Source organism: Mobula birostris, chromosome 14 (genome assembly GCF_030028105.1).
Source record: "Mobula birostris isolate sMobBir1 chromosome 14, sMobBir1.hap1, whole genome shotgun sequence".
NCBI classification, from domain to species: domain Eukaryota; kingdom Metazoa; phylum Chordata; class Chondrichthyes; order Myliobatiformes; family Myliobatidae; genus Mobula; species Mobula birostris.
This window is the reverse complement of record NC_092383.1, coordinates 98,466,622-98,538,710: the sequence shown is the minus strand read 5'-3', so window position 1 is coordinate 98,538,710 and position 72,089 is coordinate 98,466,622. Positions and strand designations below refer to the sequence as shown.

The following is a 72,089-nucleotide window of genomic DNA, read 5'->3' as shown; positions in this document are numbered from 1 at the left end:
ACCCAGTATCAGTCACAGGAACGAAAGTTGCATTATCTGACACAAGACACATCTGTCTGTCTAGGTGCCTTATCCGATGCAGACGTTGATGACACATCACAGACTGTAAGTAACACTGACATTATTGAACTCTTTGTTAGAAATCTCAGTTATGAGGAGAGACTGGAGAGTTTGGCTCTTTTCTCCCGGGAGTGGCGGGGATTAATTGTGGACATGACTGAGGTTAGGAACACTATGATGAGTAAAGATAGGGCAGACTGCAGGAAACATTCCCCATCTCAGAGGCAGATACAATTTCGAGGACACAGACTCCGGGAAATTGTTAATGATCTGGAGAGGACTTGAGGGAACCCGGCATGTGGGGAGCAGTATATAAAGCGGAAAATGGTGGCTAAAGTGAACGTAGGTCTTTTAGAGGACAAGAAGGGGGAATTGATATTGGGTAATGAAATGACTGAGGCTTTGAATGACTATTTTGTGTTTGTCTTCATGATGGAGGACACATCTAACATGCCCAAGAGCGATGTTATGTATGTAATGGGAGGTGAGGACCTCGACACAGTAGCTATCACTAAAGAGGTGGTGCTGAGCCTCTGAGTGAGTCTGAAGTTAGATAAGTCCCCTGGTCCTGATGGAATGCATCCCAGGTTACTGAAAGAAATAGCATAAGTTACAGAAGAGGCTTTGGTGATGATTTACTAAGATTCTCTGGACTCTTGGCAGGTCCCAGCAAATTGGAAGACGGTGAATGTCACACCACGGTTCTAAGAAGGATGTAGGCAAAAGGCAGGTAACCATAGGCCAGTTAGTTTAACATCTGTAGTTGGAAAAATACTTGGAGCTATCACTAAAGAAGAAATAGCGAGGCATCTGGAAAGAAATGGATCCATTGGGCAGATGCAGCATGGATACAGCAAAAACAGGTCCTGTTTGACAAATTTACTGGAGCTCTTTGACGATATAATGAGCGCAGTGGATAGAGGGGAACAGATGGGCATCAGTGCCAGACTTCAGGACGAAAGGTCCCGAGTTCGAATCCAGCCAGCTCCCCTGCACGCTTTCCATCCATGCTGGGCTACGAGCTGGTGATCTCTTTGGAAACTCACCCGACAGAAGGCAATGGCAAACGGCTGCTGTAACTTGCCTCGTATGCGGTTCCCCACTACCTCAGAGGCGCGAAGGGAAATTGTCCACTAACCAGAGAAACTCCGGATGCAACATACCTGTTCGATAAGAAGGATATACTGGGTTTGGAGGCAGTGCAAAGAAGGTTCACCAGGTTGATTCCAGAGATGTGTGGGTTAGACTGTGAGGAGAGATTGAGTCGCCTCGGACTGTATTCACTGGAATTCAGAAGAATGAGAGAAGATCTTATGAAAGGGATAGATAAGATAGAGGCAGGAAAGTTATTTCCACTGGTAGGTGAGACTAGAACTAGGGAACATTGCCTCAAGATTTGGGGGAGTAGATTTAGGATGGAGATGGGGAGGAACTGCTTTTCCTAGAGAGTGGTAAATCTCAGTAATTCTCTACCCAATGAAGCAGTGGGGGGCGGTACCTCAGTAAGTATATTTAAGACACGGTTGGATAGATTCTTGCATAGTAGAGGAATTAAGGATTATATGGAAAAGGCAGGTAGGTGGAGATGAGTCCATGGCGAGATCAGCCATGGTCTTATTGAATGACAGAGCGGGCTCGACTGGCCAGATGGCCAACTCCTGTTCGTATTTATATTCTTATGTTCTTATGAACTACACTGCTGGAAGCAGAGTCACTGACAGCGTTTAATAAGCTTCCCAATGTCCCAATGGAGGCGGATAAGATAGGGTCTTTTAAAAGTCTCCTGGATAGGTACATGGAGCTTAGAAAAATAGAGGGCTATGGGTAACCCCAGGTAATTTCTAAAGTAAGTACATGTTCAGCACAGCATTGTGGGCAGAAGAGCTTGTATTGTGCTGAAGGTTTTCTGTGTTTCTAACAGTTCACTCCCCGAGAGACTGAAGATTACGGGAAAGTACAGTACAGAAACAGGCCCTTCGGCCCATCACAAATTCAGAGAAAAGTACAGTGAAGAAATTGTTGGAAATCAGGTTAATATGAATAGGTATCCATTGGTCAGTGTGGACACGGTGGGTTTATTGGTCTGTTCCCTTGCCGTAGAATTCTCAGCTTCTCCGCACCCCACCCCCAATACCCATCCCATTCCTACGTCAACTCAGGAAGTACAACCTGCTGCAGGAGCTGCTGATTCAATTCTATTCAGGAATAATCCAGCCTGTTCTCTGTTCGTCCATCACTGTCTGGTTTGGATCAGCTATCAAACAAGACAAGAATAGACTCCAAAGAACCGTCAGGGCTGCGGAAAGGATTATTGGTGTGAAGCTGCCCTCGATCCAGGACTTATATGCATCTAGAGTCAGGAAGCAGGCAAGCAGCATCATTGTAGATCCATCACACCCTGGACATCACCTGTCCCAACTCCTTCCTTCTGGTAGGTGCTTTAGATCACTGTATGCCAGGACAAATAGGTACAAGAACAATTTCTTTCTGTATGCTTATGAACACTTGAATTTTAGTCTATTATAAACCAAGTCTACCTGTACATACACAGGTATACCTCATTGTATATAGTTCACGATTATTTCCACTATTGTTTTGTTTGTTTTTTGATTCTGTACAGTGAGAGCTCAGGGAAACCGGCATCAAATTCCCTGTATGTGTCCACATACTTGGCAATAATAAAGGATTCTGATTCTGATTCTGATGTGTGGAGTTTGTGGGAAAGTACAAAATTGAGGGAGGCAAATTATAGCTTTAATTTAGACTGAAGTTTTGGAGGAGTAAATTAAAAGCAGCTTTTATTGGGCAAGTTCACATCGACATATAGGTGGTGTGTAATGACCAGCTGATCAGAATGCAGGCTCCAGTAAGGGGGAAGGACAAGGATGGCAAAGTAAGGGACCCTTGGATGACCAAAGAGGTTGTGAATTCAGTCCTAAAGCAAAAGAAGACACCTGTAAGGTTTATGAGGCTAAAATCCTGATGAACATAAAAATAACTGGAAAGAGGACGAGGAAGGCCAAAAGTGGCTATAAAATGCGCTGGCCGTTAAGGAGAATCTCAAGGTAATTTTATACTTACGTTAGGACTAGAGAATAATTAGGGAGTAGGTAGGACCACTGAAGGATAAAGTGGGAATCTTTATGCATGGAATCTGATAATGTGGGCGAGGTAATAAATGATTACATCAGTATTTACCAAGGAGGACAGGGAGGATACTAAGTGAGGTATGGAGTGTGCTGAAGTGCTAGGGCAGTTTGAGGTAACGGGAAGGAGGTTACGGGAATAAGGTTATTTAACTTTATTCTACAAAATCTGGTCGTGTTTTTTTTTTTACAAATCTGACTGAGTATTTTTGAGGATTTGAGAAACGTGACTGAAGATAATAGGAGTGCTTGCCCACATGGAGATTTGTAAGGCATTTCACAAAGTTTGTCCGGCTGGAGGCTACTGACCAGTGTCTACTGTTTGTACTGTATATATGTATGTGTACTGTATATATGTATACCCCCTTTACCAAATAAAGTTGCCATTGAGTGTATATTCCTAATGAAGTAGAGCATCTGGCGTGCATTCATGATTGTACTGATGTATTTTCGTGGGACACACCGGCTGACATGTGGATGCCAAGGTACTTGAAGCTCTTCACCCTTTCCACCCCTGACCCCTCAACAAGTATTGAGTGTGTGTGTGTGTGTGTGTTCTTCCAATTTACCCTTCCTGAAGTCCATAATCATTCCTTGGTCCTGTCGACGTTGAATGCATCGTTGTTGATGTTACACCATAACCAGCGATCTGTCTCACTCTTGTCTGTCTCCTCGTTGCCATCTCAAATTCAGCCAATAACAGGGATGCAATCGGCGAATGTATAATAAATGACGTTTGAACTGTGCCTAGCTATACTGTTTAGGAGCAGTAACATTATGTGAAGAGCAAGAGGATAAGACGTAAGAGGATATGACCAATCAAGTGTCACAGTGGAAAAGTGTGTGTGGAACCAGAGAAGATAGCAGAGATACTTAATGAGTACTTTGCTTCAGTATTCACTACAGAAAAGGATCTTGGCAATTGTAGGGATGACCTACAGTGGACTGAAATGCTTCAGCATGTAGATATTAAGAAAGAGTATGTGCTGGAGCTTTTGGAAAGCATCAAGTTGGATAAGTCACCAGGACCGGACGAGATGTAGCCCAGGCTACTGTGGGAAGCGAGGGAGGAGATTGCTGAGCCTCTGGCGATGATCTTTGTATCACCAATGGGGACGGGAGAGGTTCTGGAGGATTCGAGGGTTGTGGATGTTGTTCCTTTATTCAAGAAAGGGAGTAGAGATAGCCCAAGAAATTGTAGACCAGTGAGTCTTACTCCAGTGGTTGGTAAGTTGTTGGAGAAGATCCTGACAGCCAGAGTTTATGAACATTTGGAGAGGCATAATATGATTAGGAATAGTCACCATGGCTTTGTCAAGGGCAGATCGTGCCTTACGAGCCTGATTGAATTTTTTGTGGATATGACTAAACACATTGATGAAGGTAGAGCAGTAGATGTAGTGTATATGGATTTCAGCAAGGCATTTGACAAGGTACCCCATGCAAGGCTTATTGAGAAAGTAAGAAGGCATGGGATCCAAGGGGACATTGTTTTGTGGAGCCAGAACTGGCTTGCCCACATAAGGCAATGAGTGGTCATATTCTGCATGGAGGTCGGTGACCAGTGGTGTGCTTCAGGGATCTGTTCTGGGGCTCCTAACCTTCGTAATTTTTATAAATGACCTGGATGAAGAAGTGAAGAGTAGAGTGAGTAAATTTGCTGATGACACAAAGGTTGGGGATGTTCTGGATAATGTGGAGGGCTGTCAGAGGTTACAGCAGGACATTGATAGAATGTAAAACTGGGCTGAGAAGTGGCAGATGGCGTTCAACCCAGAGAAGTGTGAGGTGGTTCATTTTGATAGTCAAATATGATGGCAAAATATAGTATTAATGGTAAGACTCTTGGCAGTGTGGAAGATCAGAGGGATGTCGGGGTCTGAGTCCATCGGACACTCAAAGTTGCTCCGCAGGTTGACTCTGTGGTTAAGAAGGCGTACGGTGTATTGGCCTTCATCAAACATGGGATTGAGTTTAAGAGCTGAGAGGTAATGTTACAGCTTTATAGGACTCTGGTCAGGCCCCACTTGGAGTACTGTGCTCAGTTCTGGTCGCCTCCCTACAGGAAGGATGTGGAAACCATAGAAAGGGTGCAGAGGAGATTTAGAAGGATGTTGCCTGGATTGGGAAGCATGTCTTATGAGAATAGGTTGAGTGAACTCGGCCTTTTTTCCTTGGAGAGACGGAGGATAAGAGGTGACCTGATAAAGTTGTATAAGACGATGAGAGGGATTGATCATGTGAAAAGTCAGAGGCTTCCTCCTAGGGCTGAAATGCTAGCACGAGAGGACACAGTTTTAAGGTGTTTGGAAGTAGGTACAGAAGAGATGTCAGGGGTAAATATTTTGTGCAGAGAATAGTGAGTGTGTGGAATGGGCTGCTGGTAGCGGCGGTGGAAACGGAAATGATAGGGTCTTTTAAGAAACTCCTGGACAAGTACTTGGGGCTCAGAAAGGTAATGGTAAGGATGTGTTCAACACAGCTTTGTGTGTGGAAGGGCCTGTATTGTGCTGTAGGTTTGCTATGTTTCTGTTATACAAGTCACTGCTGAGAACACACTTTAATTAATGTGCACAGTTTCGGTCATCCTGTTATAGGAAAGACATTGTCAAGGTGAAACGGGTGCAGAGAGATTCAGGAGGTTGCTTTCTGGACTAGAAGGGATTTAAAGGGAGAGGATGGCCAGACTGGATCTTTATTCCTTTGAGTGCAGGAGAACGGGAGGTGGAGGGGTTGACCTGATAGATGTTTAATTCAGCACGGAATGTATGGATAAGGTGGATATTCAGATCTTTCCCCCATGAAGGAGATCCAAAGGTAGAGAGAACAGATACAAGCTGAAGGAAGAGATTTAAATTAGATGCGGGAGATAACCTCTTTACACAAATGGTACTGTCAGTCCGTTTGGATATGGTCTAAGTGCGGAGAGAGAGACACACACACACTGAAGCGGTCAATAGTTCACAGACTTTAATGCAAACGGTATTCTAAGGGAAAAGAAAGCAAGAAATGCTAGGCTGCACAGGACCGTTAACTAAACTCTCAAACAGACAAGTAAAAGCCGACACAGCGGCGAAAGGAATATCTGAATATAAAAAAATACCGTTGGTATTCAACTTTGCTCAGGCAGGGCCGAATGCAAGCACGCAGCGTGACGTTGCTGTGCTCTGATCAAGTCTCGACAGGCGCTACAACAAATAGAAGGGCGTTAAAGAGCGTCATAATGACATAATAATTAGCTGATATTTGCGTATTCACGAGCGCAATTGCCGTATCTATTGCGCATTCGAGTGCGTATTTGTGTCAGGCCCCCTTCCCTTGGCGATGCTCCTAAAACGCCACAGACCTGTGCCCGCTGGAAGTTCCGGATGAGTGTCTGTCCAAAATGTGCTTCACCAGGATGCAAAAACGTTATTTAGGACCAGATCTCTCCCAATCCATAAGATACTGGCCCTTACCACGTACCTGGCGAGATCCCAGGAGGCGCCGCATAGTATGGACCAGGGAACCATCTACCAAGCAGGGAAGGGAGGGATGTGGGGTGACTGATCAGGGGGTAGGTAATAATCAGCTTGAACTGAGAAACATTGCGTACTGGGTGGACCTTCATTGTTGCTGGCAAACACAATCTATCCGAGACCTTGTTGACAGCCTTTTCCACTATAAATCACCCCATGTGGCCTAGAGCCAATTTGCTGCTATCGACTTTCAGGGGGAATATCCCATCATGCCAACCAGACCCCCTCTCCTGGCTTGAAAGGCCTCACCTGTCGGCAGAGCCGATCAACCTGGCGGGCATGTTGTTTCCGGGCGCGCAGAGGAGAAGCCCTGGCTCGTCTCCAGGGACACTTGTAGCACTGAATCAGCTACTCAGCAGCAGAAACTCTAACATCAATCTCCTTGTCAGGGAGGAGAGGAGGCTGGAATCCCCTACTCGTGAAGGACGACTGGAGGTTATTGTGGGTGATCTCTGCCCAAACCAATTGGGCTCCAGGTCGTGGGGTTGGAAGAGGCAAGGCAGGGCAAGATTGTCTCCAACTCCTGGTTCACTCCCCCAGTCCGGTCATTAGAAGGTGGGGCGGGGGGGGGGGGGTGAAAACCAGACGAAAGAGTGGCCGTGGCTCCTACAAGAGTGCAAAAGTGGGAAGTGAACTATGGTCCACGGTCAGACACTATGTCTTGAGGTAGGACGTGGAGCCTGGACACATGCTGAACCATTAGTGTGACAGTCTCACGGGAGCTCAGGGAGGGCAATGAAGTGGGCAGCCTTGGAAAATCGATCTACAACGACCAAAGTAGTAATGTGTCCATTAGACAGGGGCAGCACAGTGATGAAATCTGCTGAGACGATAAGACATAGGAGCAGAATCAGGCTATTTAGCCCATCGAGTCTGCTCCGCCGCACTATCATGGCTGATCATTTTTTTCCTCCTCCTCAACCCCATTTCCATAGGTTCCCATAACCATAGGTTCCAATCAAGAACCTATCAATCTCTGCCTTAAATACACCCAACGACCTCGCCACCATAGCTGCACGTGACAACAAATTCCACAAATTCACCATCCTCTGGCTAAAGAAATTTCTGTTTTGAATGGACGCCCCTCTATCCTGAGGCTGTGCCCTCTTGTCCTAGACTCTCCCACCATGGGAAACATCCTTTCCACATCTACTCTGTCTGGGCCTTTCAACATTCGAAAGGTTTCAATGAGATTCCCTCTCATCCTTTTAAATTCCAGCGAGTACAGACCCAGAGCCATGAAACCTTCCTCGTATGATAACCCTTTCATTCCTGGAATCATCCTTGTGAACCTCTCCTGTACCATCTCCAATGCGAGAACATCTCTTCTAAGACGAGGAGCCCAAAACTGTACACAATATTGAAGGCGAGGCCTCACCAGTAACTTATACAGCCTCAGCATCACATCCCTCCTGTTGTATTCTAGACCTCTTGAAATGAATGCTAACATTGCATTTGGCCTCCTCACCACAGACTCAAAATTTAAGGTGTTCTGCACAAGGACTTCCAAGTCCCTTGGCATCTCAGAATTTTCGATTTTCTCCCCGTTTAGAAAATAGTCCACACGTTTATTTCTACTACCAAAGTGCATAACCATGCATTTTCCCAACATTATATTTTATTTACCACTTTCTTGTCTATTCTTCTAATCTGTGTAAGTCCTTCTGTATCCTACCCATTTCCTCAACGCTACCTGCCCCTCCTCCACCAGTCTTAGTATCATCTGCAAACTTGCCAACAAAGTCATCTTTTTCATTATCTAAATCATTATATATAGCATAAAAAAGTGGTCCCAAAACCGGCCCCTGCGGAACACCACTAGTCACTGGCAGCCAACCAGATGAGGATCCTTTTATTCCCACTCGCTACCTCCTACCAATCAGCCAATGCTCTAACCATGTTAGTAACTTCCCTGTAATACCATGGGCTCTTAACTTGGTAAGCAGCCTCACGTGTGGCACCTTGTCAAAGGAATTCTGCAAGTCTAAATATACGACATACCCTGCATCCCCTTTATCAATCCTACGTGTAATCTCCTCAAAGAATTACAACGGGTTCGTCAGGCAGGATTTTCCCTTAAGGAAACCATGCTGACTTTGTCCTATCTTGTCCCGTGTCACCAAGAACTCCATCATCTCGCCTTAACAATTGACTAACATCTTCCCAACCACTGAAGTCAGGCTAACTGGTCTATAATTTCCTTCCTTTCTAAAGAGTGGAGCAACATTTGCAATTTTCCAGTCCTCTGGTACCATGTCAGAGACCGATGATTTTTGAAAGATCATTTCTAGTGCCACCACAATCTGTAACACTACCTCTTTCAAAACCCCAGGGTGCAGTTCATCTGGTCCGAGTGAATTATGTACTTTCAGGTCTTTCAGCTTCTTGAGCACCTTCTCCCTTGTAATAGAAACTGCACCCACTTCTCTTCTTCACACACTACAATAACTGGAACACTGTTAGTGATAATTGATGCAAGTTCATCGGCCATCTCTTTGTCCTGCCCCATTTTCCAGTGATTCTATACCCACTCTTTTATTTTATTATTTTACGTACTTGGAAAAGCTTTTACTATCCACTTTGATATTATTTGCTAGCTTGCTTTCGTATTTCATTTTTTCCCTTCTAATAATTCTTTTAGTTGTTCTCTGTAGGTTTTTAAAAACTTCCCACTCTTCTATCTTCCCACTAATTGTTGCTTAGCTGTACGCCGTCTCTTTTGTTTTTACATTAGCTTTGACTTCCCTTGTCACCCACGGTTGTACTATTTTGCCTTTTGAGTATTTCTTCAGTTTTGGAATACATATCTCTGCACCTTCCCCATTTCCCCCAGAAACGCACGCCATTGCTGCTCTGCTGTCACCCTGCCAGCATCTCCTTCCAATTTACTTTGGCCAACTCCTCTCTCATACCACCGTTATTTCCCTTACTCCACTGAGAATTTGCTGCGTGAGAATTTATTTCTCCCTGTCAAATTTCAAGTTGACTTTAGTCATATTGTGATCATTGGTTCCGAAGGGATCTTTTACCTCAAGTTGCCTAATCGCCTCCGGTTCATTACGTAGCGCCCAAGAGGTGGGACCAGAGGCGGTGGGGCACAGGCAGTGGACCTAGCAGTCCCAGTGGTCGCTGTTCTGAGAGCAGATAGAACAGGCAGATACGAAGTCGTGGACATCCTGGGACATAGATGGCCACCAAAATTGTCTCTTTATAAACTCCTGGGTCCGTTGAATTCCTGGATGTCCAGCCAGACGGGAGGAGTGACCGCATTCCAACACTTTGGAAGGCACCACAGCAGGGACAAACCCGGGCCTGGGTCCGAATGTTGGGTGGCCCTCACCTCTGCCTCTCTCCCCTAGATCACCGGAGCAGCGAGGGAGAATGGTCACTGGATCGACATTCTCCTCAGATCCATCGAACTAGCAGGAGAGAGCGTTGGCCTTGGTATTCTTGCTGCCGGGGCGAAGGCGAGGGCGAAATTAAAGCGGGTGAAGAAGAGCGATCATCGGGCCTGGCGGAAGGCGAGTCTCTTTGCATCCTGAATGTAAGAGGTTCCTTGTGATCTGTCCAGACCAAGAAAGGATGCTTTGCCCCCTCCAGCCAGCGTCGCCATCCCCTCGGCCGGAGTCAAGCGACAGGAAAGAAAGACACACAAGGGTCCAGCCGACTATCCGCAGACGATCGCTGAGAGAGGACAGCTCCAATGATGACATCGGATGCATCCACCTCGACAGTGAATGGCTGTGATGGGTCTGTTGCCGCAGTGGGGGAGTGGTGAACGTCGCTTTCATTCCGAAATTGCTTGGTCGGCAGCGTCCGCCCAATGAAATTCTGCTGAGGTCTTCCCGGTGAGTGCACTTACGGGAGCCGCGACAGAGCCAAAATTCCAGATAAGGTGAAGATAGAAGTTCGCAAACCCCAGGAAGCGCCGTACTTGTTTGACTGAAGATGATTTGGGCCACCTTGCAACTGCTTGACCTTTATTAGGGTCAATTTGAACACTAGATGAGATAAGTATATTGCCGAGAAAAATCGACACCTGCCCTTTATGGAATTGGCATTTATCGGGCTTGGTTTACAGGTTATTTTCGAGGGTCTGTCTGAGAAACCTCCGGGCATGCTGGACGTGTTCCTGATGAGGCGCGATCTCTCTTGCTTAAGAAAGAGCAGCCCGCTCTTGTCGGTGACGTTGGCGGACGGATGAATCTCATGGCTAATGTATTCTTTCACGGTCCCCGTTTCAGAGCAAGAGAGGGCAAGGCCGGCTTGTGCCAAGTAGGTCTATGTGATGGAATGAAGGGGGAAAAACAGAGGACAATGATTAACTTGTAATCACTCACCTTGTAAGTGCCTTAGCTTACTGCTTCGGACAAGTTTGGACAAGTTAGAAAGAAGCTTTACCCGGCAACCGGTGACGTACTAGTCATTGTTCTCTAAAGATAGGCAAAGGCTCAAATAAGGAACTATCTGATCTTGCAGAAGCAGCTCAAGGTATAGCTAAATATGGGAAGTATAGTGTAGGGGCTAGAATGTTCGAGAAAAGGGGAAGGGTCCGAATGAGGAACTGATGGACTAGCTTTGGCTTAAAATAATTATAACTAACTGACCATTGATTATCTTACATCTAATTGTATCTTAGCATGTGATTGAAATGATTCTAATATTGTCTAAACGTGTAATCGTAAGATTTCCTGCGACCTGATTAATGTTATAAATTGTGGAGAATTCTGTAATTCGGGGGCAGTGTCTGGACTGGCTCTTTTGGCAGATCAGTCTGTAACTTCCCCCATAGCATGCTATGAGTAGAGAATAAAGGTTTGAAAAAGAATTACGTATGTCAGTGAATATGTGGTACAATTGCTATTGCATCGGGTCCGATCGAGTACGACATATGGTGCAGTCGTATGGCCGGTGTGGGGGCAGGGAGATGGCCATCCTCTTACTGAAGACCTCAAGGAGATCAGCGTATTCAGCCGGAATCCCAGGCAGGTCCACATCCTTAGCTAACACAAGAGGGATTCAGGGAACGGAACTTGAGGTAGACACGCATGCCGGTCCCCACTCTTGGAATGCTTTGAGGCCAATCGATCCGGGGGTTATGTCGGGATAGCCAGGGAGACAAAGCATTAGTGACAGTTCAGGTGAATCAACCGGATAGAAGGAGAGTTCTTCACTATGTTTGCCTGCGAGCAACAGTTTGAGGGGTTCGGTGGAAAGTTCGACGCCCAGGGTATTGACGTTGATCTTTTCACTCAGTTCCCGAGTCGGAACTCCTCATCTCCTCAGGGAGATGTCCATGAGATCCCCGGCTGCTCCAGAGTAGATAAATGCTTTATGTTCAGAGGTTCGAGACCCCTACGACAAGGAAGCTGCGAGCACAACACAATAAGGGGAAGATGACTGCAGAGAGAACCGACCCGTCAGAACTCCCCTCCCTGCTGACTGATATCCTCTATCACCGGTCGTTTGGGACTACCGTCCGGAAAAATCGGTAAGAGCACAATAGAGGCAGGAACTTGTTCTCCTGCGCCGATCCTGTTCCTCCTGAGATAGCTGCATGCGATCCACTTGCACCAGCTGCTCCGTGGACTGGGTGCTGGGAGTAATACAGAGTCATATGCTTGGAGGTTATTCGTCTGTACCGTCATGCTGCTCGCATCCTGACGAGCACGTGGTACTGCGAGTAATACAGACATTACTGCCTTGCAGAACATATTCTCCACTGCCTGCCTATTCCCCTTCCCTCTCCAGACAGTCACCCAACTACTCGCCTCCTGCAGCTTAGAGGAAACTATTTCCCATTTGCTCTGATATATGACCTCCTCATTCTCCCGTATGTGCGCAGATCACCCAGCTGCAGTTCCATTTCCTTAACAGTCTCTAAAGAAATGCAGCTCGGTGCACTTCGGGCAGATGTAGTTATCAAGGAAACAGGAGGTCTCCCAGAGTGCCCACATCTCCCATGAAGAACACGTTACTGACCCTGCACCCATGCTCACTGCATTGTAGACAAAGAAGGAAAGAAACATTACTGCAGCCATTCACTCTTCTCGACTAAGCCTCAAACTAACCACTCTAATACTGATCCACTCCCATAGTGGCCGCTCCCACGACGGCGTTTCCGCTTAAAGCAAACTTCTTTTTATTAGCCCTTGCCAATTGTCTCATGACTCACTCTGATTTAAGCCCGCCAAGATATCCCAAAATCTTTTTAAACCTTCCGTTGTCACACTAAAGCAAGCGAGGGTGCAAGGGGTGAGGAGACGAGGTTCGTGTGGTAAGAGGCGAGGGCAGAGCGTGAGGAGATGAAGGAGACAGTGAGAGTGTGAATGGCGCGAACGGGGTGTGAGAGGATATAGTGTGGTGAGGACAGAGCGAGTGGGTGAAGGGAGACTGCTGGGAGTGCGGGGAGACACTGAAGAGTGTAGGCGGAGACAGTGGAGAGGGGTCACCACCACTTCACTGTGAACGGTCTAAATCCTCACCGAAGTATAACAGCGAGTTTCCGTTCTTTGACTTGCGACTCTCCCAACAGTATTCTGTGATAACTGACGAGACCGTGGCAGCCCCATCACATCACAACCCCGACCTCCGTTACTGTACCCGATCTCCGCCTCCGTTCCCGTCACAGAGCAAACCTCAGTCATAGCCCCGCTCCCAGTCCCAACTCGGAAGGACAACACTAAACAATTTGCAGACCCACACACCGTCACAGAACTCCCTCCGATTACAGACGCCTCCCCTTCCCACTCCGGTCACAGCCCCAAAGCCCGTCACAGACTTCTCTCCCGTCACAGACCCACCCCGACCTCATCATGGCCCACCCCCAGACCCCTCGTCACAGCCCCACTGCCTCGTTAGATTCACTCTGCCCCGTCACAGCCCACACCCGTCGCGGACACACGTCTTGCCATAGACCCGCACCCGCCACAGTCTCACCCACTGACACAGCAGCCTCGCACCCGGCACGGCCGCATATACTCGTCGTAGACGGGAGCCGAGGTGGGGCTGTGACTGGGTTCGGGTTGATTTGTGGAGATGTGGCTGGAGATGGGCAGTGCTATGACTGTGGTTTGCCCGGTGACGGGGGCGGAGCAGTGACGGGAACGGGGACCAGGGTGAGTGGGTGAGGGGAGATATTGAGGAGTATGACTGGTGGCAGTGTAGACAGGGTAGCTACCACTGCACTGGACACAGACGAAATCTTCACCAAAGTCCAACAGCGAGTTCCCGAATGTTGAGGGAAGGAATGGGTCTGGGGATAGCGGCAGGAATTAGCCCTGGGGTAGAAGTGCAGCTGGGACCTTGATCAATGCATAGAATGTGGGGAGACCAAATAGCCGCCTCCTGTCCGCCTTCTGACCTCTCACCATTCCATGAGTTGAGCGTGATGGGACCTCCCCAGCCCGCCTGGGACAGTTTCATTCCCAAAATCCCGCACAGTATTCCTAATGATCGAGGCATAAGATAAAATGCAGAGGAAAGCCACGCGTGAGTTGAATCACGGTGGGGTGAGTGATGGGTAGAGAATGGACGGTGCAAGGTGACTGTGGCTGGGAATGAATGCCATTCTTGGATATCAACCAAAATTGGGACAAATCTCAGTCAACGTCACATCTCTGAATGATGGGTTCAATGCCTTCTATGCCAGTTACATTCGCCCAGAAAACACCCTTCCACCTCAGCCCTCTCTCTTCCATATAGAAGCTGATTTGAATGCAGATCAAAGTCAAAACTGACTTATTGCCAATGAGAGGCTGTGTGTGATAATGTATACATTTTCAGAAGTTTGGAACTGTTCAGTTTCTACTGCTTTGCCACCTGAAGGTGGTGAAGAAGGCGAATGTAATGTTGGCATTCATTTATAGAGGTGTAAGAGCAGGGATGTGATGTTGAAGCTCTATAAGGCACCCGCGAGATCACATTTGGAGTATTGTGTGCAGTTTTGGGCTCCATATTTTAGAAAGGATATACTGACATTGGAGAGAGTTCAGAGAAGATTCACAAGCATGATACCAGGAATGAAAGGGTTACCGTATGAGGAACGTCTGACAGCTCTTGGGCTGTATTCCCTGGAGTTCAGGAGAATGAGGGGGGATCTCATTGAAAATTTCCGAATGTTAAAAGGCCTGAACAGATTAGATATGGCAAAGTTATTTCCTTTGATAGGGGAGTCTAGGACAAGAGGGCATGACTTCAGGATTTAAGAACGCCCATTTAGAACGGAAATTACTTTAGGGTCAGAGGATGGTAAATCTGAGGAATTTGTTGCCACGAGCGGCTGCGGGGCCAAGTCACTGAGTGTATTTAAGGCAGAGATAGAGATAGATTTATTGATTAGCCGGGGCATCAAAGGGTATGGGGAGAAGACAGTGGAGTGGGGATGACTGGAAGAATTGGATCAGCCCATGATTGAATGGCGGAGCAGACTCGATGGATCGAATGGCCTGTTCCGCTCAATGGTCTTAAGACCTTTGAGTTTGACTAGCGCTTTTCCCTTTTTAATAGTAATGGAATTCGCTCCTGCTCCCGGACATTTACGAACCTCTAGCACGCTGCTAATGCCTAAAACAGCGGAATCCTGGCATACTGAGCTGCCATTCCTGCCCCTCCTGCAACCAAATCCCACTAATGACCAAAACAGGAAAACTCCGTGTGCTGATCCATGCCGCGAGCTCATCTGCCTTTCCCACGATTCTTCCTCCTTTCAAATATACGCAGCTTAGGACATCACTCGCACCATGCTCGACGTTGTTTGAGGTCTTATGAACCTTTGTCTCCAAAGTGCTTTACAATTGCAAAGACTAACCAATATCTGTTCTGGCACTCCGGTTCTTAATCCCCTGCAACTTTAGTTTAAATCACGCCGTGCAGCACTAGGAAACCTTCCTGCTAAGATATTAGTCCCACTCCAGTTCAGGTGCAAATCGTTTCTTCTGCACAGAATCCCCCTTCCCTAGAAGAGAACCCAATGATCCAAAAATCTGACTCCTACACCGATTCCTTAACCACGTGTTAAATTGTATAATCTTTCTGGTTCTGGCCTCACTAGCACCTGGCGTGGGTAGCAATCCTGAGATCATAACCCTGGAGGCCTGCCCTTTAACCTAGCACCTGACTCTCTGAACTCACTATGCGGGACCTCGTCACACTTCCTACTTATGTCACGACATACACGTATCTACATGAATCACGACCTCTGCCTGTTCACCCTTCCGCTCAAGAACGCTGAGGACTCTAACTGAGATGTCTCGGAACCTGGCGCCCGGGAGGCAACATACGATCCGGGAATCCCGTTGTCGTCCACAGAACCTCCTGTCTGTGTCCCTAAGCCCCTAACTAACGAATCTCTGTTACCTCATCCTTCCCTTCTGAGTTACAGATCCAGTCAGTGCCAGAGACCTGAAATACTCTGTTACCACACCCTTCCCTTCTGAGTTACAGAGCTAGTCAGTGCCAGAGACCTGACAGCGGCGACTTTCCTCTGCTATGTCGCCCCACCCATCTCACTACCTCCTCCCGCCATAACAGTATCCAAAGTGCTGTTGCAGGGTAACGGAATTGGTGGAAATGTACAAAATTCACAACCACCGACAGGGAGTTGGGGCTTCACTTTAAGGGCCGGTCTGACGTGATGACGTCATTACCTGTAGGTTTTTTTTATCGCGTTTGGAGTTCAGCTTTTTGGTGTTCAATGGTGCTACGGCTTTTCTGAAACACTAGACACTAGAATACTACAGCACAGTACAGGCCCTTCGGCCCTCGATGTTGTGCCGACCCATATATTCCTAAAAAAAAGTACTAAACCCACACTACCCCGTAATCCTCTATTTTTCTTTCATCCATGTGCCTGTCCAAGAGGCTCTTAAATGCCAGTAATGGTTTAGCCTCCACAACCATCCCTGGCAAGTCATTCCAGGCACCCACAACCCTCTGAGTAAAAGAACTTAACCCTGATGTCTCCCCTAAACCTCCCTCCCTTAACTTTGTACATATGCCCTCTGGTGTTTGCTTTTCGTGCCCTGGGAAACAGGTGCTGGCTATCCACCCTATCTATGCCTCTCATAATCTTGTAGACCTCTATCAAGTCCCCTCTCATCCTCCTATGCTCCAAAGAAAAAAGTTCCAGCTCTGCTAACCTTGCCTCATAAAACTTGTTTTCCAATCCAGGCAACATCCTGGTAAATCTCCTCTGCACCCTCTCCATAGCTTCCACATCTTTCCTATAATGAGGTGACTAGAACTGAACACAATACTCTAAGTGTGGTCTCACCAGAGATTTGTAGAGTTGCAACATGTCCTCTCTACTCCTGAACTCAATCCCCCTATTAATGAAGCCTAGCATCCCATAGGCCTTCTTAACTACCCTATCAACCTGTGCAGTGACCTTGAGCGATGTATGGATTTGAATCCCAAGGTCCCTCTGTTCATCCACACTCTTAAGTAACGACCATTAACCCTGTACTCAGCCTTCTGGTTTGTCCTTCGAAATGCATCACCTCACACTTATCCAGATTGAACTCCATCTGCCATTTTTCTGCCCAACTCTGCATCCTGTCTATATCCTCTTGTAACCTTTTTTCTGCCCAACTCTGCATCCTGTCTATATCCTCTTGTAACCTTCGACAACCTACAGCTCCATCCACAACTCCTCCAATCTTCGTGTCATCCGCAAACTTACTCACCCATCTTTCTGCCTATTCATCCCGGTCATTTATAAAAATCACAAAGAGCAGGGGTCCCAGGACAGATCCTTGAGGCACTCCACGAGTCACCGACCTCCAGGCAGAATACTTTCCTTCCACTACTACCCTCTGCTTTCTTCCTGCAAGCCAATTTTTTTTTATCCAAACAGCCAAGGTTCCACTGATCCCATGCCTCATGACTTTCTGGATGAGTCTCTCGTGGGGGACCTTGTCAAATGCCTTGCTAAAATCCACGTAGACCACATCTACCGCCCTACCCTCATCAATTTCTTTTGTTACCTCTTCAAAAAACTCAATTAGGCTCGTGAGGCACGACCTTCGCTTCTCAAAGCTATGTTGACTATCCGTGAGTAGACTGTACTTCTCCAAGTGCTTGTAGATCCCCTTCTTAAGAATCCTTTCTAATAGTTGGCAGATCACCAACGTAAGACTCACTGGTCTATAGTTCCCAGGATTCTCCCTATTACCTTTTTTAAACAAGGGAACTACATTTGCCATTCTCCAATTCTCTGGCACCTCCCCTGCAGCCAAAGAGGATTCAAAGATCATAGCTACTGCTCCAGCGATCTCTTCTCTCACTTCCCACAGCAACCTGGGGTATATCACGTCCGGCCCTGGGGACTTATCAATCTTGATGTTTTTAAGAAGATTCAACACTTCTTCTTCATTAATCTCCACATTGTCCAGCACACAGGCCTGTTCTATTTTGACCTCACCCTGATCAAGGTCCTTTTCACTTGTGAATACTGAAGCAAAGTATTCATTTAGGACCTCCCCAACCTCCTCCGCCTCCAGACACATGTTGCCTTCTTTATCCTTTAGCGGCCCCACCTTCATTCTTGTCATCCTTCTGTCCTTCACATACGCATAGAAGGCCTTGGGGTTCTCCTTAATCCTACGTGCCAAGGCCTTCTCATGCCCACTTCGAGCTCTCCTCTTCTTCAGCATCGGACGATGCTGAGGATGTTCTACGAGTCTGTGGTGGCCAGTTCGATCATGTTTGCTGTTGTGTTCTGGGTCAGAAGGCTGAGGGTAGCAGACACCAACAGAATCAACAAACTCATTCGTAAGGTCAGTGATGTTGTGGGGATGGAACTGGACTCTCTCACGGTGGTGTCTTAAAAGAGGATGCTGTCTATGTTGCATGGCATCTTGGACAATGTCTCCCATCCACTACATAATGTTGTGGCTGGGCACAGGAGTACATTCAGCCAGAGACTCATTCCATTGAGATGCAGCACAGAGCATCAGAGGAAGTAATTCCTGCTTGTGGCCATCAAACTTTACAACTCTTCCCTTGGAGGGCCAGACACCCTGAGCCAATAGGCTGGTCTTGACTTATTTCCTGGCATAATTTACATATTTACATATTACTATTTAACTATTTATGGTTTTATTACTATTTAATTATTTATGGTGCAACTGTAACGAAAACCAATTTCCCCCGGGATCAATAAAGTATGACTATGACTAAGTCCTTTTCTTAAGCTCCTTCCTGGCTACCCTATATTTCTCATGAGCCCCTCCTGCTTCCTGCTTCTTATATCTAATATATGCTTCCTTCTTCCTCTTGACGAGTTGCCTCACGTGTTTCGTCAGCCACAGTTCCCTTTTCCTACCATTTTTTCCTTGTCTCAGAGGGACAAACCTATCCTGAACCCAGCACAACTGGTCCTAAACTTCCTCCACATTACTTCTGTGCTTTTACCCTTGAACATCTGTTTCCAATTTACTTTCCTCCACATTACTTCTGTGCTTTTACCCTTGAACATCTGTTTCCAATTTATTCTCGCTAGTTCCTGCCTCATCCCTTCATAGTTAGCCCTTCCCCAGTTAAGCACTTTTCCATTTTGTCTGATTTTATCCTTTTCCATAGCTATGCTGAAGCTAAGGGAGTTGTGGCCACTCTCACCAAAATGCTCCCCCACCAAGAGGTCTGCCGCCTGACCAGGTTCATTACCCAGAACTAGATCCAGTACGGCCTCTCCTCTCGTCGGCCGGTCCACATACTGTGTCAGGAATCCTTCGCCGGTTTTATTTGCGAAAACCTAATTAGTGATCCCGATGCTGTGGGACAACTCCAGATTTATTGAACATATAGGCCAACGTAGTCGCATTCAGCCTGACACAGTTTTGGGAGTAAGTTCGTACAAGCGGAGGCTCAAATCGCGCTGCGAGAGATCACCGCTGACAACACCAAGTATTTCTACGTAGTAGCGTCGCTCTGCATCTCCGCGGCTGCGAGAGCGGTGAGTCTGCTTGAACCCCCAGCTGATCACGAAAAAAAACGACGGCTGAAAACTCTTCCTTTACAGACTTTTAGACGTTTGGTCTGAGCGTGCCAGTTGCTTTCCTTTCCTGCTTTCCGGGTTCGGCAATGCTAGACCTCTCCCGGGAAATCACCATCCCTGATTTATTTTTGAAGAAGTCTTCATGCAGTAAATGTCCGATCATGTTCACATAACCCTCGCTAATGCGCCCGCGATGCACGAGGCGGGGCTTGCTAAAATGGCTGGTAGTCTACACTCAGCTAGACGGCGGTCGCATCATTCCCCCTCCTTTCTCTATCACAATAAGCCCTGTCAGCAAGGCCCCCAACATAGGGCGCCCGCGAAATAGACAACGCAGGGCCTGTGGTTTCACCATGTTCGCTTTGGTACAAACGCTAGGAAGTACCGACCGCCTTGCAGCTTCGAAAGTGCCAGCGCATCAGGACATCAGAGGTCTGTGAACACCTTGGGTTCCAGCGGCCATGATTGCCTACTGTTCATTACGGACACCTTTTCAGGGCGATACTTCTTGTGTGACACGGCTGTTCAAGTGAGGGTGCTGCTGGAATCGCCTGTTGACGAGACGGCAAAGAGTGATAAAACACCGCCAGAGGCCGCCAACAGCAACGAGATCTAGACTCACGGCACTCGACGTGTAACCCTCTGCTTCAGTGGGCGGCGTTAAACATGGGACTTCGTCCTGGCTAAAGTCACTAAACCTCTGCTCGATGCAGACTTCCTGTGTGCCCAAGGACTGTCAGTGAACCCTCAGAACCGCCAGCTTGTGGATGTTAAGGACTTTGGGTCGGCATACTGCAACCTCACCCAGTAAATTCCCCACAACGATTCTGTCAAGCATCGCATGTGCGATTACTCGACTGCTGGGCGAATTCCCAAACCCCACCAAGTCCACGTTCTCCCCTACAGTCACAAAGCATGGGGTCGTGCACCACATTTCCACAACTGGCCCACAGGTCCATGCCCGTGCGCGCAGAGTGGACCCAGAAAATCTGGCAACCACGAAGGCTGAGTTTGCCAATATGGAAAGACTTGGCACCGTACGCCGGTCGGATAGAGCCGGGGCTTCGTCCCTCCGTATGGTCCCTCAGCCCGATGATGGTTGCCACCCATGTGGCGATCACCGACGCTTTAACGAGACCCCCTACCCCCCGATGATTACCCGGTCCTACACATTCAAGACTTTGCAGCTCGCTTAGCCGGAAGTCAATTTTTTCCAAAGTCGATTTAGTTCGGGCTACATGAGATGCCCATGTACTCGAGGACATTCCCAAAACAGTTGTGATAATCCCATTTGGCCTTTTAAGATTTTACTCATGCTGTTTGGATGAAAAATGCAGCACAGACTTTCTAACTGCTGATGCCTTCTCTATTAAAAGACTTAGATTTTCTTTCCCCTTTGTTTACCTGGATGACATACTTGTTGCCAGTGCGTCCAAATCCGAACATGTATCTCATCTCCGCAAATATTTCGAGCGCTAAGACAACACAGGCTGATAATTAACCCTGCTAAATTCCAGCTTGTCAACCATTGACTTTTTCGGTCATCGCATCTCCGCAGAAGGTGTGAACCCCCTCCCATCAAAAGTAGCTGCTATTATGGATTTCCCACCGCCCCGCACTTCTACAAATCTACAAGAGTTTTTAGGTATGGCGAATTTCTATCACCACTTCATTCCACGAGCTGCTGAATTTACGCTCCTCCTATATAGTGCGCTTAAAGGCAATAGCCCTAAAAAGTGCGTGACTGGCCAACGGAGGTGACCAGGGTATTTGATCATACCAAACGAGTTCTTTATAACGCGACCCTAATGGCTCACCGGCTCCCCAACGCACCCATTGCCATTACTATTGAAGTACTGACTCTTCCCCTTCGTCAGCCGCCAGCTTCGTCACCCCGAAAGGAAGTACAGCTAGTTTAACAGTGTGTTTCTTGCTATCCACCTGGCTGTCCGCCATTTACGTATTCCTTTAGAGGGTCGCCGTTTTACAGCGTTCATTGACCGCAACCCCCTCGTGCACACGATGTCCGAAATATCAGACGCTTGACGTCCAGGCTTACAGAACGGGCCTGCACTTGGTTGACATTAAGTCCGGGTAAGCTGGGGTTTCTCTCCCGTGCGAAGTCTCAACCGGTCGGCCTCGCCCCAAATGGAGGCGGACTGTTTTCGACTCCATACGTGCTCTATCTCATCTGGGCCGGAAGACCTCACAGAAACTGGTTGCGCTAAAGCCTGCGTGGCACGGCCTTCGAAAGCCTGCGGGAGTGCCAGCGGGCAAAATTTAACCGTCATGTTCAGGCGCAATTAGCACCTTTTGAGGTCCCCGAGCGACGGTTTGACCCAGACAATATGGATCCTGTTGGTCCTCTTCCCCCGGCCCCTTCCCGTGTCTAGCATCTCTTTACCATGGTGGACAGTACCAACAGGCGGCCGGAGGTCGACCCCGAGCATCGCCCACGGCCGCCACGTGGCTCGGACGTTCGTCAGCCCCTGGGCTGCTCGGTTGGGCACCCCATCTGATATTTCCTCTGACCGCGGTCCCCTGTTTATATCAAACCTCTGGGCTGCGACGGCCCAGAGCCTCGGCGTTAGGCTACATCACACCGCGGCGTATCACCCGCAGTCCGATCGCCTATACGAGCAGTTTCAGCGCTCCTTAAGGGCTGCCCTGACTGGAGCGTTGGCATGATCGTCTGCTGTGGGTCTGGCTGCGGCTCAGAGCAGCTCCTAAAGAGGCCTGCAGTCGTCCGCGGCTGAGCTGGTATACGGACAGCCGTTACAAGTCCCAGGTGATTTCATCCCTGCCGCCATGACCTCTCGACAGCATTCCACCCTCCTCAGTAAATTAAATTCCTTTCCCCCTGTTCCTACCTCCCATCATGGCTTTCCGCACTGGTGGGTTCCTGTTGACTTACGTTTCGCCTCGTTTGTTTTCGGTCGCCATGATGTACTCCGACATCCCCTTAACTCACCTTACGATGGCCTGTTCCGCGTTTTAGAACGGAGAGAAAAGATTTTTGTCATAGATAAGAGGAGTAAACCTGAGAGTAGTTCGTCTTAAAAACTGCCGCACTAAGATTTGGAGGATTACGCTACCACGCCCCTGCCGTCGCGAAATGATAACGAGCGTGTCGACACATCTCTGGACTAGCCGGAGGCATCTGCGCTTCCTCCACCCACGGAGCACAGCACCCGATCCGGGCGGTTCGGCCGAGCTCCGTACTGGTTCACTATTCCGGTTTTAGTGAATTTGGGGCGGCGTATTGGGTAGGTGAAAGTAACTGGTGGAATTATACATAATTCACAACCTCCGACGTTAAGTACGCAATCACGAAGAAATCTGCAGATGCTGGAATTTCAAGCAACATACATCAAAGTTGCTGGTGAACGCAGCAGGTCAGGCAGCATCTCTAGGAAGAGGTACAGTCGACGTTTCGGGCCGAGACCCTTCGTCAGGACTAACTGAAAGAAAAGCTAGTAAGAGATTTGAAAGTGGGAGGGGGAGGGGGAGATCGAAAAGTTGAAGAACCGAAGAAATTACAGACTGGGAGCAGTGAGAGATGGTTTCACTGAACTCCCGTCGAAAAGAAGATTTAAACTTCTTCAGTGTAGGCATCGCCGGAAGAGGATTCGCAGTAGTGAATTTAAAAACGCAAGCACGAGGAAATCTGCAGACGCTTCACCTGTGAGTCGACTGGGGTGATATACTGAATCCGATGCTCCCGATGCGGCCTTCTATATATTGGCGAGACCGGACGCAGGCTGGGAGATCGTTTCGCTGAACACCTACGCTCTGTCCGTCAGAGAAAGCAGGATCTCCCAGTGGCCACAGATTTTAATTCCACATCCCATTCCCATTCTGATATGTCTATCCACGGCCTCCTCTACTGTAAAGATGAAGCCACACTCAGGTTGGAGGAACAACACCTTATATTCCGTCTGGGTAGCCTCCAACCTGATGGCATGAACATCGACTTCTCTAACTTCCGCTAATGCCCCACCTCCCCCTCGTTCCCAATCCGTTATTTATTTATTTATTTACAGACACACATTCTTTTTCTCTCACTCCTTTTTCTCCCTCTGTCCCTTTGCCCATCCTCTGGGTTCCACCCCTCCCCCTTTTCCTTCTCCCTGGGCCTCCTGTCCCATGATCCTCTCATATCCCTTTTGCCAATCACCTGTCCAGCTCTTCGCTCCATCCCTCCCCTCCTGTTTTCTCCTATCATTTCGGATCTCTCCCTCCCCATCCCACTTTCAAATCTCTTACTAGCTCTTCTTTCAGTCAGTCCTGAAGAAAGGTCTCGGCCTGAAACGTCGACTGCACCTCTTCCTAGAGATGCTGCCTGGCCTGCTGCGTTCACCAGCAACTTTGATGTGTGTTGCTCCGACGTTAAATTGGAGTTTCAGTTTCAGAGCGGTCTGACGTGATGATGTAATTACGTAACGGATTTTTGGCGTGCTTTGTGTTTAGCTTTTGGTGTTCAATAAATGAGCTACCTCGGGCTTTTCTTGAACATTAAACGTCTCCGCCGTTTTATTTATGAAAACCCACAAGAGCAATCTTCAATCCCAAACCTTTTCTCAGTCAGAGACACGCCGCTATCACAATCTGAAACTGTTCACAGTCTCTCCCTACCGTTAGTATGGAACTCACTGCTATTTAGGTCCACCCCATTATCACAGATACCCCCCTCCCCCTCACAGATTCACCTCCTGCAACAGACTCAAAAGGTAAAGGATTGAGATTAATTGAATGGTTTATTGTATATAATTTTTTTGAATAAAGTATATTTTGATATTTAAAAAAAAACATCACCCTGTCACAGACCGGTCCCCCGTCACGGACACCACTCCGTCACCGACCCCCCCACCCCTTCCTGTCACAGACCCGCTCCCCGTCAGAAATCCCTCCCGTCACAGATTCACCTATCACAGACCCATCCCCCATCATTGACCCACCCCTTTTTTTACACAACTATAAAAGCTTACTTACAACGCATATACACAAAGGTACAGGCAGTCAATATTTACAAGACAGTAAGCATATTCAAAATATGATTAGTACTGTCAATAAAACAGTCAATACCGGGGGTATGGGACCACCGCTCAGGGAAGTCCCCTAGTGTGCCGCCGCGACCGTGTGTTCTCTCTCCAAGGACAGCCGGGCACGGACATGACCTCGGAAATGGAGCAGGCAGTCATCCCGCGCAGCGGCCCCCTTCATCTTCCGCAGCCGAGACCCGTGAATGGCCGTTTTGGCCAGGTCCAGGACCAAGCCCAACAGGAGATCCTCCTCTCGCCTCTCCCCCTTCCGAACTGGGTGCCCGCAGATGAGGAGAGCCGGACTAAAGTGCAGGCAGAATCCTAACAACAGCACCCTGAGGCACTCGAAGAGCGGCTGCAACCTCTCACATGGCGTGTACGCGAGGTACACGGACTCCTCCCGCCCGCAGAATGGACAGCTGAACGGGGTGTCAGTGAACCTGCTCAGGAACCCGTTGTCCAGGACTGGCCGATACAACACCTTCCACCCCAGGTCCCCAACGGCACGGAACAACGGAACAGCACGGTGGGCAACCCCGCGAGTGACTCAACGCCCACACCTTACCTCGTACAGATTCTCCGCCTGCCACAGAACCATTTCCCGTCACAGACCCACCCCCATCATAGACCCACCTCCCGTCACAGACCCGTCCCCCATCACAGCCCCACACCTCGTCACAGATCCACCTCCTGTCACAGACCCGTCCCCCGTCACAGACCCACATCCTGTCACAGATCCACCTCCTGTCACAGACCCGTCCCCCGTCACAGACCCATCTCCTGTCACAGACCCGTCCCCCGTCACAGACCCACCTCCTGTCACAGACCCGTCCCCCGTCACAGCCCCGTCCCCCGTCACAGACCCATCTCCTGTCACAGACCCGTCCCCCGTCACAGACCCACTTCCTGTCACAGACCCGTCCCCCGTCACAGCCTCACACCCCGTCACAGCCCCGCACCCGGTCACAGACCCACCTCCTGTCACAGACCCGTCCCCCGTCACAGACCCATCCCCCGTCACAGACCCATCCCCCGTCACAGCCCCACACCCCGTCACAGCCCCGCACCCGGTCACAGACCCACCTCCTCTCACAGACCCGTCCCCCGTCACAGACCCGTCCCCCGTCACAGCCCCGCACCCCGTCACAGCCCCACACCCCGTCAGAGCCCCACACCCCGTCACAAACCCACTCCCCGTCACAGATCCACCCCCTCTCACAGATCCATGCTGTCACAGACCCGTCCCCGTCAGAGCCCCACACCCCGTCACAAACCCACTCCCCGTCACAGATCCACCCCCTCTCACAGATCCATGCCGTCACAGACCCGTCCCCGTCATCGACCCACACATTTTTATATACTTTATACTTTATTGTCGCCAAAACAATTGATACTAGAACGTACAATCATCATAATGATATTTGATTTTGTGCTTCCCACTCCCTGGATTACAAATATTAAATATTAAAAATATTGAAAATAGTAAAAATTAGTAAATATTATAAAAATAACTTATAAATCATAAAGAGAAAATAGAAAAATGGGAAGTAAGGTAGTGCAAAAAAACCGAGAGGCAGGTCCGGATATTTGGAGGGTACGGCCCAGATCCGGGTCAGGATCTGTTCAGCAGTCTTATCACAGTTGGAAAGAAGCTGTTCCCAAATCTGGCCGTACGAGTCTTCAAGCTCCTGAGCCTTCTCCCTGAGGGAAGAGGGACGAAAAGTGTGTTGGCTGGGTGGGTCGTGTCCTTGATTATCCTGGCAGCACTGCTCCGACAGTGTGCGGTGTAAAGTGAGTCCAAGGACGGAAGATTGGTTTGTGTGATGTGCTGCACCGTGTTCACGATCTTCTGCTGCTTCTTTCGGTCTTGGACAGGACAACTTCCATACCAGGTTGTGATGCACCCGAGAAGAATGCTTTCTACGGTGCATCTATAAAAATTAGTGAGGGTTTTAGAGGACAGGCCAAATTTCTTTAGTTTTCTCAGGAAGGAAAGGCGCTGGTGGGCCTTCTTGGCAGTGGACTCTGCTTGGTTGGACCAAGTCAGGTCATTTGTGACATTGACTCCGAGGAACTTAAAGCTTTTGACCTGTTCCACTTGTGCACCACCAATGTAAATGGGGTCGTGCGGTCCGCTACTCCTTTTGAAGTCAACAACCAATTCCTTCGTCTTGCTGATGTTGAGGGATAGGTTATTGTCTTCGCACCATGCCACCAGGTTCTTAATTTCCTCACTGTACTCAAACTCATAAACTATTCAAGTTTATTTACAACACATATACACAAAGGTACAGACAGTCAATATTTCCAAGACAATAAGTATATTCAAAATATGATTGCTACCATCTATAAAACAGTCAGTACCACGGGGGGTGGGGACCACCTCTCCGGGAAATCCCCCACTGTACCCATGACCAAAGCGTGCTCCCTCTCCAAGGACAGCTGGGCACGAATGTATCCTCGTGGAAGGTGAGGTGGTCGGTCTGGGGAAACGAGCTCCACCTTTCGCCGCCGAGACCCGTGAATGGCCGTCTTGGCCAGGCCCGGGACCAAGCCCAACAGGAGATCCTCCTCTCGTCTCACCCCCTTCCGTACTGAGTGCCCGCAGATGAGGAGCGCGGGACTAAAGTGCAGCCAGAACCTTAACAGCAGCACCCTGAGACACTCGAATAGCGGCTGCAACCTCTCACATGGCGTGTACGCGTGGCACACGGACTCCTCCCGCCCGCAGAATGGACAGCTGGACGGGGTGTCAGTGAACCTGCTCAGGAACCCGTTGTCCGGGACTGACCGATGCAACACCTTCCACCCCAGGTCCCCAACGGCACGGAACAACGGAACAGCACGGTGGGCAACCCCGCGAGTGACTCAACGCCCACACCTTCCCCCGTTCAGATTCTCCGCCTGCCACAGAACCATTTCCCGTCACAGACCCACCCCCCATCATAGACCCACCTCCCGTCACAGACCCGTCCCCCGTCACAGACCCACCTCCCGTCACAGACCCACCTCCTGTCACAGACCCGTCCCCCGTCACAGACCCACATCCTGTCACAGAACCATTCCCCGTCACAGACCCACCCCCATCATAGACCCACCTCCCGTCACAGACCAAACCTCCCGTCACAGACCCACCTCCTGTCACAGACCCATCCCCGTCACATCCCCACACCCCGTCGCAGACCCACCTCCTGTCACAGACCCGTTCCCCGTCACAGACCCACCTCCTGTCACAGACTCGTCCCCCGTCACAGCCTCACACACCGTCATAGACCCGCCTCCAGTCACAGACCCGTCCCCCGTCACAGACCCACCTCCTGTCACAGACCCGTTCCCCGTCACAGACCCACCTCCTGTCACAGACTCGTCCCCCGTCACAGCCTCACACACCGTCATAGACCCGCCTCCCAGACCCGTCCCCCGTCACAGACCCACCTCCTGTCACAGACCCGTTCCCCGTCACAGACCCACCTCCTGTCACAGACTCGTCCCCCGTCACAGCCTCACACACCGTCATAGACCCGCCTCCAGTCACAGACCCGTCCCCCGTCACAGACCCACCTCTTGTCACAGACCCGTCCCCCGTCATAGACCCGCCTCCTGTCACAGACCCGTCCCCCGTCACAGACCCACATCCTGTCACAGAACCATTCCCCGTCACAGATCCACCCCCATCATAGACCCACCTCCCGTCACAGACCAAACCTCCCGTCACACACCCACCTCCTGTCACAGACCCATCCCCCGTCACATCCCCACACCCCGTCGCAGACCCACCTCCTGTCACAGACCCGTCCCCCGTCACAGACCCACCCCCTGTCACAGACCCGTCCCCCGTCTAGCCCCACACACGGCACAGACTCACATCTCGTCACAGACCCGTCCTTCGTCACAGTCCCACACCCTTTGATTTTAAAAGGTATAATGAGTCATCTCTACTCCGCCTGTTACTCATTCAAACAGGCTGTCTGTCAGCTGAAACTCTCAATTGAAAAGCCTGTCAATTGAAAGGCTACAGTGTGGCGATCCACTTTCTGGCACACACGAACCGGCTCACAACAGCGCGCGTAGGCAGAGGGCCAGCCCCAGAAAGGGCGCCAGGCCATCTTCACCAGCAGGGGGAAAATCCCGCACGCAGAAAGGGTCTGGGAATATGCATTCCCCACAGCAATCCCGCCCAGGGAGGGCGGGAACGGGAAGGCTTTAAAGCGAGCCGCGAAATTTGAATAAATCTCTTTCATCGCAACTCTAACTCACCGACTCCATGTGGTTATTCTAGCGCTGTGTGTAGCACATCGCTACAACAGCACCAAAAGAGCCTTAATCATACCTTGTTTGCCGAAAACTCAGAACAATGGAGCATAAGAACAGATATGTCTGTGCTCACTATTATGCCCACGTAATCTAATCCCATCTACCTGCACGTAGTCTATACCCCTCTACTCCTAGTTTGTTGACCAGTCTATCCTGCTTCTCTCCCTTCTTGAAGAGTGAAGTGACATTTGCAATTTTCCAGTCTTCTGGAAACATTCCAGAATCTAGTGATTCTTGAAAGATCATTACTAATGCCTCCCCAATTTCTTTAGCCACCTCTTTCAGAACCCTGAGGGTGTACACCATCTTGTCCAGGTGACTAATCCACCTTCAGACCTTTCAGTTTCCCAAGAAACTTCACCCAAGTAATGGTAACTTAACACACTTCATGACACCTGACACCTGGAGTTCACCATACTGCTAGTGTCTTCCTCAATGAAGACTGGTGCAAAATACTTATTCACTTCCTCCACCATTTCCTCGTCCCCTATTACTACCTCCCTAGTATCATTTTCCAGTAGTCTAATATCCACCCTTGCCTCTCTTTTACACTTTATATATCGGAAGAAAATTTTGGCATCCTCTTTAATATTATAGGCAGCCTTACTTTTGCATTCCATCTTTACCTTCCTAATAACTTTTTTAGTTGCCTTCTGATGGTATTTGAAAGCTTCCCAATTCTCTAACTTTTTGCTATATTATATGCCCTCCCTTTGGCTTTTGTGTTGGTTTTGACTTCTCTTATTAGCCGTGGTTGTATCATCTTGTCTTTAGAATAATTCTTCCTCTTTGGGATGTATATATCTCGTGCCTTCTACATTGCTTCCAGAAATTCCAACCATTGCTTCTCTGCCATCATCCCTGCCAGTGTTCCCTTCCAATAAATTCTGGCCAACTCCTCTCACACGCTTCTGTAATTCCCTTTACTACTCTGTAATACTAATACATCTGACTTTATCATCTGCTTCTCAAAATTCAAAATGAATTCAGTCATATTATGATCACATTTCCCAACAGGTTCTTTTAAGCTCTCTCAGCAATTTCGCATCATTGCGCAACACCCAGTCCAGAATAATTGAACCTCCAGTGAGCTCAACCACGAGCTGCTCGAAAAAGTCATCTCATAGGCACTGTAGAAATTCCTCCTCTTGGAATCCAGCACCAACCTGATTTACACAATCGACCTGCATGTTGAAGTCCCCCATGACTATTGTAAATTTGTCCTTTTGGAATGCGTTTTCTATCTCCCATTGTAATTTGTCGATCAGATCCTTACTATTATTTAGGGGTCTGTATAAACTCCCATCAGAGTCATTTTATCCTTGCAGTTCTTTAACTCTATCCACAATGATTCAGTACTTTCCAACCCTATGTCAACTCTCTCTAATGATCTGATTTCATACTTTACCAATGGAGCACTCCGCTCCCTCTGCCTTCCTGCCTGTCCTTTCGATGCATTGCGTATCCTTGGACATTAAGCTCCTAGCAATGATATTCTTTTTGCCCTGATTCAGTGATGCCCACAACATCATTAATGCACAGCTACAAGTTCATCTACCTTATTCCATATACCGTATGCATTCAAATATAACACCTTCAGTCCTGTATTCACCCTTTTTGATTTTGTCTGCTTTTTACGTTGCAACTCATCCTGCTGACTGTAATTTTGGCCTATCAGCCTCTCCTTGCCTCTGTTTGTAAATCAACTATCTCATTTTCAACACTATCACTCCAGTTCCTACACCACCACCACCCACCTGAACAACTCGAGCCAACCTGCCCACAAAGATATTGAACACCCTCTGGCTCAGGTGTAACCCCTCCCTTTTGTAAAGGTCACCCCTTCCTCAGAACAGATCCCAATGATCCATAAATCTGAACCCCTGCCCCCGTACCATTTCAGCAGCCGTGCATTCGTCTGTCAAATCATCCTATTCTTACCCGCGTGGCACACGCAGCAATCCAGAGATTACCTCCCACATGTGTGTGTGTGTGTGTGTGTGTGTGTGTGTGTGTGTGTAGTACTGTGCAAGTCTTGGGCACGTGTATATAGCTAGGATGCCTAAGACTTTTGCACCAGTACTGTACTAATTTTATGTATTGCACTGTACTGCTGCCACGAAAACAGTCATGACCTCTGTGAATGATGCTCAACCTGATTCTGATACGGGTCTCTATTGTGGACTGAGAGTGGGAAGGGGACTGGAAGAGGGGAATCACGGTTGGGAAAAGGGGAAGGGAGAGGGGAGGGAGTGGGAAGCACCAGAGAGACATTCTGTAATGATCAGTAAAGCAATTGTTTGTAATCAAATTACTTTGTCTGCTGTCTCAGGGCTGGGTGCATCTGCACCTACGCCACACCCTGCCCCGGCACTCCTTCTGTGCCACCTGTCCCACACCCCTCCTGCGGCGCTCTACACTCCCCATTCCCAACATTCTTTGCTCCTGCCAGATTTACAAACTCACTCGCCGCTCCACGCTGACAAGTACAGTACTGTGCAAATGTCTTAGGCACCCCAAGACGTTTGCTCAGTACTTTAAATAAATAGTGCAAAAAGAGGTTAAAAAAAGAAATAAAAATAGTGAGGTTGTGTTCATGGGTTCAATGTCCATTCAGAAATCTAGTGGCAGAGGGGAAGAAGCTGTTCCTGAATCGTTGAGTATGTGTCTTCAGATTCTTGTACGTCCTGCTTGATGGTAGCAATGAGAAAAGAAGAGGATATGTTCTGGGTGATGGGTTCTTAATGATGGGTGCCACCTTTTACAGACACCTCCTTTTGAAGATGTCCTCTAAACTCCTCTTATCCTTGTGCTTATCTAGATGAGTTTTAAATGGTGACGAGAGAGTATGCGGGAGTGAGATAGAACATAGAACGGTACAGCACAGGAACAGGCCATTTGGCCCACGAAGTTGTACTGAACCAGATAAAAAGCAAATCAAAAACATCCAAAACTCTAATCCCACCTGCCTACACAATGTCCACATCCTCCCAGCTTCACGTGCCTTTCTATACATCTCTTAAAAGCCTCTCATGTATATGCCTCTAGCACTATACCAGATAGTGCATTCCAGGCAGCCACCATTCTCTCAGTAAAAAACACTTACCCCTCACATCCCCCTTGAATCTACCCCCTTTCACCTTCAATGCATGCCTTCTGGTATTAGACATTTCAGCCCTGGGAAACAGATACTCTCTGTGCACTCAATCTATGCCTCTCAAAATCCTATAAACCCCTATCAGATCTCCCTTCAGTCTCTGCTGCTCCAGAGAAAACAACCAAAGTTTATCCAGCCTCTCATGAAGGCAGATGCCCTCTAAGCCAGGCAGCATCCTGGTAAACCTCTTCTGCACCCTCTCCAAAGCCTCAACCTCGTCTGCACCCTCTCCAAAGCCTCAACCTTGTCTGCACCCTCTCCAAAGCCTCAACCTCGTCTGCACCCTCTCCAAACCCTCAACCTCGTCTGCACCCTCTCCAAAGCTTCAACCTCTTCTGCATCGTCTCCAAAGCCTCAACCTCGTCTGCATCGTCTCCAAAGCCTCAACCTCTTCTGCACCCTCTCCAAACCCTCAACATATTTCCTATAATGAGGCGATATGTCAGCTGGTTGAATAGTATTGCAGCAACAACCTTACACTCAACATCAATAAGACCAAAGAACAGATTGTGGACTTCAGAAAGAGTGAGAATGAGGGAACACACACCTGTCCTCAGAGAGGGATCAGAACTGGAGCGAGGGAGCAATTCCAAGTTCCTGTGTCAATATGGGTCAAACATATCGCTGTAGCTACAAAGAAGGCACAGAAGGAGCTATATTTCATTCAGATTCTGAGGAGTTTTGATGTATCACCAAAGACGCTCGTGAATTTCTACAGGTGAACTGTGGAGAGCATTCTAACTGGCTGTATCACCGTCTGGTATGTGGGGGTGGGGGGCATTGCACAGGATCGAACTACGCTGCACAAAGTTGTAAACTCGGTCAGTTCCATCATGCGTTCTAGTCTCCCCAGCATCCAGGATCTCTTCAGGGGATGATGGCTCAAAAAGGCAGCATCCATCATTAAGGACCCCCATCACCCAGGACATGTCCTCTTCTCATCGCTACCATCAGGAAGGAGGTACAGAAGCCTGAAGGCACACACTCAGTGACTCAGGAACAGTGTCTTTCCCACTGACATTCGATTTCTGAATGGATATTGACCCCGGGAACAACCTCACCACTGTTTTTATTTTGATTTAAGTGAGGGAGAGTTGCACAGCATCAGCCTCACTCTCTCTTCCTAATTCCCATCTGGATCCAGTGGCAAGACAGAGTCTAGACGGCTGGAGATGGGACTAGGTGCAGTGGATGACCAGGACGTCTTCTGTGTCTTCTCGTGCCCCACACATTCCATGACGCTTGCAGAGACCGCCTTCTTGACCGTTGGGCCTTCCATTGGTCTCGTCCGCTCAGTCCGCCGGAGTCTGTCTTCACATGCTGGGATAGACAACTCCCTATCTCACCGAGAGTTTGAGACCCGTCGGCTACCCTACCTGGTTTAGCCAGCTTGTTTAGCCATTGCCTGGAGTGTGGCCACTGTCACATGCAAACAGCTACGGGGAGCCACAGGTGAGAGCTGAGTGCCAGGTGGAGACAAAGGCGGACTAACCGCCTTGAAAAGGACGCGACATGTTCCCCCACCAGAGGTGCTACCCCTCCCTGACACCCCATACACTTCATGTGTTGCAACGTACTGCTACTGTAAAGACGACAAATTTTACAACATATGACGGTGATATTAAACCCGACTCTGCTGCTGATTCTGATTCTGATCTTCAGCACCCCCTCCCTGTGAAAAAGACTACGTGCCTCCACCCTGTCTGTCATCAATCTCATCCATTCCAGGGAGTAAAGTCCTCATCCACACAATCTCTCCTTGCACCTCAGGCCCCAAATGCAGTCAGTGCCCTGGTCAATCCTTTTAGCACAGACATTAAAAACCCTCTTTGTCGGAGTTGCAGCATTCTGCGATGACTGACAAGGCAGCTTTCCTGCAGTGGGTAAGGAGTCACTGGGGTCAGGTCTCTGAGATTAGAGAACTAAAGTATATACCTGACTTGGTCCAACCAAGCAGAGTCCACTGCCAAGAAGGCCCACCAGCGCCCTTACTTCCTGAGAAAACTAAAGAAATTTGGCCTGACCCCTAAAACCCTCACTGATTTTTATAGATGCACCGTAGAAAGCATTCTTCCAGGGTGCATCACAACCTGGTATGGAAGTTGTCCTGTCCAAGACTGGAAGAAGCTGCAGAAGATCGTGAACACGGTGCAGCACATCACACAAACCAATTTTCCGTCCTTGGACTCACTTTACACCACACGCTGTCAGAGCAGTGCTGCCAGGATAATCAAGGACACGACCCACCCAGCCAACACACTTTTCGTCCCTCTTCCCTCCGGGAGAAGGTTCAGGAGCTTGAAGACTCATACGGCCAGATTTGGGAACAGCTTCTTTCCAATTGTGATAAGACTGTTGAGTGGATCCTGACTCGGATCTGGGCCGTACCCTCCAAATATCCAGACCTGCCTCTCGGTTTTTTTTGCACTACCTTACTTCCCATTTTTCTATTTTCTATTTATAATTTATAATTTAAATTTTTAATATTTACTATCAACTTGTAATCCAGGGAGCGGGAAGTGCAGAATCAAATATTGCTGTGATGATCATACCTTCCAGTATCAATTGTTTGGCGACAATAAAGTACAAAGTATAAAGTATATCCGGGGGAAGAATATTGGAACTCGAAATCTACAACTTCAGGTGACGTAATCTCTGTCCATATCAGTCGTCTAACTGTGATGTTGGCTCATTTCAGATGTTTTTTTATCTGTACTTTTCTTCGTCCTCTGGGAGTGAAGGACATCCCCAGATAAATCTGCTGGGTGTGCCTCCTGCTCTGTTTTGCAACTTCTACATGCTGTTGGCTATCAGTTCTGATGAGAAGATTTAACCCACTTTGCCAATCCCCTCGCTGGACTGTGGTGGACTGCAGACCACTGCAGCATTCTGCGGCTCAGCTCAGGACTTTTCATTGAGTGGCAGTATCTTACTGATATCTTTATGTGCTTGCTATGTGTGCTTTGTGCTGTGTGTTACTGTTGGTATTGTGTTTTGTATCTTTGTCCTGGAGTAATGCTGTCTCGCTTGGCTGTATTCATGAGTATTCATGTATGGTTGAATGATTATTAAACTTGAATTGAATTGAAATGAATTTTGTCCAACAATGATGGTCACCCCAGTTTTACCCCATCAGAGATAATCCCCTCCACCCACCCCCCAGCCTGAGGATTAACAAAATTCTTTTGCTTCCTTCCCCAGTATTCAACCTGAAACATTATGTCTGTTATTGTGCCCCACAGTGTGGTCTGAACTGCAGAACATGGCCAGGAGGTTCAGGATATGATTTTCTGGTCCCATCAGACTGATGACAAATCCTCTTTTTTTTCAGCTCTTTGGTCCATTGGACCTTCACTTGCTCTCGAAATCGAAACATATTTTTGAGGTGGTACGGTAGCGTAGTGGTTAGCGTAACACTATTACAATGCCAGTGACCCGGGTCCAATTCCCACTGCTGTCTGTAAGGAGTTTGTACATTCTCCACGTGACCATGTGGGGTTTCCTCTGGGTGCTTTGGTTTCCTCCCACAGTTCGGAGATGTACGGGTTAGTAGGTTAATTGGTTACACGGGTGTAATTGGGCACCATGGGTTCGTTGGGCTGGAAGGACCTGTTACCATTCAGAAGAAGGAGGGGTGACCTATTTGAAACATCGAATGGTGAAAGGCCTTGATAGAGTGGATGTGGAGAGGATGTTTCCTATGGCAGGAGAGTCTAGGACCAGAGGACACAGCGTCAGATTAGAAGGGTGTCCATTTAAAACAGAGGAATTTCTTTAGCCAGAGAGTGGTGAATCTGTGGAATTCATTGCCACAAGCAGCTGTTGTGGCCAAATCTTTATGTATATTTAAGGCACAAGTAGATAGATTCTTGATTAGTCAAAACATGAAGGGATACAGGGAGAAGGCAGGAGATTGGGGCTGGGAGGAATAATGGATCAGCCATGATGAAATGGTGGAGCAGACTCGATGGGCCAAATAGCCTAATTCTGCTCCTGTGTCTTATGGTCATACGGTTACCACGCTGTATCTCTAAATAAATAGATAGATAGAAAGATAAGTAACATTTAATCTCATCTCCTCAGCTCTTTATGGGGTTAGTATTTTGAGTCCGTGCTCTGAAATCAAATGACCTGTCTGCTGGATGGGAAACTTTGGCACAGACAGACAATATTATCTAACCGCTAAAGGACTGTTTGGAGAATGATTTCATGTGTCCATTTGAGGTAGGGGTGTTCCAGGGCTTCACAGATGCACAGACTCAAACAGCACAGAAAGAGTCCCTTCAGCCCATATAGTCCATTCCAACCCAGCTGCCCATTAACATTCCCTCTAAATTTCTTTTTACCAACTGCACAGACCAACTGTTGCTCTGAGCAGGAAATTTTTACATGGCCGAAAAACCGCATGGCATTTTAAACGTTCACATAAAAGAAAATTCCATCTGCACGGCAACGAAGGCTATGTGCGCGGGAGCATTTCAGTTTCTGCGCAGCAGCACAGATTAGGTGGAATAGTGCTGTTCACAGAAGTTAATAAGTAAATTATCATTAAGTTTAAAACAGTCAACCACTTAATTAAGCTTGTAATATTTTTAACAATGTACTTATATTTGTGTCATATTTTGGATTTTTTTAAAATCTCCCAATGAGCTAATATTTCCATCGTAACAATGAGCAACCCATGCTTTTCCCCAACATTAAGGAATTTTTTTTAACCTAAAATTATTATTTTTTTCCAAGCATTTTCAAATGAATTTTACAGAATATTTTCCAGCTCCCCGGTATCAGGATATTTCCCCAGGCCGGGCAGTCTCAAACCTGCGATCACATCCTCAAGGGGTCGGCCATTCAAGACCAAGATGAGCAGAAATTTCTTCTCTTGGCTTTGATCCGTTGCAAACCTCTCCCCACAGAGAGGCTCAGTCAATATCTGTTTACAAGGCAGAGATCAACGGATTTTAAGACCTGCGGTGACCAACAAGATGAGCAGAAGTAACAAGATTGTGCCAGCTGTTTTCCCTCAGGATTCACTATCCTGTCCCATCTTCACATCCCTCTCACATCCAGACATCTGTCAGGGGTAAATGATGCGGCAAATCCTAACCCAATAGCATCTTCAATAAGGTGTCGAGCTGCAGTCCCCATTCAGGTCACAACTCAGATTTAGTTGTTTTTTTTTAGGTTCATAGCTGGTTTGAGGGGTGAGGGGAGTTAGAGAGCAGGTTAGTGTTTAATGACAGAAATGTAGGAGAATTATAGAACAGGCTAGATTCTAAGCCTTTGTATTCAAAATGGTCTGGTGTTGAACCCACAGACCAGGACAGACAACTGCTGGAGTCATCAGCGTGTTCTGGGATCAGTATCCCTTGTGGCCAGGAGAAACGAGGGTCGTGATCCCCTAGGTACACAAATCATGAGAGTGGAGTTCGAGGCCTAGCATTCCTTGTCATTGTTGGCGAGTCCAGAGCTCGAGGCCAAGATTTTGGATCATCACCCAGAGTCTTAATTCTCCATCATCGGTGAATGCTGGGTCAACAGTGAAGGTCGATCAGAAATACAGAAATGGAGGCCTGACGGCCACAGCCCCACGTCTGCAAATCTCTGCGAGTCCGCTGTGGAAGTTGAAGGTGTGATGTCTGCAAATCCACGAGTCTGCTGGAGGGCAGGGGCCAAAGAGGACAACAAGACTGGGGTTATTGGATTTTGTACAGGTGAGTGGGAAGGAGGCACAAGGCTTGTTTTGCTGTTGTTGTTTTGTTGCTCGGTATGTTCTGCAGTTTTGCTGAGCACTGAGGGCATGCTGTGTAGCACTGGAATGTACGGCAACTCTTGCAGGTTGTTCCCAGTCTTCACTGGGTGTGTTAGTTGTTAATACAAACTGCACATTTCACTGTTCAAAACTCTTTTAATTACCCTAGATTTTTTATATCAAGGTTCCCGACCTTTCTTTTAATGCCATGGACCCCAGGTTGTGAAACCCTGTATTATATGGTTTTAGATCAAATGGCACAAAACGCTGATCTTGACATCATAGAGGCTGGCATTACCTGGAGAAACAGAAGCAAGTGAGACTTCCAAAGTCTGCAGAAAAACTGTGACAAGTTTCCAAGATGCTTGGAACAACCCACCAGCCAACGTTCTTATAAAACTGCACGACAGTGTACCTAAGGGGATTGATGCAGTTCTAAAGGCAAAGGTTGGTCACACCAAATATTGATTTGATTTAGTTTTTTATTGTTTGCCGCTCTTTATAGTAATGTTGTTCATTTGTTAAAAACTTTTCATTTCATTATTTTTGAAAGTATCTTCGCTTTGCAGAATTTTTTTACATGTGCCTAAGACTTTGGCACAGTACTAAATGTTTCTATGTGCATAGAACATAGAACAGTACAGCACAGAACAGGCCCTTCGGCCCACAATGATGTGCCGAACCAGCTGAAAAGCAAATCAAAAACACCCAAACACTAATCCCTCCTACCTACACCATGTCCATATCCCTCCATCTTCCTTACATCCAAGTACCTATTCAAACGCCTCTTAAAAGCTTCTAATGTATTTGCCTCTACCAGCACACCTGGAAGGGCATTCCAGGCACCATTGTCTGAGCAAAAAACCTACCCCTCACATCCCCTTTGAACTTTACCCCACTCAATGTATATTAAGGGCTATGGGGAAAAGGCAGGTAGGTGGAGATGAGTCCATGGCCAGATCAGCCATGATCTTATTGAATGGTAGCGCATACTTGACAGGCCAGGTGGCCTACTTCTGCTCCTACTTCTAATGTTCTTATATTCTGGTACTAGACACTTCAAACTGGGAAAAAGATAATCTTTGCCTACTCTATTTATGTCTCTTATAATCTTGTAAACCTCTATCAGATCTCCTCTCAGCCTCTACCACTCCAGAGAAAACAACCCAAGTTTATCCAGTATCTCGTGATAGCATAAACCAGACAGCATACTGGTAAACCTCTTCTGCACCCTTTCCAAAGCCTCAGCATCCTTCCTATAGAAGGACAACCAGAACTGTATGCAAAACATTTGATAAATAAATCTATATTTGAGAATAAGCAGCCATCAGATGACAAACAGGAAACAACTTCTGCGCCACATGAGTACCAGGTAGATATCACCTCCTGTAGGGGACAATATTTCCACCTACCACTGATATTCTTTGCCATACGGTCAATGAACACCTCACCATCATCAGCCCAGGATTCTGACTCGCCCCAAGTTAAGGAGTGGTCAACCATGCAGAAGGGTCTCAAAGGCAAGATGCTGGAAACCTGAAGTAAAAATAGAAGAATGTTTTCCTCATCTCAGCCCGAATGGCCAATTCTTCAGTTTGAGACTTTGACTTCTAGTTTCAGAATCCTCAACTAGAGAAACATCAACAAGTATCTAATGTTCCAATGAGATTCCCTTCCATTCTCCTGCCAATCAATCCCACACTGGACAGATGCAGTATCTCAGGAACCAGTCTGGTGAACCTTCACTCTACTCCTCCTCAGCAAGTGCAGTGAACTCTCACATTCCAGCTGCTCAAGTAAAAAAACTTGCCCTTGGAGAATTCCATAAGACATAGGAGCAATTTAGGCTATTCGGCCCATCGCCTCCTCTGCCATTATGACCAACTTAGAATTCACAAATACCTACTGAAAGAAATGAGATAGGGAATAAAACTTTATTCTTACAAATTTATGAGTTTTAAAAATTAAGTAAGTGAGCAGAAAAGATAAAGACCGATTCAGCCAAAGGTCATAGGCTGATGGTGAACATTGATATTAGCGTCCAGAGTTAGACAGTTGAATACGTGATCAAGGCTGGAATTCTGGAATGATAACAAGCACAGGGAAATTATGTCCATTTCAATATGCCATTGGCACAAGAGGTTTGAAATTTCCTTAAAATATTCCTATTCACAATGTATTTTTAGTAAACAAAGTAAAACTCTTTTACACTGACTGCTGGAGGATGCAATAACTGATTTGTTCTCTGGTTTTCTTCATTGTCACCCAGAACCTGGTGAGCCAAGGACAGGAATGTTCCCACAGGTGGGAGTTCATCACTAATGTATCTTCAACTATCTCTGTGTGTCTGCTTCTTCATTCATTTTTGAATGTTATAGGATCTAAAATAGAAAAACAACAAAAAAATTAGCGGCAAAGTAGAATGTGATGAACTTTTAAACTTGTAAAAACAGCTGTGCTATCTAAGGTACTGTGAAATGCAAAGTATCATGCTGACAGTTCAATTCCAGGGATTCAGGAATGGAGAAAGGTCCTGTACTTCCACTCTAACATGGCAGTTAGTCCTCCAAGAGTACCATAACCTTCTCACGGCTTGGAGGCTTGAGTGCCTCAGTGACCCGGAGAGCTATGTCGGCTGGAGTCAGGGCTTTATGCTTTGGCTCTTGGTAGGGTCACCCATGCCAAACAGGTCAAGGGGTAGAGGTCAGACTAAGAGTGGTCCACCAGTCCTCCAAGTTCAGGGGTTCAGCTCAGGGGTAACAACCCTGTCTAGTAAAACAAAACTGTTACGGAAACAGCAATGAAGAATCCTTCTACATCTGAGTGTAACGGTATTCCTGAGTCTCCACCGGGACTTGCATGACTCACAGTAAACCATAAGACTATAAGATATAGGAGCTGAATTAGGCCATTTGGCTCATCAAGTCTGCTCTGCCATTTCATCATGGCTGATCCATTTTCCTTCTCAGCCCCAATCTCCTGACCTCTCCCGTATCCCCTCATGCCCTGACCAATCAAGATTCTATCAATCTCTGCCTTAAATATACCCAATAACTTGGCTTCCATAGTCACCTGTGGCAAAGAATTCTACAGATTTGCCACTCTGGTTAAACAAATTCCTCCTCATCTCCATCCAAAAAGAATGATCCACTATTCTGGAGCTGTGTCCTCTGGCTTTAGACTCACCCATCATAGGAAACATCCTCTCCACATCCACTCTATCAAGGACTTTCTACATTTAAAAACGCAAACAAGAGGAATTCTGCAGATGCTGGAAATTCAAGCAACACACATCAAAGTTGCTGGTGAACGCAGCAGGCCAGGCAGCATCTCTAGGAAGAGGTACAGTCGACGTTTTGGGCCGAGACCCTTCGTCAGGACTGCCTTTCTACATTTGATAGTTTTCAATGAGGTCACCCCTCATTCTTCTCAATTCCAGTGAATATGGCTCAGAGCCATCAAACACTCTTCACACGACAAGCCATTCAATCCTGCAATCATTTCCATGAACCTTCTTTGAACCCTGAAGTCCCACAATACTCCAAGTGAGGCCTCACCAGTGCTTTATAAAGCCTCAACATTATATCCTTGCTCTTGAAATAGATGCTAACAGTGCATTTGCCTTCCTCACCACAGACTCAACCTGCAAATTAACCTTTAGGGGATTCTGCACAAGAACTCTCAAGTCTCTTTGCACCTCAGATTTTTGAAATTTCACTCCATTTAGAAAATAGTCTACCCTTTCATTTCTACTACCAAAGTGCATGACCAAGCACTTCCTGACAGTGGATTCTACCTGCCACTTCTTTGCCCACTCTCCTAATCTGACTAAGTCCCTCTGTAGCCTCTCTACTTCCTCAAAACTACCTGCCCCTCCACCTATATTCATATTGTCTGCGAACTTTGCAACATAGCCATCAATTCCATCATCAAAATCATTGACATTTAACGTAAAAAGGAAACGGTCCCAATGCAGACCCCTGTGGGACAGTATTAGTCACCGGCAGCCAACCAGAAAATGCTCCCTTTTCCCTTCACTCTGTGCCTCCTGCCAACCAGCCACTATTTTGTCCATGCCAGTATCTTTCCTGTAATACCATGGACTCTTAACTTGTTTAGCAGCCTCACGTGTGGCACCTTTTCAAAGGCCTTCTGAAAATTCAGGACCACAACATCCAACGATCCTCTTTTGTCTATCCTGTTTGTTATTTCTTCAAAAAATTCCTGCAGGTATGTCAGGGAAGATTTTCCCTTGAGGAAACCATGTTAACTATGGCCTATTTTATCATGTGCCTCCAATTACCCCAGAAACACATCATTAACAATCGACTCCAACATCTTCCCAACCACTGAGATCAAACTAACTGCCTGATGATTTCCTTTCTTCTGCCTCCCTCCCTTCTGAAAGAATGGAGTGACATTTGCAATCTTCCATTCCTCCAGAACCATGCCAGAATCAATTGTTCTGACTCTTGAAAGATCATTATTAACGCCTCCACAATCTCTTCAGCCACCTCCTTCAGAACCCTGGGGTGTACATCATCTGGTCCAGGTGGCTTACCTACCTTCAGACATTTCAGTTTCCCAAAAACATTATCTATAGTAATGGCAACTTCACACACTTCTGCCCTCTGACACTCGAAAACTGAGCCACCAACACGATGAAGGAAGCCCTGAACACCACCAGAGATGGAGGACCTTCATTACTGCTCTGAACACCAGTAGCATAACGGGCAGTCTGTAAGTCAGTGTTAGCAGCTTCCAACATCACTGTATATGTATACACCTGTACATGAGTCATTATATTTTACCATAGGACCGTTTAGGAAAGGTTCACAAACTTCATGCCATGGGTTCCTACCGTTAGCCGAGGGTGTCCGTCAAGCCCAGGCTGGGGATCTCTGGTTAGAGGAACACGGTGCCCAACTGTGGAGCAGCCCAGTGATTGTGTTGCAGATGTAAATCCCACAAGTATCTCATCAGGAATGTGAATACCTTAATGCCTGCACCAAATTGTAGTTACATCCCTGCTCCTGTTATGCCCAGGGGCTCTTCACAGCCAATGTAATGCTTCACCGTTAAAACACCAGAAGCACAACAGTCAACTGATGCACAGAAAGCTCCCATAAACTACTGATTGGTCACAGGCAAATGACAATGTTTACTGTCTCTGCAGAATGAACATTGTCCAGAGCACTGAGGATAATCCTCCTGTTCTCTGAGAAGTAGTGCTGACAGATCTTTCCAGTAGACCAATAGATATGGGAGATATAGGACAGCTTGTCCCATTGAGCCTGCGCCGCCATTCCATCATGGCTGATTCATTATCCCTCTCAATTCCATTCTCCTGCCTTTCCCACGTTACCTTTGCTGCCCTGACTAATCAAGAACCTATCAACCCAATGTCTTGGCCTCCACAGCTGTCCGTGGCAATGAAGGCTTATACTCGTTGGAATTCAGAAGATTGAGGGGGGATCTGATTGAAACATATAAAATTCGAAAGGGATTGGACAGGCAAGATGCAGGAAGATTGTTTCCAATGTTGGGGAAGTCCAGAACAAGGGGTCACAGTTGAGGATAAAGGGGAAGCCTTTTAGGACCGAGATTATGAAAAACTTCTTCACACAGAGAGTGGTGAATCTGTGGAATTCTCTGCCACAGGAAACAGTTGAGGCCAATTCATTGGCTATATTTAAGAGGGAGTTAGATATGGCCCTTGTGGCTAAAGGGATCAGGGGGTATGGAGAGAAGACAGGTATAGGGGTCTGAGTTGGATGGTCAGCCATGATCGTACTGAATGGCGGTGCAGGCTCGAAGGGCTGAATGGCCTACTCCTGCACCTATTTTCTATGTTTCTAATTCCACAGATTCGCCACCCACTGTCGGAAGCAATTCCTTCTCTTCTCATTCCAACACATTCCCAACCATTACCAAGCAAGTACTGGTAGCATGGTGTGAGATGCTTACGAAGAAGACACTGAGATACGTAGGTTTGCTCTTACCCCTGCTTCATACATCGATTAACGGCTAAGCTGATGGCGACAGTGGTGGTGACGGCAGCGATGATGATGCCAGCCACCATGATTCCGATGGAAGTAACTGAAACTGAAACAACGTCTGAGTATAAAACATAGTACAGGAACAGAACCTTCAGCGCACGATGGCTAGGGAATGGTGGCAGCTATTCCGGCACTTCCCTGCAGCAGCGCTCAAAACCAACCTAACCGCAAGGGACCAATCCGCTCCCCCCCATCCATTGTAGGAACATGAAAGAGAGCAGCAGCATTTGTCCTTTCGAGACCCCCCCCAACTCAACGAGATTAAATCAGAGTTTTACATCACCTCTACCTGCACACCTGACACTACCTAACTTCGCACAGCTTTCAATGAGGTTAACAAAACTGCATTAGTTGGCACACAGTGTGGTCACCACATGAGCCCCTGTTCCTCACTGGACAATAAAGCATTAAGTTCTCTAAGTAGTTTACACCTTCTCACTCACCAATCCTCATAGAGGGATCAGAAATGGACAGAATGAGCAATTTCAAGTTCCTGGGTGTCAAGATCTTTGAGGACCTGACCTGGTCCCAACATATTGATGCAGCTATAAAGAAGGCAAGACAGCAGCTATATTCCATTAGAAGTTTGGGAAGATTTGGTTTGTCAACTAAAACTTCTGCACATGTACCTTGGAGAGCAATCTGACAGACGGTATCACTGTCTCTACAGGGGTCCTACTGCACAGGATTGAAAGAAGCTACAGAAAATTGTAAAATTAGTCATTCCATCATGGGAATTAGCCTCCATTGTATCCAAGACAGCTTCAAGGAGCGGTGTCTCAGAAAGGCAGCGTCCATCATTAAGGTCCCACACCATCCAGGACATGCCCCCTTCTCATTGTTACCGTCAGGTAGGAGATACAGAAGCCTGAAGGCACACACTTAGTGATTCAGGAACAGCTTCTTCCCCTCTGCCATCCAATTCCTAAATGGATTTTGCACCCATGACCAAAACCTCACTTTTTAATTATTTCTGTTTTTGCACTACTTTTAATTTAGTATATATGTAATGAAATTGATTTAATTATTTTTTTCTACATTATCATGTATTGCATTGTACTGCTGCCGATAAGTTAACAAGTTTCTCAACCAATGCCGGTGATATTAAACGTGACTCTGAAGACGTAAGTGTTCAAACTGGGCACACACGCAGTAGGATGGAGCTCAGGCGGATGTGATAGGGAGAAGTCAGGGTATAGCTCCAGCAAACCTGAAAGGGCGAACTAGGGGCAGCCAGAGCAAAGGCGCCACAGGAAATGGCGGCAGGGTCATGAGCAGGGAGATGGGAAGAAAAACTTGAAGGCACATTTTAAGGTGAGAGGCCAAAGATTTATAGTGGGCCTGAGGGGCAAGCTTTTTATATGAAGGTGTTGGGTATGTGGAACAAGCTGTCAAAGAAGGTTGTAGATCAGGCACAATTACAAGGGAGGGAGGCAGAAGACAGGATGTTATAGACCATTAGCCTGACTTCATTGGTGGGAAGATGTTGAAGTCAGTTATTAGGGATGAGGTTTCGGGATACTTGGAAGTACATGATAAATTAAGCCAGAGTCAGTATGGTTTTCTTACAGGGAAATCTTGCCTTATAAATCTGCTGGAATTCTCTGAGGAAATGACAGGGAGGGTAGACGAAGGAGAGTAAGATGTTGTTTACTTGGATTTTCAGGTCTTTGACAAGGTGCTGCACGTGAGACTGCTTAACAAGATAAGAGTTCATGGTATTACAAGAAAGGTACAAGCATGGATAGAAGGCTGCTGGCAGGCAGGGAACCAAGTGTGGGAATAAAGGAGGTCTTTTCTGGTTGGTTGCCAGTGACTAGTGGTGTTTCACAGGGGTAAGTGTTTGGCCCACTCCTTTTCACATTACATGTGAATGATTTGGATGATGAAATTAATGGCTTTGTGACCAAGTTTGCAGATGATATGAAGATAGGTGGAGGGGCAAGTAGTGTTGAGGAATCAGGGCACCTGCAGAAGGACCAAGACAGATTGGGAGAATCGACAAAGTGCCAGATGGAATACAGTGTAAGGCCATGCACTTTGGGAGAAGGAATAAAGGTGCCGATTATTTTCAAAGTGGGAAGAAAATTAAAAATCAGAGGTGCGAAGGAACTTGAGAGTCCTTGAGAGAAGTTTGTACATTCGCCCCACAACAGCGTGCATTTCCCCCAGTGCTCTGGTTTCCTCCCACACGCTAACAACATACAGGTCAGCGTTAGTGAGTGGTGGGCGCTGGAAGCATGGTGACACTTGTGTGCTGCGCCCAGCACAATCCTCGGATGTTGTTATTTGCTGACACAAACAATGCATTTCGCTGTATGTTTCCATGTACAAACAAAGATAAACTTTGATATACTGGCCAAGACGGGATGAAGAGCAACTAATTTACAGGTACAGGTACATAGATATCTAGTTACCAGTAGCCCGTCCTGATGTTCCTTTCATTTCATGCTTCTGAATTGAGGAAGGATCCCATTTCTCGTCCAAACTATTTGATGGATCTGGGACACTCAAAGGCTCCATGTTTTCTGCTCCTCTGTATACGGTAACAGGGCCTGAAACATAAGACAAAAAGAAACAGGAAGAAATAACTGCCCTGTTTCTCTCACCCTCCCCTCCTTTGCAGTCCCTTCCCGGAGGCACTAGTCCATCCAGCATCAAGGGCATCTTCAAAAGGCAGCATCCATCAATAAGGGCCCCCATCACCAGGACATGCCCTCTTCTCATTGCTGCCATTAAGGTGAGGCTACAAGAGCCTGAAGACACACACTCCACCATCAACGCAACCCTCACCCACATCTCTTCCATTTCACACATGTCAGCCTTAACCCTATCCTCCCCTTGCAATACCAGGGACAGGGTTCCTCTTGTTCTCACCTACCACCCCATTAGCCTTCATGCCCTGCACATAATTCTCCATAACTGCTGCCATCTCTGACAGGATCCCACCACCAAGCACCTCTTTCCCTCCCCCACCCCTCAGCCCTCCCGACTTTCCAATTTCTGCAGGGATTGCTCCCTACAGGACTCCCTTATCCATTTATCTCACCCACTGATCTCCCTTCTGGCACTTACCCTTGCAAGCAGAACAAGTGCCACACCTGCTCCTACACCTCCTCCCTCACTACCATTCAGGGCCTCAAACACTCCTTCCAGGTGAGGCAACACATCACCTGCGAGTCTGTTGGGGTCATCTACGGTATCCAGTGCTTCTGGTGTGGCCTCCTGTATATCAGTGAGACCCGACGTAGATTGGAAGACTGCTTCGCTGAACACCTACACTCCATCCACCAGGAAAAGTGGGATCTCCTTGTGGCCATCCATTTCAATTCTACTTCTGGTTCCCATTCCAACATGTCAGTCCATGGCCTCCTCTACCACCACAATGAGGCCACACTCAGGTTGGAGGAGCAATAACTTAAATTCTATCTGGGTAGCTTCCAAACTGATGACATGAAAATTGATTTCTTCTTCCCGTAAAAAAATTTCCTACCCTCTCCCGTCTTCTTCTTTTCTCCACTCGGGCCCCAAACTTCTAGTAATTGCTCCACCCCCTTCACCATTCACCATTTCTCTTTCCCTCTCTCTTCTATCCTTACCTGCCCATCACCTCCCTCTGGGTCTCCTCCTCCTCCCCTTTCTTCCATTGTCTTCTACTCTCTCCTATCAGATTCGCCCTCCGCCAGTCCTTCATCTCTTTCACCAATCAACTTCCCAGCTCTGTACTTCACCCCTCCCCCTCTCCCGGTTTCACCAATCACCTACCGCCTTGTACTTCTTTCTCATTTCCCTCCACACCCCCAACCCCACCTTCTTACTCTGACTTCTCATCCTTTTTTTCTCAGGTCTGAAGAAGAGTCTTGGCCTGAAACGTCAACTGTTTGTTCCTTTCCATAGATGCTGCCTGAACTGCTGAGTTCCTCCAGCATTTTGTGTGTGTTGCCTGCAATGATTCAGGAACAGCTTCCTCCCCTCCACCATCAGATTCCTGAATGGTCACTGAACCCATCAACACTACTTCACTACTCTTCTTCCCTTTCCGGGAAGGTGAGACAAGCGCCCGTCCTGACTGAGAACAAACAGATTTATGATGGTCACTTGGAGAGTTTATTCCAGCCGGTCACTCCCAGCGGTCACAGACAGTGGTCAGTCAGATACAGTGGATACCAGCGGTGATCATGAGGTGGATGCTCCTGTGAGGAGTGAGCTGGTTCTGACTGTGCTGTAGGTTTTCTATGTGGGGGAGATGCTACCCTGTAGGGACCCCTCCTGCACTCCACACTTCATTTGCTGGGTCTTTGGTGGGAGCTCCCATTGGTCTCTATGCAGTTAGTGCCCCAGGGATTAGATGTTAAACTCTGAAAGGGATTTGGAGCACAGGAAAACTGTTTCAGTCATCAACGTATCTCCTTGACAATGTCAAAAGGCTCAGTAAGTCAAGTCAGGTCATGTTTATTGCCATTTAACTACATACATGTATTCTGTCAAACGAGACAACATTTCTCCGAACCAGGGTGTAAACCACAGTACAGTACACACAATAACTTATGAAAGTATGGATAAAATCTACAGATGAATCCTGCATAAGTAAACAAACTAAAATATAAATTAAATATTGTAAGGTACGGAACAGATTAACCAGTCACAGTTTGAATGCGATGTGATAGGGAGTTCAGAAGCCCAGTGGCCTGGGGGAGAAACTGTTTCCCAACCGTTCTTGTTTTTATGCAGTACTCCTCCCTGATGTGGAAAGTCAAAAAGGGATGCTGGATGAATGTCTGGGATCCTTGATAATACTAAGGGCCCTGCATGCTCAGCGCTCCTGATAAATGCCGACAGATGGTAGGGGGACCCCTGTGATCCTCTCAGCCATTCTCACAGTCCTTTGTATGGACTTCCAGTCCGATGCTCGGCTGCTACATACCAGATAGAGATGCAACTTGGCAGGACTCTCTTAATGTCCAATGTCTCACCCACTACCTCAAAGTTTCAAAGTGTGTATACAGAACACAACCCTGAGATTGACCCTCCCGCAGGCAGTCACAAAACACAGAAATACCAAGCACAATGTTCCCTCTGAAGAGTGCGCCTGTACGCACCCACACACCTTCTGCTACAGGGCACAAAGGAATTTAAACTGCGCACAAAGGGTTTGTCACCCTCTACCGCGATGGCATGTTGATCCTACACAATCACATTTCCTTTTCCAGTATCAGATGCAGATGGAGCTGACAGCGTGGAGTTTCTGATGAATTGTCTGCAGATTTTAGAACTGGTTTTTATTGAAGAAATTATTCACTGCGCACACGTTGTTGTCACTGGGCTAAAAAACACAGCACGCCCTGGCAGCACGGTAGCATAGCAGTTAGCATAGTGCTTTCCAGCGCCGGTGAATGGGGTTCAATTCTGCCGCTGTCTATAAGAAGTTTGTACATTCGCCCCTCAACAGCGTGCATTTCCCCCAGTGCTCTGGTTTCCTCCCAAACTCCAACAACATACGGGTCAGCGTTAGTGAGCTGTGGGCGCTGGAACCATGGTGACACTTGTGTGCTGCTCCCAGCACAATCCTTGGACTGACCGTGCTGTAGGTTTTCTATGTGGGGGAGATGCTACCCTGCAGGGACCCCTCCTGCACTCCACACTTCAATTGCTGGGTCTTTGGTGGGAGCTCCCATTGGTCTCTATGCAGTTAGTGCCCCAGGGATTAGATGTTAAACTCTGAAAGGGACTTGGAGCACAGGAAAACTGTTTCGGTCATCAAAGTATCTCCTTGACAATGTCAAAATGCTCAGTAAGTCAAGTCAGGTCACGTTTACTGCCATTTAACTACATACATGTATTCTGTCAAACGAGACAACATTTCTCCGAACCAGGTTGTAAAGCACAGTACGGTACACACAATAACTTATGAAAGTACGGATAAAATCTATGGATGAATCCTGCATAAGTAAACAAACTAAAATATAAATTAAATATTGTAAGGTACGGAACAGATTAACCAGTCACAGTTTGAATGCGATGTGATAGGGAGTTCAGAAGCCCAGTGGCCTGGGGGAGAAACTGTTTCCCATCCTGTTTCCCAACCGTTCTTGTTTTTATGCAGTACTCCTCCCTGATGTGGAAAGTCAAAAAGGGATGCTGGATGGATGTCTGGGATCCTTGATAATACTAAGGGCCCTGCATGCTCAGCGCTCCTGATAAATGCCGACAGATGGTAGGGGGAACCCTGTGATCCTCTCAGCCATTCTCACAGTCCTTTGTATGGACTTCCAGTCCGATGCTCGGCTGCTACATACCAGATAGAGATGCAACTTGGCAGGACTCTCTTAATGTTCAATGTCTCACCCACTACCTCAAAGCTTCAAAATGTGTATACAGAACACAACCCTGAGATTGACCCTCCCGCAGGCAGTCACAAAACACAGAAATACCAAGCACAATGTTCCCTCTGAAGAGTGCGCCTGTACGCACCCACACACCTTCTGCTACAGGGCACAAAGGAATTTAAACTGCGCACAAAGGGTTTGTCACCCTCTACCGCGATGGCATGTTGATCCTACACAATCACATTTCCTTTTCCAGTATCAGATGCAGATGGAGCTGACAACCTGGAGTTTCTGATGATTTGTCTGCAGATTTTAGAACTGGTTTATCTATACTTGTTTTTATTGAAGAAATTATTCACTGCGCACATGTTGTTACTGGGCAAAAAAATGCACAGCACAATATGTTTGTGCACTCTGGTCATTCCAAATTAGAGGGAACACTGACCATGGAACCCGTTTAACGTAAACATCAGACACCCAATGCACAAAAGGTGAACGAATAGCACAAGCAGCACAAAGCGAGCAAATAACACACTGAATATTAGACATTAAACTTCCGAGTCCTCTGAACAGTCCAGGAGTGACAGCCACCAAGTCAGTTCAGTTTAGCACTGATAACGACTGAGCCTTGGACATGACACATTTCTATCAGCTGCCTCTCTATTTTTATAACAATATTAACTCTTGTTATGCAGCGTGGTGTTGCAGTTAACATAAAGGGACAGTACACAGTTAATAGCAGCATCCTCAACAGTGTTAACATTCAGAGGGATGTCAGCGTCAAAGCCTATAGCTCCCTTTCTTTATAACTTTTTTATTCAATTTTCAAACTTGATTACATGGAGTAATAATATCTACCCTCCCTCCCTTTAACCCTTCCCCCGATACATACCCCTACCTAAAAGAAAAGAAGGAAAAAGAAAAAACAACAGAAAAAAAAGAATGAAAGACTGCCTGGATATTGGAAGGTCTCCACCTGCTCCACGGGATTCAAAATAAATTTAATATATGTATTTGTTTCTTTCCCCAAAGGACCAACATCTTTATCCTCGCAGCACCTATATATACAATCCTAACTTTTGTAAATAAGGGTGCCAAATATTCAAAAATGTATCATATTTATTTCTTAAATTATAAGTAATTTTTTCAAGTGGAATACAGCTAAAGCCTATAGCTCCCTTAAAGTGACCACTCAGGTTGACAGGGAGTTCAAGAAGGATCACAGCATGCTTGCCATCATTAACCGAGACACTGCCTCGGAGAGCAGTATCCAACAACAGGGACCCCCACTACCCAGGACATGCTTTCATTTCACTGCTGCCATCAGGAAGAAGGTACAGGAGCCTCAGGACCTCACCACCAGGTTCAGGAACAGTTACTACCCCTCAATCATCAGGCTCTTGGACCAGAGGAGATAACTCACGCCCATCTCTGAGAGGTTCCCACAACCTATGGACTCACTTTCGAGGACTCGTCATCTCATGTTCTCGATACTTGTTGCTTATTTGTTATGATTAGTATTATTATTTCTCTTTTTCCCATTTCTTTTTTGTTTTTCCACCTTTGTTGCTTCTTGCACATTGGTTGTTTGTCCATCCTGTTGGGTGCAGTCTTTCATTGATTCTGTTGTGCTTCTCATATTTACTGTGAATGCCCACAAGAAAATGAACTCAGGGTTGTATATGGTGACATTTATGTACTTTGATAATAGGTTTACTTTGAACTTTGCTCATTACGGACTGACAAGCGCCTGAGTGAAGGGATCTCTGCTCCCCGCTATCCTAACAGGCCAACATCTAATTTTCTCTACAATTGTTTCATAGTGAAATGGTTTAAAACATAGTAACCAAGTGAGAAGAAGATCTATTCGTCACTTACTCTGACAAGACATATCACCTCTGGTCCATCCATTTTGAGTGCACAGTTTCCTGTTTCTCCCATACAGAATATAGCTGAAAGAAAAAGCTTCAGATGAACTGGGCAAGATTCAGGAGTCAGATTTATCTATCACGCGTACATCGAACCATACAGTAAAAGCTATCATTGGCATTAACAACAAACAAAATGTAAGGCTGTGCTGGGGGTGGCCAGCAAATGTTGCCACATATTCTGGAGCCAGCATAGCTTACACAAGTGCACAGCAGAACAACATTGGACCATAAGATATAGGAGCAGAAGTAGGCCATTCGGCCCATCCAGTCTGCTCTGCCATTTAATCATGGCTGGTCCAATTCTTCCAGTCACCCCAACTCCCCTGCCTTCTCCCCATACCCTCTGATGCCCTGGCTAATCAAGAAACTATTTTGATGCACACACAGTGTCACCCATACAAACCAAAACTAATTGAGTTGCAATGGGTTTCCCATTCCTTACAACTGGGTGGTATTTTTCCCAATGGAGATTAGGAAGCAAAATTCTAAACTCCAAAGCAGTGTGTAGAGCCAGCTTTGCAGACATGTGTGGAACTAGGCCAGTACAAGAACAGGCCATTCAGCCCATCGCTTCTGTGCTGATTATGATCCCAGTCTAATAATTCCCTCTAACTCCACTTAGAATCAGGATCAGCTTTAATATCACTGGCCATATGCTGTGAAATTTGTTGTTATGTAGCAGCAGTACATTGCAATACATAATAATAAATAACTGAATTCCAGTAAGTGTATTTAGTATATTTTTAAGTGTGTATAAATAAGTAGTGGAAAAAAAGCAGTGAGGTGGTGTTCATGGGTTCAATGTCCATTCAGAAATCTGATGGTGGAAGGAGAAGAAACTGTCCCTGAATTACTGAGAGTGGATCTTCAGGCTCCTGAACCTCCTCCCTGATGGTAGCAGTGAGAAGAGGCCATGTCCTGGGTGGTAGGGAGGGGTGGGGTGTCTTTAGTGATGGATCCTGTCTTCCATAAACATGGCTATCGTATCTGCTTCCAGCTCCTCGACTAGCAGCGTGTTCCAGTCACATAACAGTCTCTTTCTAAAAGACTTACCCGTACATCTCCTTTAAACTTCTCTGCTCTCACCTGCACCCATGCCTTCTACTACATGATTTTCTCATAATCATTATACACCATGTCGTATGACGTGGGCAAACATGGTCTCACATCCATGATTGTTCTTGACAAGTTGTTCGACAGAGATGGTTGCCATTGCCTCCTTCTAGACAGTGTCTTCACAAGACGGGTGACCCCAGCCAATATCAAGACACTACCCGGCCAAAAACACTCCATCTACCCAATCAATGCCTCGCATAATCTTATAAACCTCTATCAGGCCATTCCTCAGCCTCCAATGCTGCTCAGAAAATAACCCAAGATTGCTCAGGCAGGGAATGGAGACACACAGACCATGTGTAGGTAGGTGGGATTAGTTTAAATTGGCATCTGGGTCAGCACAGCCATGATGGGCCAAAGGGCTTGTTCCTGTACTCTAGTATTCCACCAGGGAGTGATGGCTTGGAGTGGCTCCACCTGGAATTAACTACAATTACACCGTTGGTGGTCATCCCCCAGTGTTCACTCCCAGTGATCACACTTGGTGTTCACCCCCCAGTAGTCACTTCCAGTTCTCTTAGCAATGGTCACTCCATGCAGTTAGCCCATTGTTCACACTCAGTAGTCACTCATAATGTCTAGTGTTAAACAATGAAAATCCTGCCTCCCCCTGACAACACACAGTCTGCAGAGATCCACGGTGGGGGTGGGGGAGAGGGGGACCTGCCTTTTCCTTGGTTTTACTCCTGGGGTCTGACACAGCCCCCATCCCTGTAAACCACCACAGGCAGTGAGCTGGTGACTCTGAGCTGAGGGGAGACCTCCGGTAAGGGAGGTGGGGAGAGGGAGATAAAATCATCTGGTTGGTAGCTGCTTACAGGAAGTCAGCCAGCCAGCAGAGATAGATGGGGCTGGGTTTCTCACCAGTTACCTCCCTCCACAGCCCTCCTGCAGGGTGACGATAAGCTGGCTAAACATTGGATATTGGAGAGACTGATGCAGGTCTCGGCTGACATGGGTGGAGACACTTAGAACATAAGACCATAAAACATAGGAGCATAATTAGGCCATTCAGCCCATCAAGTCTGCTCTTCCATCATCATGGCTGATTTAATATCCCTCTTGACCCCATTTCCTGCCTTCTCTCCATAACCTTTGATGCCCCTACTAAAAAAGAACAGCTTTAAAGATACCGAATATCTTGATCTCAACAGCCGTCTGTTGTCATATGGTCTAATGGAGAGTCAGTGCTTACCCTTCATTACAGGTGTAGTACGTCCAGCTCCCAATTTTGTAGCTCGATACACTGTAGGCCCCATTCTCCAGGGCTGGTGGAGTACCACAGCCGTCGGCTGCACAAAACACAAACACCTTCACCGTCAACTTTATAAACTCAGATGCCATACATTAAATGCAATTTCAGGAGGATTCAAATCCTTTAGCTTGCAACACTCCTCCAGGGTTTGGACCATTAACTTGGAATTTAAATGTAATCTCTAAAAATTAAACTAGGATCTCAAAACAAATATGAATATTTTACTAACTTCTATAGATGTGTAGTGGAGAGTATATTGACTGGTTGTGACACAGCCTAGTATGGAAACACCAATGGAAGATCCTACAAAAGGTAGTGGATTTGGCCCAATAAATCATAGGTATATCCCTCCTAACTACTAAGTACATCTACATGAAACACTGTTGTAGCAAAGCAGCTTCCACCATCAGAGATCCCCACCACCCAGATCAATAGACAATAGACAATAGACAATAGGTGCAGGAGTAGGCCATTCGGCCCTTCGAGCCAGCACCGCCATTCACTGTGATCATGACTGATCATCCGCAATTGGTATCCGGTATCGGTGAAAAAGTTTTTCCTCAACTCCGTTCAAACTGGCCTACCCCTTATTCTTAGACTGTGGCGAGGCAGCAGTATGGTCTCATTGTTTATTCCAGGGACCAGCTGATTGTGCTTCTGCCGGCCAGTTTAGCGAACAGAGCGGCGGAAATCTGGAGGAAAACACACAAAGGATGCAGAGGGGAATCAAAAAGGCGAGGAAAGAGGACCAGGTCGAGACAACAGAGACTTATAGAGAAGAGGAGTTCTCCACTTGGACTGCACGTGGACATACTCATCCAAAACTTTTCCATGGAGGGCTTCCAGACCATTCGGCCTGACCAGAAGTGCACTGGGAGTGGTAAGCATAAAGGAGTTGGGGGCTTGCTGTTCTGGTTAACACCGGATGGTGTAATCCTGGTCATATTACAATCGAGGAACGTGTTTGTAGACCGGATATTGAACTTTTTGCTGTTGGACTCCGACCATATTCCACCGAGATACAACACAGGGCGTCATGGGAAGTTGTTCCTCCCTGTGGCCATCGAACTCTGCAGCTCCTCCCGTGGAGGGTCAGACACCCTGAGCCGATGGGCTGGTCCTGGACTTATTTTCCATCTGGCATAGTTTGCATATTGTTGTTTGATTGTTTGTGGTTTTGTATTTCTATATTTATGCTCTGTTCTTGGTTGGTACAGCTGTAACGAAACTCAATTTCCCTCGGGATCAATAAAGTATGTCTATGTCTATGTCTATGCCTCTGGTTCTGGACTCACCCATCAGCGGGAACATGCGTCCTGCCTCCAGCGTGTCCAATCCCTTTATAATCTTATATGTTTCAATCAGATCCCCTCTCTTCCTTCTAAGTTACAGTGTATACAAGCCCAGTCGCTCCAATCTTTCAACATATGACAGTCCTGCTATCCTGGGAATTAACCTTGTGAATCTACGCTGCACTCCCTCCATAGCAAGAATGTCCTTCCTCAAATTTGGAGACCAAAACTGCACACAATACTCCAGGTGTGGTCTTACCAGGGCCATGTACAGCTGCAGAAGGACCTCTTTGCTCCTATACTCAATTCCCCTTGTTATGAAGGCCAGCGTGCCATTAGCTTTTTTCACTGCCTGCTGTACCTGCATGCTTGCTTTCAGTGACTGATGTACAAGAACACCTAGATCTCGTTGTGCTTCCCCTTTTCCTAACTTGACTCCATTTAGGTAAAAATCCTGTTCTTACCACCAAAGTGGATAACCTCACATTTATCCACATCAAACTGCATCTGCCATACATCCGCCCACTCACCCAGCCTGTCCAAGTCACCCTGCATTCTCATAACATCCTCCTCACATTTCACACTGTCAACCAGCTTTGTGTCATCTGTAAATTTGCTAATGTTACTTTTAATCCCTTCATCAAAATCATGAATGTATATTGTAAACAGCTGCGGTCCCAGCACTGAACCCTGCGGTACCCCACTGGTCATTGCCTGCCATTCCGAAAGGGACCCGTTAATCGCTACTCTTTGTTTCCTGTCATCCAGCCAATTTTCAATCCATGTCAGTACTCTGCCCCCAATACCATGTGCCCTAATTTTGCCCACTAATCTCCTATGTGGGACTTTATCAAAGACTTTCTGAAAGTCCAGGTACACTACATCCACTGGCTCTCCCTCGTCCATTTTCATAGTTACATCCTCAAAAAATTCCAGAAGATTAGTCAAGCACGATTTCCCCTTCGGAAATCCATGCTGACTCGGACCGATCCTGTTACTGCTATCCAGATGTGTCGTAATTTCATCTTTTATAATTGACTCCAGTATCTTTCCCACCACTGATGTCAGGCTAACCGGTCTATAATTCCCTGTTTTCTCTCTCCCTCCTTTCTTGAAAAGTGGGGCAACATTAGCCACCCTCCAATCCGCAGGAACTGATCTTATTGTCTTATGTCCCTCTAAGTCCGGCCCCTCCACGTACCTATCCAACTTTTTCTTAAATGAGACTATTGTACCTGACTCAACCACTTCCTCTAGCAGCTTGTTCCACACACTCACCACCCTCTACATGAAAATGGTGCCCCCCAGGCCCTTTTTAAATCTTTCCCCTTACATCCCAGAAGAGGGCAGTTGCTGGAGCAACAGGCAATGTGCTGGTGCAGAGTTCCCACCGAGGCCGACCACTGTTCCTTTCCCTCCTCAGACACTGCCCAACCCAGCAGACTCCCCCTCTTGTCCTTCTCAGAAGAACAAGGGCAGGTGGCGCTGGACAGCACCACCACCTGTAAGACCATGAGATACAGGAGCAGAATCAGGCCATTCAGCCCATCGAGTCTGCTCCACCATTCCATCATGATTGATTTAATTTGCCACTCAAACATTTCCTGCCTTCTCCCCGTTAGCTTGGACACCCTGTCTAATCAAGAACCTACCAACCTCCGCTTTAAATATACCCAATGACCTGGCCTCCACAGCCATCTGTGGCAATGAATTCCACAGCTACCCCACCCTCTGGCTAAAGAAATTCCTCCTCATTTCTGTTCTAAATGGAAGTCCCTCCATTCTGAGACTTTGCCCTCTGATCCTAAACTCCCCCACTATTGAAAAAATCCTCTCAACTTCCACTTTATCTAGGCCTTTCTATGGTAGGTTTCAATTAGATCACCCATCATTTTTTGAAACTCCGGCGATTACAGGCCCATAGCTGTCAAACCCTCTTCATACATTAACTCTTTCAATCCCAGAATTATTCATGTGAACCTCTTCTGGACTCTCTCTAATACCAGAACAATACTCCAAGTGTGGTCTGACCAATGCCTTATAAACCTCAGCATTACATCCTTGCTTTGACAGCCACTCTGGTGGTCAGGGGCAGGGAACTCAGGGAAGCTCCCAGAGGCTCACTAACAAATTCCACAGCTGACCTTAAAGTATATCGCAGGTCCCTCGTCACCTCTGGCTCTAAACCCCAGGACTCCTTCCCCACACAGCTCTGGAGGGTAGAAGCTGTCAGAGTGGCAGAGAGGAATACAGGTGTCCTTGGAGGTGAGTGGGGGCTGACTCCATCAGGATAGAATGAACAGCAGTTCAGGCGAGTACCATTGCAACAGAAAGGGGCATGTGGATAGGTACATGGAGGGTCTTGGAGGGTCACAGGCACTGGGACAAGCAGAGAGTGTGCTGTGGTCAGCATGGACCAGTTGGGTCAAAGGGCCTTTTTCAGAGCTGTATGACTCTATCGGGGCTGAGGCTGCAATAACAGGCGGGACGTTCAGCAGTGAATCACCATGGATCAGCATGACCTGAGCCGTCCCAAGGGGTACAGACGGTATTCAGGGCCAGAATCTGATGGCGATCCCACAGCTTGTTCCTCGGTAGCTGGGGAGGGGTGGGTGTCCTCGGAGTTGGTGGGTATTAGGGCCGACAAGTTTCGGGACCGGGCTCTGGTGGTGGTCCGGGTACCAGGAGACTTAGAGGAGGGACAGGGACGGTTGTAGAACGGGGGAAGGAGCGGAGGGAGAGAAGAGCAGAGATAATGTAGGGAACAGGAAGGGGAAGGGCTCAGGACGGTGTAGGGTGGGGATGGAGTGGGGAAGGGGAAGGGCCCGGGACGGTGTAGGATGGGTCGGAGTGGGGAAGGGGAAGGGCCCGGGACGGTGTAGGGTGGGTCGGAGTCGGGAAGGGGAAGGGGAAGGGCCCAGGACAGAGTAGGGTGGGGACAGAGGGGGGAAGGGGAAGGGGAAGGGCCCGGGACAGTGTAGGGTGGGATGGAGTGGGGAAGGGGAAGGGCCCGGGACGGTGTAGGGTGGGATGGAGTGGGGAAGGGGAAGGGCCCGGGACGGTGTAGGGTCGGATGGAGTGGGGAAGGGGAAGGACCCGGGACGGTGTAGGGTCGGATGGAGTGGGGAAGGGGAAGGACCCGGGACGGTGTAGGATGGGGACGGAGGGGGGCAGGAGAAGGGGAAGGGCCCAGGACGGTGTAGGGTGGGGTTGGAGTGGGGAAGTGGAAGGGCCCGGGACGGTGTAGGGTGGGGACAGAGTGGGGAAGGGGAAGGGGAAGGGCCCAGGATGGTATAGGGTGGGGTCGGAGTGGGGAAGGGGAAGGGGAAAGGGAAGGGGAAGGGCCCAGGACGGTGTAGGGTGGGGACGGAGTGGGGAAAGGGAAGGGTCCGGGACAGTGTAGGGTGGGGACGGAGTGGGGAAGGGGAAGGGCCCGGGATGGAGTAGCGTGGGGACGGAGTGGGGAAGGGGAAGGGCCCGGGGTGGTGTAGGATGGGGACGGAGTAGGGAAGGGGAACGGGAAGGGGAAGGGCCCGGGACGGTGTAGGGTGGGATGGAGTGGGGAAGGGGAAGGGCCCGGGACGGTGTAGGGTGGGGACGGAGTGGGGAAGGGGAAGGGTCCGGGACGGTGTAGGGTGGGGACGGAGTGGGGAAGGGGAAGGGCCCGGGTCGGTGTAGGGTGGGGACGGACTGGGGAAGGGGAAGGGCCCGGGACGGTGAAGAATAGGGGCAGGTACGGAGTAGCGTAGGGGCGTGTGGGGAAGGGGAAGCAACAGTAACTCACCCTGGCTTCCTCCGACAAAAGCAGCGCAACCAGGAAGGGCTTCATCTTCGCTCCGTGACGGTGATCCGTTAACCAGCTGCGGACTCTCACTTGCTCCGTGACGGTGATCGGAGCCCAGCCGGTGGACTCCTGCGGGATCCTGTGATCGGCCGCCTCCGTTCGCCCGGGCTAGGACCGTGAAGGCTCCAGCAGAGAGCGAGTGTAGAGCGGTGCGCCTATCACCAGAGATACGGGAGGCGGCAACGCAGAGAGACGCTCCGGCAAGAGAACAACCCCGCCCGGGAGTGTTGTCCAGGGGCACCGGGGGGGGGGGGAGGCTGGGGTAGAGGGGGGTAGGGAAGGGGGGGAGAGGTGAGAGGGGAGAGGGGAGGGATAGAGGGGAGAGAGGGAGGTGAGAGTTGGAGGGGAACGATTGAATGGAGGGAGAGGGGAGAGAGGAACCGGGAGAAGGGGGAAGTAGAGACAGAGAAGGAGTGGGGAGACGGGAGAAGGGAGGGGAGGGTGTGGGGGTAAGGGAGGGGTAGAGGAGAGAAAAAAGGAAGGGAAGTTAGGGAGCCAGGGAAGGGGAGAGGTGGGGGGGGGGAGAGAAAGGGAAGGGAGGATTTGAGGGAAGGGGAGGGGAGAGGGAGGGGTTGAGGGAAGGGGAATGGAGAAGGAGGGGAAGAGCAGAGGACAGGGAAGGGGAAGGGAGTGGGAGGGTGAGAAGGAGGGTGTGGGAGGGGAAAGATGGGGAAAGGGGAGAGGGCGGAGGGGAGAAGGAGGGGGTGGGAGAAGCAGCAGAGGGTGGAGGGGGAGGTATGGGAGAGGATTGAGGAAGAGAGAAGGGGAGGAGGAGGGAGTGAGGGAGTGAAGAAACAGGGCGAGGGGGAACGAGGACATGCTCTCTAATCCAGGCAGCATTCTGGTAAATCTCCTCTGCACCCTCTCTAAATCTTCCACATCCTTCCCATAATGAGGTGACCAGAGCTAAATGTAGAAGTATTGTCCACAGCCCACAGAAAGTCACTATGGTTTACCAGCGCCATCTTCCTACAGCTGGGCTGTCTTTCATTGATTCTGTTATGGTTATTACTCTGTAGGTTATATGAGTATGCCCAAGGTTGTATATGGAGACACATGCACTTTGATAATAAATTTACTTTGAACTTTGATATTCCATGTGTTGTGGAGGCACCTTAACACTCCCTGAACAGTGCTCCCGAGGTCGCCTTCTCTACACCAACAGATCCGAACACAGACCTGAGGAGTATTTCACAGAAAACCTATGCTTGGTCCACAAAGGCCATCCCATGCTTCCAGATACCGACCATTCCAGCTCCCATTCCCCCATCCCCACACTGACCTGTACATCCACGCCTGTCCCACTGACAGGGTGAGGCCCGACAGAGGCTGGAGGAACATCCCCTCAATTCCACATGGGTGGTCTACAAGCCAGTGGTAGGAACACTGAATTGTCCACTTTTGAGTAAAATTCCGTTCCCTCCCCCAGCCTGTTCCTTCTAATCCTCCCCAGGTCCTCACATTTTTCGCCCCCTTCACCTTTCCTTTCTGCTTCCATTCATAAATACACACACACACCTCAGCTCACCCAAAGGATCGCTGAGACACTCTCCCCTCACCCAATCCCTGCCTGGTTCCATGTGCCCTACTCCTGTCTCCATATTCATGCCGACTTATCAGTCCTGATTACTCAACCATGGTGAAGAGGCAGAGCAGACTCACGGGCTGAATGGCCGAATTCTGCTCCTGTGTCTTATGAAGTCTGGCACTGGCAGATCTTTGAGTTCCTGGTTCTCTCCCTCCAGCAGCAATCTCTGAGCTTCTCCCTCCCTCCCTCCCTCCTACCACCTTGCTCTCTCTACCTTTAGTTCTGCTCCTCTCTTTGTCTGCTTGCATCGATCACCCACCCACCCCTGCCTTCCACTCCCCTCCCTTACCTGGTACAACCTGCCTGTCATCTCACATTCCCAATTCCGGCTCCTGTCTCACCACTCCCTTCTCGTTTGGCTGTCTTCCCTCTCCACTTTCAGATCTGGTTTCCACCAGAAACAATGACAGCTCCTCTTCCACCCCCCCCCCCCCGCACACACACACCCACCACCCCTCACAGAGGCTGCTCGACCTGCTGAGTTCCTCCCGCAGCATCTTTGCGTTGTTCCAGCACCATCCATCACATCACCAGTATCAGAGTCAACCCCAAACTCTCCTGCCAGGAAACCTCCAAACTCATTCAGACCGTTACTGTGGATGAAGGTAGTGGGGTTGGAGGTGTGTCTCTACCAAAGGAGGTGTGAGGCGCCACTTCCCTCTGCTAGCCTGTAGGCCACTCTTGGGCGAGGTGTAGCACCTGCAGGCTAGCCCCCCGATCAGAGTCACGAAAAGCCACGAGAGCAGGTGGTAGATGGTCGTACGAGCACATCACAATTCCTGGTTGTGCGACCACTGACGCCAGGTAGACAATCTTTGAAGAGTATTTCTTTTCTTTTAAATCTTTTTATTGAAGGCAGTGGCAGCACCAGAGGTTTTTCCTTGTTGGTGCTACGGAGGGGCTGAATGATTCAGTGATGGTGCTGAGGGATGTGCTGTATTCGCAAGGCCAGACGCGTGGCGTTAAAAAGTCAGTTTCAAGCATTATGTACCTACTACAAATGCCTCTGTTGATTCACAAGCAAAATAAATTGATGGATCTAATATAGAAGTGAACTGTTACAGTGTCAACAGCATCGGAGACAACCTGGGCTACACAGAGCATAAACAAAAAAAAACAAACAGAGCATCCGAGCAACAGCGGACAACGTGAATCACGCACCGATCCCGCAACCAGCGTCCAATGCGTGCTTTTCAACTGAAAAACACAAAACGAACCCACCGCTATTCGCATTACATAGTCAGCAATGGCAAAAGATACACCGTTATTAAGGTCAAATAAGGCAAACAACAGATGCACGGCTTTACCAGTTGTTGGACAATCGTACTCTGACCATTCAATACCTCGACTAATCCGGCTATTGAATTTAAACAAAAATCAACGGAATCACCGCTTGGAAGTCTAAGCAAAACCAGTAGGCTTAATAGCAGTAAATGTAATATTTTAGGATCTGCAGGAAACATAAGGACTATGAGGTATCCACCACAAAATAATAATAATCAGCATTAGTCTTGGCCCAAATTTTTTAAAAATCAACTGCACTCACCATTAATGTTTTCAGAGAAGCACAATCCGTCTGTTGTTGTGATTGCTGGCGAAAGCATCAACGATTTTCTGGATGTCAAGTGCTTTGGTCCTCCGGCTGTTTATGGCCAATAGGCCCAAGTTGCTGTTCCGAGCATCGCTGCTGCTGTTCCTTAAGTAGTTTTTGATGCGTCAGAGGAAAGAGAAACTCCGTTTGCATGAGGCAGATGTCACAGGTAGAGTCAGTGATATGCAGATTAGTTTGTATAAATCTATGAATGCATCGCGGTAGGGTCTCATTAGAGCTAGAAATTCCACTGTGTCATTCACTGTCTGTCCTTGCTTTTGTTTTGTTTCCAGCAGACGCTGAACCTGATGTAGCTCTGAAGTCAGGTTCACTTCAGTCACTCCATAGTATTGGGCCATTGGCCAAAGACAATTCTTGTCTAGGAAGAACTTGTGTTTGGGACTCAATGCTGAGACTCCAGTCAGAACACCCCCAGTCTCAATTAAGAACCGTCTTTTCATTTCAGTCAGAAATCTGTCTATAACCGGATAGAAACAGTGATTGCGAAGGTCATCAGAGGATGTGACAGGCCTCAACAACAAAATCATGTAGGCGGCAGGGTGGCTGGGCCAGTCTCCTTTCATGTGGTCTGCTCTGTATACCGGCCTTGACGCACAGGTCCCTAGCTCTTGTCTGAATTTCACTCCATGATTCCTCTCCCCGTTTTGCTGAGAGTGCATCGATGGCAGACTGAGCCAAATCCACAGCGGATGAAAGCTCCAAACTGGGAGATTGTAGCTGGTCTGACATGAACTTGGTGACTCGGAAGAAATCCTCAAACAGAGTGAGAAGTAAAGCAAACTGCTCGTCAATCAGTACATTTACAGCTCTGGTCTCCGTTTTCCTCCTTGCATTTGGTTGACCCATAATATCCTGTAGTGTAGCTAGAATGGCAGGGAGTGATTTCCTTATAGCCCACAAAGCTGTATACTGCCATGCCCAGTGTGTATCTGACAATTTCTTCAACTCCATGGGCTGTGCAGTTGATTCCAGTTCTCTCTGCTTCTTCATGAAAAGATCGTGGGCAACAGAGTTTGAAAAGAAGTTGTAAAGCAGCTGCACAGTTTCAAAAAACTCGCCCGCCCGCCTGTGGTACATTGCTCACAACATCCACTAAAACAAGGTTAAGTCTGTGAGCATGGAGTGTATATATAATGACTGCGGGACCTCTTTCCTGAACCTCTCTTGTACCCCGTTACTGCACCCGGACATCACTGCCACCCCGTCATAACACTGACCTATACACATGTTCTAATCAATAACACACTGGGCGAGTGTCTGTTCAATGCTTTTAAGAAGCGACTCTGCGTTCAACCCTTCTGCTGGAGTGAAGTGCAAGAATTCTTCAAGCACTGTTTCGTTATTCAAATACCGCACCACCACTGATACTTGCTCCTGTTTACTCAAGTCTTTACTTTAATTCACCATGATGACAAAATATCCAGCCTCCTTGATTTCTGCACTTATTTGACGTCTGTCCATATCTGCCATAATACCCATAATTTCATTTGGGATATCGTGATGGGTGTATTTCGCATTTCCAGGATTGTCCTCTTTTTTTTTTTAGCTACAGTCTTATCAAACTTCCCAATTACACTGAGCAACTCAACACAGTTTCCGCTATTGCCAGATCCATCATTCTCCCAGTGTCCTCGCTGGGCAATGCCTTGGCACGCAGTATAGCGTAGAGACTCAACCACTGCTCTCATATACTCACGATTTTCTTGGACAATTTTTGCATGTCCTTTGTCAAGCATATTTCCCAATGTTGAACCGTCATATTTTCTCAATCTGAATTCGGCCCATGCCTCCATCGCAAACTTACATAGTCATAGTCATAGTTTTACTTTATTGATCCCGGGGGAAATTGGTTTTCGTTACAGTTGCACCATAAATAATAAATAGTAATAGAACTATAAATAGTTAAATAGTAATATGTAAATTATGCCAGTAAATTATGAAATAACTCCAGGACCAGCCTATTGGCTCAGGGTGTCTGACCCTACAAGGGAGGAGTTGTAAAGTTTGATGGCCACAGGCAGGAATGACTTCCTATGACGCTCTGTGCTGCATCTCAGTGGAATGAGTCTCTGGCTGAATGTACTCCTGTGCCCACCCAGTACATTATGTAGTGGGTGGGAGATATTGACTAAGATGACATGCAACTTAGACAGCATCCTCTTTTCAGACACCACCGTGAGAGAGTCCAGTTCCATCCCCACAACATCACTGGCCTTACGAATGAGTTTGTTGATTCTGTCGGTGTCTGCTACCCTCAGCCTGCTGCCCCAGCACACAACAGCAAACATGATAGTACTGGCCACCACAGACTCGTAGAACGTCCTCAGCATCGTCCGGCATGTGTTAAAAGACCTCAGTCTCCTCAGGAAGTGGAGACGGCTACGACCCTTCTTGTAGACAGCCTCAGTGTTCTTTGACCAGTCCAGGTTATTGTCAATTCGCATCCCCAGGTATTTGTAATCCTCCACCATGTCCACACTGACCCCCTGGATGGAAACAGGGGTCACCGGTACCTTAGCTCTCCTCAGGTCTACCACCAGCTCCTTAGTCTTTTTCACATTAAGCTGCAGATAATTCTGCTCACACCATGTGACAAAGTTTCCTACCGTATCCCTGTACTCTGCCTCATCTCCCTTGCTGATGCATCCAACTATGGCAGAGTCATCCGAAAACTTTTGAAGATGACAAGACTCTGTGCAGTAGTTGAAGTCCGAGGTTTAAATGGTGAAGAGAAAAGGAGACAAGACAGTCCCCTGTGGAGCCCCAGTGCTGCTGATCACTCTGTCGGACACACAATGTTGCAAGCACACGTACTGTGGTCTGCCAGTCAGGTAATCAAGAATCCATGACACCAGGAAAGCATCCACCTGCAACTTACATGTTGGGTTATGAAAACTGTTGTAGCTTTCCGCCAGTTGCGGTAACCGGTGACAGTGAAGGTAGACTCAGAATGGAACCCATGTCCTCCACATAGGAAATGCCTGCATGCGAAGCAGAATGTAGCATCTTTTGTGATTGAATATTCCAGCCAGGAGTACAGGTCAAACCAGCCACGAATAAAACTCCTTTACTGATTGCCAAACTGTTGCAAAGGGTACTTTTTCAATGTTGGCCGATGGGGTCCTTCCTCAGGCTGCTGGCTGACATCGCTAACAGTATTCCCACTCGCACTAAGAGCAGCTTCATCCACGTTCTCTTCCGAATCCCGCTCCATTTCTTGTTCCCCTACTTTGCCCTCGCACTCCTTCGATGAACTGCTGTCGTCCTCAGCCCCACTTACTTCTTTCTGCATGTCACTTTCAATTAAGACATGCTCAGGCTGAGACATCACTGATTCCTCTGGATGAGGTCGTTTTCTCACTAAAACTGGATCCATTTTTCACGTCGGCCAAAATAATGCACGTGCCAGGCCCACGCTCGCTTGTAAAAGCACAATGTGTGCGCGTGGCATCCGTTAGTCTCACGAGACCACGGATCTGCGCCTGGATGTATACTATCAATCTCTCACATGACTGAGAGTGAGTGACATCACCATCTTAAGTGATCTTAGGTCAGCTTAACTGATCTGAGCACAGCAACAGCAAAACATTGACAACGATAGAATAAGCAAAAGCGTAGAGTGGATCTAGCAGAGTTTATAACTTTATTGCTGCGTGGGTGCTCTGGTAATTGGGGACGCTGTTTCACTAGATCAACTGGAGAAACAAGCTGTATTCAAAACTATACAGAGAAAGCAAAGCAGCTGCAGCTAATTTCTTGGTGGTGCTATGGTGGTGCTATTGCAATTTCTGCTGGGGCTATAGCCCCAGCTAGCGCCACCTTAGCGCCGCCCCTGCATCGGACATTTAATGCCAGACCCCAACCAGCAAGCCCTATTCCTTCAAATTTACTTCATGGATCCTCAAGACAGCGTGGAATTGATAATGGGGATACCCCAGAATGATGGAACTCAACGTGAGATTGTTGAATTATTGGAAAACCTACCATGACAACGAAACCCGTACATTACATCCCTTCAACTTGCAAAAGAACAAATTCGAGGCATGCCAGAGGCGTCCATTCTCACTGATCCTGACCGGAGACCGGCATTTGAACGTGAGAGGAGATTTAATGCACAAATTGCCAACGAAGTCACTGTCATTATACCGAACAGCACCGAACCTGAAGTAAGATCACGGCACATTGTGTTGAAAGAACGAGCAGCTGATTTGCAAATAATCTCAGAGTCCCATCGCTCATATGACAGTTTTCAATGCGTACTTTTCTTTCCACTTGGAGACGATGGCTGGCATTATCAACTCCGAATGACGAACAAGAAGAAACTGACGGCAATGCGTTATTATTCATATCGAATAATGAACCATGAGAATGAGTTTAATTACCTTCTCAAAGGAGGACATCTATTCCAACAATACCTGGTCGGTATGGCTGCTAAGATTGAAGGCGAGAGGCTGAGCTAAAGGAATCAAGCAACCTTGAGATCAACAACATACAGAGGCCTGACTGATACATTGAATGATGACGATGATTTCAGAAACATCGGAAGGTGCATCATCCTCTCCTCAACATTTGTCGGACCGAGATACGAGATGGAACGATGTCAGGACTCCAAGATGTATATACGGAAGTATGGTAACGCCTCATTGTTCATTACAATGACATGCAATCCAAACTGGCCCGAAATCCGACAGCATCTTTTTTGGCATCAGCCACCAAATGATCGGCCAGATTTAATCGCGGGAGTGTTTGACTTGAAGAGAAAGTTGTTTGTGAAGTACCTCACTGGAACAGATGGTCTCTTTGGTAGGTGCATCGCTTACATTGTAAAAGATGTACCAAAGTGAAGGATAATCCAAAGAGTTTTTACAGGTATATTAAGAGCAAAAGGATTGTAAGGGATAAAACTGGTCCTCTTGAAGATCAGAGTGGTCGGCTTTGTGCGGAACCAAAAGAAATGGGGGAGATCTTAAATGTTTTATTTGAATCTGTATTTACTAAGGAAACTGGCATGAAGTCTATGGAATTAAGGGAAACAAGTAGTGAGATCATGGATACTGTACAAATTGAAAAGGAGGAGGTGCTTGCTGTCTTGAGGAAAATTAAAATGGATAAATCCCCAGGACCTGACAGGGTGTTCCCTCGGACCTTGAAGGAGACTAGTGTTGAAATTGCAGGGGTCCTGGCAGATATATTTAAAATGTTGGTGTCAACGGGTGAAGTGCCAGAGGATTGGAGAGTGGCTCATGTTGTTCCGTTGTTTAAAAAAGCATCGAAAAGTAATCCAGGAAATTATAGGCCGGTACGTTTGACGTCGGTATTGGAGGGAGTACTAAGAGACAGGATCTACAAGCATTTGGATAGCCAGGGACTTATTAGGGAGAGTCAACATGGCTTTGTGCGTGGTAGGTCATGTTTGACCAATCTATTGGAGTTTTTCGAGGAGGTTACCAGGAAAGTGGATGAAGGGAAGGCAGTGGATGTTGTCTACATGGACTTCAGTAAGGCCTTTGACAAGGTTCCGCATGGGAGGTTAGTTAGGAAAATTCAGTCGCTAGGTATACATGGAGAGGTGGTAAATTGGATTAGACATTGGCTCAATGGAAGAAACCAAAGAGTGGTAGTAGAGGATTGCTTCTCAGAGTGGAGGCCTGTGACTAGTGGTGTGCCACAGGGATCAGTGCTGGGTCCATTGTTATTTGTCATCTATATCAATGATCTGGATGATAATGTGGTAAATTGGATCAGCAAATTTGCTGTTGGTACAAAGATTCGAGGTGTAGTGGACAGTGAGGAAGGTTTTCAAAGCTTGTAGAGGGATATGGACCAGCTGGAAAAATGGGCTGAAAAATGGCAGATGGAGTTTAATACAGACAAGTGTGAGGTATTGCACTTTGGAAGGACAAACCAAGGTAGAGCATACAGGGTAAACGGTAAGGCACTGAGGAGTGCAGTGGAACAGAGAGATCTGGGAATACAGATACAAATTTCCCTAAAAGTGGTGTCACAGGTAGATAGGGTCATAAAGAGAGCTTTTGGTACATTGGCCTTTATTAATCAAAGTTCTGAGTGTAAGAGCTGGAATGTTATGATGAGGTTGTATAAGGCATTGGTGAGGCCGAATCTGGAGTATTGTGTTCAGTTTTGGTCACCAAATTACAGAAGGATATAAATAAGGTTGAAAGAGTGCAGAGAAGGTTTACAAGGATGTTGCCGGGATTTGAGAAACTGAGTTACAGAGAAAGGTTGAATAGGTTAGGACTTTATTCCCTGAGCGTAGAAGAATGAGGGGAGATTTGATAGAGGGTATATAAAATTATGACGTGTATGGATAGAATGAATGCAAGCAGGCTTTTTCCACTGAGGCAAGCGGAGAAAAAAAACAGAGGACATGGGTTAAGGGTGAAGGGGGAAAAATTTAAAGGGAACATTAGGAAGGGCTTCTTCACACAGAGAGTGGTGGGAGTATGGAATGAGCTGCCAGACGAGGTGGTAAATGCGGGTTCTTTTTTAACATTTAAGAATAAATTGGACAGATACATGGATGGGAGGTGTATGGAGGGATATGGTCCGTGTGCAGGTCAGTGGGACTAGGCAGAAAATGGTTCAGCACAGCCAAGAAGGGCCAAAAGGCCTGTTTCTGTGCTGTAGTGTTTCTATGGTTTCTAAGTATCGAATACCAAAAGCGGGGTCTGCCTCATTTGCACTGTCTGCCGTGGCTCGATGAGACATCCAAGCCAAGACCACAAGAGTATGATAAATTCGTTCAAGCAGTAGTACCAGACCCAAATGAAGATCCCGAGCTGCATGAATTAGTATTGAAGCACATGATACATGGTCCGTATTGCACCACTAAGTCACCGTGTTGGCAAAATGGTACATGCAGTAAGTGGTACACGATGCCATTTATTGAGCATACAAGGTGTGGGGATGATTCATATCCGGTGTATAGGAGACAGTCTGTAAAAGGGAGGATTCGAAGGTCATCACGTAGGACGACAAAGTCGAACTATAACTTCTGAAAGGGTGGTCCCCTATAATGCCCAACTAATAAAATTTTTCAATTGTCATCTAATGTAGAAATATGCTCATCTGTCAAGTCCATCAGATACGTGATCAAATATACCATGAAGGGGCGTCATCGGGCAATTTTTGGAGTGAATAGAGAAAACGAAATCACACAGTATTTGACAGGCGGATACACTGGGCCCTCTGAAGCTGTCGGATTGATACTGGATTTCCAATTCAAGAGCGGGAACCAGCCGTTGTTCTCCTTCAAGTTCACCTTCCCCAACAGCATCAAGTGTTCTTTCGAGATAATGTTGCTGTACAACTGAGTAATGACATGTCAAGAACTAACGGAATTCATGGATCTTTGCACTCGCGATCCATTTGCAAGAACCCTGTACTATGCGGATATTCCCAGATTCTACACGTGGACTAATAGGAGATGGGAAAGAAGGAGAATGGGGAAAAGAGTGGAGGAGTACTCCGGCATTTTTGAAGCAAATGTTCTGGGTCGAAGTGGTGACCTCTACTATTTGAGACTTCTTCTCCATCACACAAAGGGACCAGTGTCTTTCCAATCATTGAAAACACATGATGGAGATATCTCTCCATCATTCAAAGACGTCTGCAGAGAGAGAGGATTGTTGCAAGCTGACGATCATTGGCAGCAAGCTATGAAAGAGGCAGAGAGAACAAGAATGCCCAGAGCAATGAGAGATTTGTTTGTCGTTTCAGTGCTAACAAACACTGAAATCAACAATCCACAGCAATTATGGAACCGGTTCAAGAATGCAATATCTGAAGATTTCTTACAAATAGAGAGGAGAACTATCAATGATCCTAATATGATGATCGATGAGAGGCATTATAGACAAACTCTTCTGTATTTACGAGAGAAACTTGAGAACTTGGGCAAAACACTTGAAGAATATAACCTGCCAACTCCAAGAAACGGTACAATTACTCAAAGTGCTGACAATCTGGAATTATTGCGTGAACTGCAATACAACAGAGATGAACAGCAGGAATTTGTTTCACAGAAGGAACCTCTATTGAATAATGAGCAAAGGGAAGTATATGAATATGTGTGCAACTGCTTGGAAAGGAATCTCTCTTCAATGATTTTCATTGATGCACCAGAAGGAATGAGCAAGACATTTATCATCAACTAGTTCCTCGCTAAAGTTAGGGGAGATGGAGGTGTTGCTGTTGCTGTAGCATCATCAGGTATTGCAGCAACATTGATGCCTGGTGGTAGGACAGTGCATTCAAGATTCAAGATACCCCTCAAAGTCAATGAAGATGCCCTTTGTAACGTCGATAAAAACATCAATACTGCAATTTACTCCAAAATGCGAGGCTTATTGTCTGGAATGAGTGCCCCATGATTAGGCGGGAGAGCTTTGAAGCCGTGGTCCGCACTCTTCGTGATGTATGTGGCAAGAATGAGGCCTTTGGGGGTATTTTAACTTCTAGCAGTTGTGAAACGCGGAAATGATGCTGATATGGAGAATTCATGCATTAAAAAATCGTACTTATGGAGAAGATTCGTCAAGTTTCAATTGAAGAGAAACATGCGATTGGGTGAGGGAGAAGGACGATATTCTCAGTTCTTATTGGATGTTGGAGAAGACAAGATTGAGAAAAATGAAAACAATGAAATCGAATTAGCTGAAGATATGATTATATCAGCAACAACTATGGAAGAATGCATTGATCTCACCTGCCCGACATTCGACAATCCTGCAGAACTCTTCTCGAGCAATTCTATCTTGGTTCCTCTTAATGAAATGATGCGAAAAATAAACTTCACATGAATTAGGCACTTCCCTGGAATCATGAAAGAATACTGCTCCTTCAATGCCGTAAGTGAAGGAGCTAACACCACTCATTTTCCTACAGAATTCCTTGATTCTGTCGAACTCTCTGGATTGCCACCACATAAACTGGAATTGAAGAGGGGATCTCCCATCATTACAGTGAGGAACTTGGATCCACCAAGGCTTTGCAATGGAACACGATGACGTTGGAAGAACTGCACGACAATCTTATTGTAGCAAAGATAAACATTGGTGCAT

At 47.4% G+C, this 72,089-nt stretch overlaps 1 protein-coding gene across 1 annotated transcript; it reads right to left on the bottom strand.

Annotated features, from left to right (window-relative positions):
- Positions 1-39,946: 39,946 nt before the first annotated feature.
- On the bottom strand, positions 39,947-71,745 carry LOC140209422 (uncharacterized). The gene is made up of 7 exons (XM_072277668.1): positions 71,735-71,745; positions 59,747-60,063; positions 54,611-54,707; positions 52,247-52,320; positions 46,460-46,597; positions 43,986-44,088; positions 39,947-40,364 (listed from the first exon to the last, which is right to left on the bottom strand). Exons 1-7 carry the CDS (start codon positions 71,743-71,745, stop codon positions 40,343-40,345), a joined length of 762 nt encoding a protein of 253 aa, XP_072133769.1. The 3' UTR covers positions 39,947-40,342.
- Positions 71,746-72,089: the final 344 nt, after the last annotated feature.

Coding starts and splice junctions, on each gene's coding strand:
- LOC140209422 (XM_072277668.1), bottom strand. Junction 54,708..59,746: donor TTTTGTCGGAGGAAGCCAGG/GTGAGTTACTGT, acceptor TGTTTTGTGCAG/CCGACGGCTGTGGTACTCCA. Junction 40,365..43,985: donor AATCGATGTATGAAGCAGGG/GTAAGAGCAAAC, acceptor TTTCTATTTTAG/ATCCTATAACATTCAAAAAT.